At 36.8% G+C, this 72,089-nt stretch overlaps 2 protein-coding genes, 4 long non-coding RNA genes and 1 pseudogene across 8 annotated transcripts; 3 read left to right on the top strand and 4 right to left on the bottom strand.

Annotated features, from left to right (window-relative positions):
• The first annotated feature begins 9,190 nt into the window (after nucleotides 1–9,190).
• LOC124456569 lies at nucleotides 9,191–11,129 on the top strand (annotated as a pseudogene).
• A 7,932-nt stretch (nucleotides 11,130–19,061) lies between these two features.
• LOC124456582 lies at nucleotides 19,062–19,493 on the top strand. Its single transcript, XR_006952341.1, has 3 exons — nucleotides 19,062–19,107; nucleotides 19,190–19,264; nucleotides 19,399–19,493. It is a non-coding gene; the product is annotated as an uncharacterized LOC124456582 (long non-coding RNA).
• Nucleotides 19,494–26,448: 6,955 nt separating this feature from the next.
• On the bottom strand, nucleotides 26,449–27,082 carry LOC124456584. Its single transcript, XR_006952343.1, has 3 exons — nucleotides 27,012–27,082; nucleotides 26,835–26,919; nucleotides 26,449–26,727 (listed from the first exon to the last, which is right to left on the bottom strand). It is a non-coding gene; the product is annotated as an uncharacterized LOC124456584 (long non-coding RNA).
• An 8,231-nt stretch (nucleotides 27,083–35,313) lies between these two features.
• On the top strand, nucleotides 35,314–36,285 carry LOC124456574. The gene is made up of 3 exons (XR_006952335.1): nucleotides 35,314–35,509; nucleotides 35,577–35,924; nucleotides 36,008–36,285. It is a non-coding gene; the product is annotated as an uncharacterized LOC124456574 (long non-coding RNA).
• Nucleotides 36,286–40,168: 3,883 nt separating this feature from the next.
• LOC124456575 lies at nucleotides 40,169–42,204 on the bottom strand. Of its 2 annotated transcripts, XR_006952337.1 has the most exons (4): nucleotides 42,143–42,204; nucleotides 41,409–41,495; nucleotides 40,643–40,644; nucleotides 40,169–40,599 (listed from the first exon to the last, which is right to left on the bottom strand). It is a non-coding gene; the product is annotated as an uncharacterized LOC124456575 (long non-coding RNA). The 2 variants fall into 2 exon arrangements; XR_006952336.1 differs by lacking the exon at nucleotides 40,643–40,644 and having other exon boundaries at nucleotides 41,413–41,495.
• A 5,272-nt stretch (nucleotides 42,205–47,476) lies between these two features.
• On the bottom strand, nucleotides 47,477–53,058 carry LOC124456571. 2 transcript variants are annotated; one of them, XM_047006990.1, is made up of 5 exons: nucleotides 53,005–53,058; nucleotides 52,560–52,654; nucleotides 49,357–49,496; nucleotides 48,083–48,289; nucleotides 47,477–47,916 (listed from the first exon to the last, which is right to left on the bottom strand). In XM_047006990.1, exons 1-4 carry the CDS (start codon nucleotides 53,029–53,031, stop codon nucleotides 48,231–48,233), a joined length of 321 nt encoding a protein of 106 aa, XP_046862946.1. In that variant the 5' UTR covers nucleotides 53,032–53,058; the 3' UTR covers nucleotides 47,477–47,916; nucleotides 48,083–48,230. The 2 variants fall into 2 exon arrangements, with proteins under 2 accessions (XP_046862946.1, XP_046862945.1); XM_047006989.1 differs by lacking the exons at nucleotides 49,357–49,496; nucleotides 52,560–52,654; nucleotides 53,005–53,058 and having other exon boundaries at nucleotides 48,083–48,227.
• A 5-nt stretch (nucleotides 53,059–53,063) lies between these two features.
• On the bottom strand, nucleotides 53,064–67,093 carry LOC124456572 (protein SEC13 homolog). The gene is given in 12 exon segments (XM_047006991.1): nucleotides 53,064–53,129; nucleotides 53,325–53,388; nucleotides 54,971–55,091; nucleotides 55,725–55,810; nucleotides 56,013–56,069; nucleotides 56,180–56,223; nucleotides 56,441–56,530; nucleotides 56,920–56,938; nucleotides 56,941–56,991; nucleotides 62,730–62,811; nucleotides 65,598–65,713; nucleotides 66,961–67,093. Coding segments are annotated over 11 exon segments (729 nt in total). The 5' UTR covers nucleotides 67,012–67,093; the 3' UTR covers nucleotides 53,064–53,129; nucleotides 53,325–53,376.
• Between the last annotated feature and the right edge of the window lie 4,996 nt (nucleotides 67,094–72,089).

The raw sequence follows: 72,089 nt of genomic DNA, 5'->3' as shown, positions 1-72,089 counted from the left end.
TTTGTAGTTGTTCAGTGCAAACGGCCTATTTTGCAACAATCTATGATCTACAAATTGCCCTTTTCTTGATATTTAGATTTCTGATTCCTCTGTGATAGATTTATTGATTTAACAGTCGCTTATTCTCACTCACGTAACCAAAAAAGCCATGAATGGCCACTAGCTGGTATGCTGGCTCAATTCCAGTACATACCTCTCAAGAAAGTGGTTACTATGTACATATCTATATCTCAGACACCCAGGATGTAATGAAGCCATTCACTTTTTGCAGCTGTTATAAGTTGTTTGTTAACAAAAGTGATTGAAAACATGTTTCATCAAGATTGTAGACATTTCTGTTTTAAATTTGGCTAATAAATTGTGCAATTGGTACTTAACTCCATGAAAGCAGTGTATATGGCCTATATAGCGTATATAGTGTATATAGCCTATATAGTGTATATAGTGTATATAGTGTGTATAGCCTATAAAGTGTATATAGTGTAAATAGTGTGTATAGCCTATATAGCGTAAATAGTATGTATAGCCTATACAGTGTATATAGTGTATACACCGTCTATAGCCTATACAGTGTATATAGTGTGTATAGTGTGCTTAGCCTATATAACGTGTATTGCTTATATATCGTGTGTATAGTAAGAATGTATGAAAAAAAAACTATGATAGAAAGTTTTTCCTAACAAGACGCGCGCAGTACAGGGTTACAGCTGGAAAAGAAAATTTCAAAAATTGCAAAATGTTATAGCAGTGAAATATCTGCTGGTAAAAGTCCTTCAAAACAGGCCTGGCGCACGAAAAATTTTCATTGAAAAGAAAATTTAATTATCCTAAGTCAAAATATGAAGGAGGTTGTGCAAGCTATCTTAATTGCAAGCAATTTGAGGGCAAGCGCTGGCCAACGTAAGATCTTTAAAACACTTTAATTTTTTTGCTTTTTCGTATTTCACTTACCTTTGGATTGGCTTCTTAATTTCATATTGTACTTTATTCAATTTGCAAATAAATCATTAGCAGCTGTAGCAGAGAACGTTAAAATACACATGCGTGTCTTATTTTAGAGAAACTTTTCCAAGAGTCTACTTTTTTGATACACCTGAAATATAGTTCGTTGGTTGTTAGCGTCTTAGTGGTTTTTTTTTACGCAACAGTTCACGCTTTTTTTCTGAATTTATTATACATCTCCATAGAAAAACTTTTAAATCATCTTATTTTTGGGATTAATAGGTGAACAACACTTGAATAAAATCGTGTACGTGTATTACATAAATATTTTAGATAATAAATGAGCTCTAATTGTTCTAAGACATATCGCAAATTTTATTTTCTAATCTATTTATTTTGGAATATTTTTAATGCAATTATGAAAGAATGAGTGTATGATCTATGAAGTAGAACATATATTTGGCATTTAATCTATTGTTGTATTTTCTCATGCTCTGTCATTAGGCTGCGACTACAGATATTTTTCATACGTCAATTTTTACGTGAGAAAGTGCATCTCATTTCATTTGGTTATAAACTATATATCTATGTTGCAACTAGCATTCAAGTTATTGTTTTTGGAAATTTAACGTAAATTGTAACAGTGAAATCTGCACAACAATATCATCAGGCATTAAATATTTCACTATTGGCTGATTTCTAAAGGACATGACATAAGCATCCGCATAGACGTAAACTTAAAAAGTATTTAACTCAAAGAAGAACAAATGAAGAATGGAATAAATATTCCACGATGTCTTTGTTTTTGTAAACATTTTAGTAAGAGAAACTAAAGTCTTTTCGCTCATGTTCATTCCACTGTTGTAAAACATGCATAAACGTTTTAGCACGCTGCCTTACCCTACACTTTTATTCCATCAAAATCGCCATTTTCCATTCATTGATATACCTTGTGAAAACTTTAAGAAATAACTTACAAGAAATTCCTCTGCAGTACAAAAAGTGTGAAGTTCAAAGTAGTTATAAATGTCTTATTTCACGACTCAGAAATTTTTAGTTGGACTTCTTACGTGATATGACGCGCATAATATAAAATCTGTTCTTTTATAATACAATGATATCAAACAAAAATATTTCCACTTGAAGATCAGGCACAAAATAGAAAATTTACTATAATATACATATACAAGGAAGTTTCTTTACGAAAACAATAGAATCCATAAAGAAAAAAAATGCGGAAGATTTACGTAGTTATATATTGTGAGTAAAATCATCTGGTCCAGCAACAAACATTCTGTCAACTGGCCAAATGTAAGACTCGCCAGGTCTTACGACATCTTCGTCGAAAGGACCAGGAAATGGTGGAGCAACTGTTTTCCCCGGTACCACACTAGTAAAAGACAGATAGGTCGACGGGAGTCACGGCCGATTATGCACCTTCAACATTCCTGAGACACATCCAAAACCACACACTACACCATTCTCGTTGGCCAATGCTACAACAGTTCCTAAGTGTACATGAAACAATTTAAATTCAAGACATAGCCATTTGCATCGTTGATCACTATTTATAACAGAAGAAATATTGCTACGCATCATCGGCATGTACGTAGCTGCCAAAGAACCAAATCAAGTTTTAACATTTTAAAGCTGAAAGTAGTCATGTTTGGACATGCTTATTGTTGTGAAATGTGTTCCATGTTGATGACAAAATTAATCAACAAAAGATCGAACTTGTTTTGCGACAACCTAAAACTTCTAAGAACCTAAAAATCAACCATTCTAATGCTAACACCTATGTACACTATTCCTGACCTGTGCTAAAAGTTGCTGTAGGGACAGATGGAGCAGTCGTTTTAGATATGGTAGACACAGATGTTGTTGCGACGAAGGAGCTTGAAGAAGAGGAAGAAGAGGTTGAAACAGATGAAGAATTGCCGATCGAGGTACATCCTCTGGAAGAGGCCAGAGTGGGATTAGTGCTAAAAGAATCAGTGACGACATTTGTATTGGTATTTGTAGCAGCAGAGAGGAAGGAAGATTCGAAAGTCGCGGAAATCGTATTAAAATGAAGATCTTTGCGTATAGGAATGAATGTTGAAACAGCGCTACTAACTGGAAGAGAGGTTGTAACAGAGCTACAAAGAGTTACAGATGAAGATGCTGAAATAGAAGGGAAACAGAAAACGACACGGAAGGGAGGTAGAGGCAGGGATAGTATTTGTAGATGAAAGATCTGTAGATTGACTATCTTCATTTCTATCTTGCCATAACTTCTTCATCCCGGTTTGAAAAATGTTTCTGGCTGATTTTCCAATACACCACTGCTGCTAATAAAATCTGTCGCCAAGCCAGGAGTTGCAGCATAATCCCAGACGGTTGGACCTCCAGTGGTTGATGGGTGATAATACATTAACTGCACATGATAACCGTGGTTCTGATGAAGAGTCTGAGCCTACAAAAAAAGTCCAATTCCGAAACCAATCAAATTATACATTGATATTTTAACATCTGCTCCAATACCCTAAGATACATTAAAGAACACAAATCTAACCCTTTTCATCAGCAGCATTTTCTGTCTTGTCGTGGTCGAATATTGTGGTATTGAGACGGAAAAGGGCCTTTGGAATGAGCTGTCCACAGTTGGAACATCGTTTACATGCATTGCCCACCGCAGTAGAGCAATTACTACATATTTTCTTTCGAGAATTTGTCAAAAAATTCTAGTCCTCTATAACATAGAAGTGCACCACCAATTAGTAAAACTATTTTTCCAGAAAATTACTGTACAAACCTTTCAGGCAATTGGATGTATTTCATAGAAAGCAACAATTGCATTTATACACGAATAATACAAAAGTAATACTACAAACGTGAAGATACAAGACAAGCAGTAACAAGTTGTGTGATTCCTTTACCACGGAAACTAATCATCGTAATAAATAAATGGTTTGAGGACTGTTTTTGTTGTTGTTGACTTACGTTTCGACAAACTTAGCAGTCATCATCTTCAGAGTCAACCTTAGAAGGACTGAAGATGACTATCTCTAAGGTTGTCGAAACGTCAGTCAACAACAACAAAACAGTCCTTCTCATAACCCTACTGACCTGGACGATCTACATCTACAAACATGAAACTAATCACATTATTTACGTAACCTTTAAGTGCAAGAAAACTGTGTATTTTTAATCCCCAGTTTCAGCAACACGCATACAATTGCAAATACAATTTAAACACCATAAAAGCAAGAATTCAAAACACAGTTTTAAAACACAGTGTACGCTTCATAGACGTTTGATATATGATAAACGTTTGCTTGATGATAACGATGAGGGGCAGAATAGCACAAGAACATTAATTATATGTGTGTCGTTGAGTCTTACCAAATAAAAAGTATTCCCTGCATTGTACTAATTTATATATGTTTTCTTGTTGAGTTGTTGAACAAAGTAATTGCTTTCAATTTCTTAAAGGGGAACTCCACCCAAAAATAATGTTGGTCTTAAAAGTTCCATTTTATGCAAAGGTTACTATATTTTGAAATTTTACATCAGCTATTTTATTTTGACAAAATCGCGTCTTCGAGTGCGCTATTTGAGCTGTTTTGAGGCTTAGCAGCGTGGGCACAGAAAGCGTCAGCGGAAATTATTTTGACGTCATATCGTCAAACCGATTTGGAGTTGAGTTTACAACAAAGTAAAATAATAACGCACAGCCAGCACAAAAACAAACAATCGCTTATAATGGCTTTTGGAAGAACCTCGGCCTAATTCACCAATCGATAGTGAAATGGAAGACAATCCAACAAACAATATTCGGCCATATCAGTTTGAGCCCGAATGGCCGGCTGGTGAACACGAAAAAGCTCACCAGTTTGAGGATAACGAAGAACAGGAATTTTCGTATATTGACGATGAATCTCGGCGCGACAATCTTGAATGGTGAGTAGTAAAATGTTATATTATTTTAGACCATTGTTTCTATCTCAAAAGTACGATTTCAGTTTTTGAAGTTGACCACGTCCACACACACATAATACTTTAGATTTTAAAGTTTTTATTGTAAGATACAATTTTTACTGAAATTTTGACATTTACTTTTCAAGATCCTTTCTTTTAAAATATTCAGGTGTCAATGAGGTAACTGCCAAATAATGGATAATAACGAGGAATGTTTATGCTGCAAAGATATTTCCAATATTTGTGACAAAAATTTAGAGGCAGTAGAAACGAATGAGACCACCGAAGTCCCTTTGTGCATTACACAACATCCTGGTTTTGAGCCTGTTTGTCTTAACAGGTGGGTTTTACAAAGAGCTTGGTACCAGTACAAGCAGCAATATTAGGTAGCATATGATGGCCCGAAGACAAACTGTACCGCCATATTGCATATAGACAGTTGGCAAGATGGTGCTGGGGTGTCTTGGGTAGAGAAGTGAAAGTCATCTTGCCATCATGTGCAGTTACTCGCATTAGAGAAACATTTCCTCCATCTGGCCTTGCAGAGGAATTTTAATATTGTTGTGGTGATCTAATGCTGCTAACTGAGTGCGGGCTACCATCCCAGGAAATGAAAAATGCTTTGGGCAATATTTCAGTAAAAGGGAATGGTAAACCTCCAACTCTCCTGTGTGACAAAACTCAGATAGCTTCCGCAGGTCTTTTAGAAGCCTCTTGTTACATATCACCTTCTCTACAGTGATATATGCTTGTGAAATGGAGATAACCACTTCTTCTGCTTTGTTTCTTTTTCTGTTAATTGTTGGTGGCAACATTGATGAAAATATGTGTTCCCCTTCCAGAAATGCTTGTTGGAAATGTGGTCAAGGACAGACTTCCATTTTTCCACCAATTCTTCTGCATTCTTGTTACAACTTGCAGAGCACCACCAAAGATGATTAGAAATGGACTTAATCCAATGGGTCAAGTCATCATTTTCCTTAATGTTAGCCTTCTTTGTTAGTTTTTTTGTGACAGATTTAGAAAAATGCCACACATCATATGGTGATCAATGAGGGTGTTTGTTTTTCATAGCACTGGCAATCGAAACATGTCTATCTGTTGTTATTCGCTTAACAGGAACTAGCTTTTCAACTTCAGACAGACATCTTTCAAATGCTTCTTTCTCCATAGCATTAGAAGAACTGACTTCAGTACTTCGCACAACATTAAAAGTTACTATCTTACCAGAGTCAGCCATCATTATGCCCTGGCATAACTTACCATACTTGGCATTATGCCCTGGGCTATCACATCAACCATCACCATTCACATTAAGACTACCAGACTTCTTAGCTTCGGCAATAACAGCTGATTTCTCCTCTTTCCAAGTTTTGTCAACAACAGGAAAAAGATATTGGTTTTGAAAGCTGTAAAAAGTGGTTTTTCCAATAAATTCGAGATTCATGAAAGATGCAAATTGGCTGATTCTTTCATAAGTGTCCACTAAATAAAGTTGATGCAGCCAAAAGCAAATTTCCAGCTGGGACATTCCTTATGAGTGGTTGAGATGTCCATGTTGTGTGATGACCATTTATACAAAAAGATTAAATGATAGCAAACTACCTACAGTGTTTTCTTCACATTCAATTAATGTCTCCACAAGAAAGACACTTTGAAAGAAGACTATTAAGACAGGACTTGAAAACAATATATTTCTTTTCCTCTTGGGTTTCAATTATGATTGCTTCATCATCAGTTGTAGAGTCTTCTGACACCTGAGTGATCCAGTCGTCATGAACATTATCACAAGACTCTTCTGTTATCTGTGATGATGCTTCTTCAAAATCAGAAGAATAGCACTGTTCATACATTGAGGTGTTGCTTTCAAAGCAAGATTCCTTAACTTGAACCTCTGCGTCCACAGTATTCAGCATCGACAGTGTAGTTTGGACTTCCATGGCATGTAAACTCCTCACAACAAATGAACACTGTGTTGATGCATCTTTGGTTTCTGGCTTGCAATAATTAGTTGGCAATGCTTCAGTACTGTCAGACGCACCCAAATCACAACTGTTATTTGCTTCAGGCTCAACCACTGAGAAAACATATGTACTTATGGAGGAGCATTGTTCTAAAATATTTGAAAGCTGAAAATAGAAAAAATAGAAATATTTACAATATACTTTAGGCTATAACGTTTTCTTGATTAAAATTTAACAAGAAATGCTTTTACTAACTTCCTCCCTGTCTTGATCAGCCTGACGTTTCTCTGTACGATGCTCGCTAGACAGACGCTTTTACTGGGTTGAGGGCCAAATAAAAAGATCGATGGTACTGCATCCCGCTTCAGTCGCCTTTTAAAGGTGCCATGGTGCCATGGTTTGTGCAATTTAATGGTTTTAAAGGTTTTAAAGGTCCGACTCAAAACAATCGGGAGGAAAGTGCTCGCTGCAAACGTAACAGTATTGAGAGGAGGTAGATTTTCTCTCCGTATTCTAGCAATCCATGCCTTTGACGGAGGGTCTTTCGGAATAAGGTGGAAACTAACACCTGAAGATTTTGACTTCGACTAGTAATTTGTACAACCCGGAACACAACAGTTGACCATTGTCGCAGAATTCGTTTAGTTCGTCCAAATTGATCTGCACTCTGATTCTTAGTTATAGAATTTTTTAAGAAAGAAGTACGACTTTTCTTATCAAATAACAACTCTACTGCGTAGTCTCTAATTTTACTTCTATTTATACCAATGGTTTCGTGCTTAGGAAACAAATTTTGTCCCAAATGTGAAAGGAAATTATGTACAATAATTAGGAAACTATAAGTTCATTATACGTCAAGGAAACTGCCTTAATTCTATGCATGGTTGGCTAACCGTAATGGTTTATGTATTATTATTCAATGTTTATTAAGGGCAATAGATGGTTTCACATCAGTGGTTAATTGAGGTTGGTTGGAGGACAAGCAAACGGCATTACGCACAGATTCCACACAAAGAAACCTTCGTATTTTTTAAAAAATAATATTAATCGACATTCAAGTTCTATATGTAGTGCGGAAAGTGTGCAATAATGGCCTTTATGGATGTGAAACCGTTCTATTAAAACAGAATACAAATAACCAGCTCAATACTTGCATGTAAGCTATAAAAGTTGCTTGTGTACCTACGAATAAAAAATTCTGACGTTTCGGAAAGAAACATTTTGTGATTAGGAGAACCATTTTGACGCAAGTTTATTATGACTGTGCAATGACTTTACATAAAGCTTTGAGGAGCAATTGACGATATGACGTCAAAACAAGCCGCTGACATATTTCTGCTTCCACGCACCGGATGCCCTAGCTGCAGCATTTCAACTCATTTTTTGTGAAAATATTGAATCAAACAAACAAAAAAATTGCCGCATATTTATTTTCACGGGACAGACAAAGTTTTAAGACCAACATTATTTTGGGTGGAGTTCCCTTTAACTACAACAACAGGTCATCATTTCAATTTCCTTTAGTTTTAACATAATTCTTAAATATCAGTTCTTTACTTAAAAATTAGATTCATGCATATTTGAATGAAAGCAATGGGTATATATAGGGTGTATAAAAACTGCTTATTTATAATCAGCTGACACTTAGAATTTGTATGATTCAGCAGTAGCTGATTCTCAAAACCTGAAAGTCAATACAATAATACATACATAGATATTGATGCTACTGCAAATTGCAACTCCCTTTTATACACACCTTAGATGAAAAGTCAATTGTGCATGAAATTGTTCAAACATCAAGGAAACTACCATATACTGTTTTACTTTGTTCTTTAGTGAAATTAATATGCTGATTAATTTTCAAATAGAATGACTCACAGATGCATATTTTCCAAAATTGCAATCATCAGAGTTGTCTCAACAATGCAAATTGGTTGGATGTGTACTATTCATAAGTTCAGTTGTGCCTGAACGTTTTTTACAGTAAAATGCTTAATTCTATAAATCAGGGTCTCCAAACTACGGCCCGCGGGCAGATGTGGCTCGTTGGGCCTCTCAATCCGGCCCGCAGAGACACTTAGGAAAAATAATATATTATTAAACAAAATAAACTTTATGCAGAAAGTACTTCGTTTTACTGAAATATTCGCTCTTTGACCAGCGATATACGGTTCGTCGGCCCTCAACATGCTGGATGAAAGTTCATTTGGCCCTATGGCTGTAACGTTTGGAGACCCCTGCTATAAATGAATTGCTTTCAAAGAAACCACTTGGACACAAGTGAATGTATGAATAAATCAGCACCCCCCTCATTAATGTCCAGGATGGCACTGATAACCATCAAATCAAATGTTAGCAGAGGTAGCATAGCATAACAAGCTTGCAAGTTTTACTCTTGCAATGTAAATTTCCAAACCTTATCAGTATCCATTTCTTTTGAAATCTATTCTTTACACAGTGGATATGCTGCATTCATATATACAGAAAATTTCCATAAAAATCACTGGTGTATTCACCCCACGTCTTAAGTCCAGTTATGTTGACTCCTATGTTCTCATTTACTGTTAAAAAATAGATCTCAATAGAAATGAAATGATGCTCTAAAATTTATGGAGCAGGATCACAACTTACAAGCTTGATATTCCACTTTTAGTCTCACTGCAAAATTAGGCATGTTGAAAGCATCAATGAAAGTTGGTGCACAAGCTATTTATATTGCTGAGCTGTTTTGTGTTTCTATATATTTAAGATCTAAGAAACCTTGGCCAACAATGAAGTAAAAATTAATGCATGTTTTAATCCAGAAGAAACAATTAGAACTTAGCATGGCAAAACAAGTACTTAAATGAATACCAGCTCCTCAAACTATTGAGATTACTATATGACAGTTGGGCACAATCATTATGACTCTAGGATGCCATAACACTTCTCGTATTTCATTTGCGTTAGATCAGTGAAATGAGGATACATCTTGATCCAGAGTGGGAAATTGATCGAGAAAATTAGAATCTTCTGCACGCGATAGGCGAAGGTGCTTTTGGTAAAGTGCTAAAAGCGGAGGCGTTTGATGTGGTGAAACAGAACTCAGGAAAGACTATCGTAGCCGTAAAGACTTTGAAAGGTTTGACTTTAAAGACATTATCAGCTATACAAACGACTTGGTGTAGCTTGTAGCTGGACCAAGAAAACAACAAGCTATTCTGGTGAGAGGGCAGCTCTTTCTAACCGTTGCTCTGTTGCATTTCGGACTTTTTATAGATAGTCCTTTCCAACATATCTAACAACAACAAATAACACCTTTCTTGCTAATAAACTACTTTTTCACACTACACCTAAATTTCGTACAACCATTGGTAAAGTCCAATTTCGTGGTAATCTTTTGTTTTCAACATTTCAACATTCCTCTCCATTGCTTAAATATCATGGCAAATGTTAGGACATGATGGGAAGAGTCAGAGAATATACAGTTATTGCGACGTAGTTATACTTTCATAATTGATGGATGTAATTATAATTTCTATCCATTAGATGACGCTACTGAGAGAGAGAGTTGATGGATCTCATCTCTGAAGCGGAAGTGATAAAGTCTATTGGTCGTCATAAAAATATCATAAACTTGATTGGATGTTGTTCTCAAAACGGTGAGTTGGTACAATTTTGCAACATAATTTGTTGAATTGGTCTGAATTTAACTTTCTAAAGAAAGTGAGATCATACGATGTAAGAAGAAGCCATCATTTGCTCTGACGACACGAATCTATCATAAGTAAAGTTCTAGCAGCCGAGCAAACTTTTAAAAATCTTATAAAAATTATGGTAACTTCAAAGCAGTACATCGTCATCTAGCAATAAGCCATCTAACTCGTTGATTTACAGGACCGCCATTGATAGTCCTTGAATTCGCAGCATTCAGTAGCTTACGACAATATCTTCGTGAAAGAAGACCTGACCGAAACGGAGACACCATGCAGATAGAAGGAGTAGAAAAGTTGTGTTTGAGGATTTCACCTCCTTTAGTTATCAAATTGCTCGTGGAATGGAATACTTGTCAGGAAGAAAGGTAGCTTTAGATTGAACTATATCACTGCATAGGCACAAGCATTAGTGTGATGATTTATCCTTACACCAGCAATAATTTTATAGTGTATTCATCGAGATCTTGCTGCCAGGAACATTTTAGTTGATGAAGAAAAAAAAGTAGTGGTATTTTTGCGTTCAACTTTGGAAAATTGTTTCGTTTATTGTGATACTCACTTGCGATAAATTCGAGTCTAGTCTTACATGGCGCGAACTCTTCAACAGCGGATTCGTCGAGCGATTCTAAATAGATGATGCAGCACCCAATATCTCTGCCATTCGGAAGGATTCCTGTGCATCTTTCCGTGGATTCATCCTTCACAATTGTTTGCAGCTTTCTCGTTTCTTCCATTATCTATTCCTTTCACCATATTTTTTCATCATTTTCTTTATGTAATCATCATTGAGATGGCCTAACCTTTGATGCCATATTTCAGGAGATGTATCAATTGAAGATTGAGGATATTCAAGATCCTTCACGGTATGTAACATACCATCTGTTATCACGCCAATAACATAATCTTTATTATTCTTTGATACAATACAATCATTTCCATCAAATTGGACTTTGGTTTCCATGGCAATCATTGCTGGTACGGAGAGAAGTTTTTTGCCGGCTTTGGCACAAACAACACTTTGTGCAACTCAACATTGTATAATAACTTTACCAGACTTTCACCAAGATAATGTGTCACTATGTTGTCTCCTAAATATATTTTGGTTGGTGTTTGATATTCAACATAGTCCACTAAAAAATCCTTGTTGTGTGTCATATGTTTTGTTGCAACGGAATCGATGAACCATTCATCAGAGGGCTTATTATTATAAGAGTAACATCAACGCTTCTTCTTTCTTATTGGTTGAAAGGAATAACTGTTACATTCAGAAAATACTTTCAGATGTTGTCAAACTTTTACACACAAAAATACAAATATAGCAATGACTAAGAGTAAGGTTTTTGAAAATACTGAAATTCTGGGAGTATTATAATATGAAAACATTTCATTAAAATCAATAATCAATCTACGTAACGTAATAACACGACAAATGTACAAATCCGCCAAGGTTAAACTGGGAAGTTAAAAAATTGAAACTATTCATGTTGTGATAAATATTTCAACAATTTCCCAGTGCAGAAGCCATTTTTTGGGCGATTTCGCTATCGACGGACGTGGTACAAATTTTGTGCCCCCCCCCCTACTCGCAAAATCCTGGCGACGCCACTGCCAAAATGTAGCCAAATGCCTAAATGCAGGAAGACTAAAATGTCCAATTGCGTTGTTTTCAGCTGCCATCCTCGATATTCATTTACTTTAACATTACGTAGCTATGTTTGATCTTCAACAATTTTAGTTGTGTATAAACTCTAATTAAAGCACCAATTTATGATAATATTAATAATTTTAAGATCTTTACATGCAGTCAAGGGAAGAAATTAATAACTCCTCTCTGCAGAAAGTACTTACAGATGTTGAAAAGAAACTTGTTAATCTTTTTATCCAAGAATGGAACACACATTACAAACAATCTCTTGGAGAATGGGAAAATACAAACGTCAGTGGTCAGAAGTTGTTCAATATTGAAAGATCAAAAAATATTTCGTGATGAAAAATATTGTCAAAACTTAAAGATGGTGACACAAGTAAGTGGGATTATACAACAATATGTAAAGCAACATTGTTTACCCACTCAATTGGAACAAAAATTGGTCTAACAAGTTAAAGCTGCCGTGGAAAAACTTCGTGATGTAAGAAAGGATTTCACCCATGTTAATCCAGGAAGAAAATCTGATACTGAATTTGACAAAATGCTTTGTGATATTGAAAAGTCATTTAAAGATCTAGCATTTTCATTTACTGAAATTAATGAAATTAAATGTCAACGAAACACATTTAATTCTTTGCAAAAACTTCCTTGTAAACCAAATCACGATGTCGTTGAACGTACAGAGTTACTTAATCAAATCACAGCAGATCTCAATAACTTGCGCAGTACTAACAATAATGAACTAACATATTACTATATTTCTGGTAATCCTGGAAGTGGTAAATCTGAATTAGCTATACAAGTTTGTGAAGAAATGTATAACTCGTTTGACTGGGAAAATAAAACAACATTTGTGATGACACTAGAAGGAAACGATATCGACTCTCTTTTGAAAACTTATGAAGACATTTGTAAACAATTAAACAATGATAAAACTGTCAAAAAAACATCAGTATTATCAACTTCAGCACAGTTAGATGAGGGATTGACGGGACAGTCAACACAATCGTTAAGAAACGTGCTCAGATACTGACCGTCTGGGCAACATGATGCCCAAGGAAGGACCAAGAACAGAATAAATATTACGCCTCTCGTTTTCATCGTCTCGTTTTGCTGATCAAGCGATGACTAACGCAAATGAAGAATAAACAAGAAATTATTCAAGCGATGTATTAAAATAACCTCCTATTAAAATCTCATGAGGTAATCAAACAAAAATAGAATCTGTTGTGCGTAGAATATACTCAGCAAATAGTTTCAAAAGAATGAATCAGCAATAATTTCAAAAGTCTGATAAATTGTCATTCTATGTGATAGATCTTCAAAATTTTTAGGAATAAACTCATATATATAAGCGAATGCGCTTTAGATACTTGTGTATTTTCACGTGTTAAATGCTATTTTCTGTTGGAAATCTCGTAAAGGAAATCTCGAAAAGGAAAACTCGTCTCATTTGCTGAATGACATCTTCTATCATCAAACATGCTTCTCTTAATTCACGAATGTCACGCCGATTAAACATACTAAAGCTAGGTATAAGAGGGAGAATCTGAAAAATGTAACTACAACAAAATCGGCCAAGATGACTGTGGTCCTTCGAAGAAACTTCTCAGATCGGCAACGTCAAGCAAAGTGAATGATAGAAGTCCAAAAGGTACTACATACGATACACGGCAACATCAAGCAAAGTGAATGATTGAAGTCCAAATGGTACTACATACGGTACACGGCAACATCAAGCAAAGTGAATGATTGAAATCCAAAAGGTACTATATACGGTACACGGCAACGTCAAGCAAAGTGAATAAGTCGACAGCCACATTGTTTTAACTTTCTATTTCACTTTTGAATTTTTACGTTTCATTCAAGATTTCGATAAAGCACAAAGGTTATCAATATTGGAAAAGTATTACGAAATAAAAATTATGCGCAAACAACGATATTTAAAGGTCATAACATAATATTGCTCCTGATCTTAAAGTGGTTATATCACGAATTTTATCCCTCCTTTTTTATTAGCTAAATTGAAAGACCTTGTTTCAGTGATTTTAAATCTGCCATTGAAATTGAAATTGGATTGGTGAAAGTGATTTTACGGACGTTCAAAGTCACGATTTTCAGCATTTTTTGCGAACTTTTTGATCGGTATGCTAACGAGTTGTGACGTAGAAAGTTGAACACATATATCAACATGGCGTATTCTACTAGTAATCTTAATAAGAAACACGGAGGAAAACGTTGTGTTGCTGGCGGACCTAATCAAATTAGTTGCGCCAATGATTCGAAAACAGAAGGAATGTCGATGCATCTGTTTCCTAAAAAAGAAACAGAGCCGCAAAGACATAGAAAATGGGTAAATTTTGTGCGTAAACATAGACCGGGTTTTGAGGCTTCCTCGATCTCGTGTCTGTGTTCTGCGCATTTTGAAGATTCTTGTTTTGATCTTAATTTGAGCGTGCAAGTCAAGCTCAAAAGAAGGTTGAAGAAAGATGCTATCCCAAGCATTGACGTGGCTGGGATTCCTGAACCATTACAGGACGAAATAACCGATCGAAAGCGCATATGTTAATTTGTTTATGTTAATTCTTCTTTTGTCATATAAATTCGATATAAGTTTTGTAGATTATTCGACATACTCTCCATAAACCATCGCTGAAGGAAACATGTTCTCTCGATGAGGAAGTACCATCTACTAATGATGGAGCTGAGCATGTTGAAGTATGCACTGGGAAGCAAACGATTCGCCATTTGAAGAACTACATGCAGTTGGTGAAGATATTTGTGAATCCCAGTCTCCATATAAATCGTGCCATCGTCTTAAAAAAACTTACATCTTTACAAAAGACTTTAAGCTGGTATAAAAGACAAAAGCATCTTTGAAGAAAAAGGCCCAGAAGTTGCAAAATGAACAAGTAAAGAATGTTTCATGTCTAATATACAAGAACTTTCAACTATAATGGAAAGATATAGAGGAAAAGCACCCGAACCTTTGTGCAGCCAGCTTCCCAACAAACGATCCAAGGCTGAAGCAATAAAAAATATGTTGCCAGGAACAAGCATGTCAGTCATGCACTTTATCCGTGCTGTAAGTATGGGATAATGGTATTGTTTACAATTATTTTAAAATGTAATGATCTGCATTTTTTCCTTAGTGGAACAGCAAAGACAGCAGTTACAAGACCTAACAGATGATGCGGATCAAATATTAAATAGCGCTGGGAATAAAAGTACTCGCAAATGTACTAAATGCAAAGCTCCAATGAAAGGACATCCTCGAGGTCAAAGCTCCACTGAAAAAGAATAAATTGAAGTTGGTAGATGGTAGGGCAGTGGTCAGACATTGCTTGGAGCCTGTCTGGAATGGAGAAGTAAGGCACCTCCTTCCCACCACCAGCCGGAGGGTTCACCTTAGGCAAATGATAGTACCCTCTAGCCTCCCTATCTGGGCACTGATATACACACATTTCTTGATGATTACAGTATTAATATAACATTGAATGGTATGTATACTTCTCAGATTGAAGATGACTATCTCACTCGATTGTGCGACTAATTAATTTTCATGAATAATTTTTTTTATTGTAGTTTAATGCTCAACATGCCTTTGCGGATGCAGTGCACTCAAGTGTGAAGACCTTATAAGATAAGTTCATGTGGCTTGCTATTTTCCATTTTTACATTTATGCTATGATTTATTTCCATATAATTTTTCTTTTGTCTTTTTTCCCAGACTGACATTGAAGAAAAGATTTTCTTTACCATATAGTGCATCCATGTATCTCCTACTTGGTTTTCATCTAGACATATTTCCTGACCATTCTAAACTCAGCAAAGAAGGCCAACAGTCTCTACAGTGCACAAGTTAAAAGACCTTTCCATCATTGCCCCTCTGATGGTATGTAGCCTGTTGTGTTACCACTTGGATATGCTTTCCGAATAAAGTGGTAAACACAAGCAGGTAAAGGCCGAGTATTTTCCCATCCCATAGACCCACAAAACCATCGCATCAACCATCTGTATGCCACAAACATAAACTCAAGTACCTGAAGTAAATAAAAAGGTTGGACTAATTATTGTTGATGAAACAATGTTGATGATAACATTGTTTCTCATACAATTTACAATGTTACATATTTAATGATTGTGATGCTTGGCGGCGATAAGCGTCCATTCCTATCTCTCAATAGTGGCCCGACGTTTTCAAGGACAGCCTCATGAACTAAAGGCCCAAATTTGGCATGCTGTGTTATGCATGATATTTTCTCAATGCAGCCATCGAATGTCATTTTCTGCAAAGCTGGTCCTATTTCCTTACAGCATCTGTACTCTAATGCGCCTTCTAACAAATCGGTATGACAGCATTGACAATTACACCTGAAACGTGGGAGCATTCTAGTTTATAAAGTAATTTTATGTATATTACAAACAGGAGAAAAGAACAACTTACCATTCACCGAGTGGAATTACGCCATCAGTTCGTTGTTCTAATGTCGCAGGGAGAATTCCATCTGGATCATCTGGAGTATGCACTTCATCACCATCTCCTGCGAGCGGTTCATCGTCATATGCAAAGTCGTTTAAATGCTCGACATAACCCACGGATTCCGAGCTCGAATCAGATACGCATTCAGACATCGAATTCGAATTATGTGAGCACTGATTTGAGGTCATACTTTCCGGACAACTTGTTTTTTAATATTTTATTGAAAATACTGTCATTATTTATTTTTAAGACAAGAAAAACGACAACAAAATCACCTTCTATACTATAATATTATATTGACGGAAACAGACGTGTTCAACTATCTACGTCACAAGTATCAATATGGCGTCGTAAAAAATTCGCAAATAGTAGCCGACTTTGGTGGCAAAACTAAGCAACTTATATTTATCTGTTTAAGTCCAGCGACATGTCATAGTTCTTCAAATAATCCAAATTTTCAATTAAGCTCATAAAAAAGGGGGTCTAAAATTCGTGATATAACCACTTTAAAGTGATGCAAAAACTTTAAACTTTCTTGTCACAAGACTATACGAGTTGTTATTTCCAAAGGAAACCTGCTGTTTTCTCTACAGTATTTTTATCAACAAGTGAAACCTTCAAAACTTCACACATTTCAGTATTGAAATTCCTCGGAATTTCAAGAGCCTGTGGGACAAAACCCGCATTCTATGGAGCAAGCCAGACTGGAAAGTATATCTTGCGCAACCTAGATCTAGCTTGCGCAATTTCGGAGAAATGCGCGTCCTGACGCGCAGATTTTAAAATTTCTTGTTCGCCGCGCATTTGTGAAATTTGCCGCGCAGCGCGAGAAATTATTGCGCAATATCAGCACATGTGCGCTGCAGCGCTGTTGTTTCCGTTGAAAAAAATTGTTGCCTGTTGAATGTCAATCTTACAAGCTGTTTTGACAGGCAAGTTCCGTTAATTGGTTGGTAAGCCAATAAGCGTTTGATGACTAGAAATATGATATCTGAGCAGATTAACTACACATTCTTTGCTTTCGTTTTCGAGCTTTCTCTTTTTAAGTGACTTCAAGGCAAACCATATCGATTCTTCGGTGTATTCTACGGTGATACGTGATATTTAATTAAACCAACTTGGGGTGTTCAAATTTGTAAGGTGAGTACACGTAATGGTTTAGTAAAATCAAAAGTACTGATACAAAATTACAAATGATAAAAATTCTGAAAGCATTAACGCTTCTAACACTAAACGCCCGGGGAAACAAGTTATTATTTAACAGTTATGTTTTTTGTGTAACCTAAAAGTAGTGGTACGAAAGGATTTCTTGTATTACAAACTACAAAGCATGTTTTAATACATTTAAGGCAAATAAAATTCACAATCCTTACATAAAACATATTGATAAATGAAGCAATTTATAATTAAAACCGGTTTGCTAACGAACTAACAGGGCTTAGCTCGCTATTGTTTGGTGATAAAGCGAGATTTTTTGACAAACTTTTTATCTAATTGTTTATTTATTTTTACTAGATGGCTGAGATTCAAGCAGTTAAATCAGGTAAATTCACGCGTTACAATAGCCGAAAATTTTCCTAACAACAATATACACAATATATATCAGCCATTGATTGATTGCAGGAGCTGATTCGGTGATTCCTCGACAATATTCACTTCTCACTAAGAGTACCAAACCAACATTTGTGTGTGTTGCTTGCCTTTGATACCAAAAAAGTTCATTACATTATCTTAACTTATGTTTTCATTGTTGTTGCCTAATTACTAGTTTGCGTTTCATGCAAGAAAGAAATGGAAGCCATTTTTGCAAAGTTTGCAAAAAAACGTGCCACGCAATTCCGCTTTGCTCAACATCAGCAGGTGATGATGAAGGTTTTGGTGCCCAGGTCTTGTGTAGTGGCTGTGCAAAAACTGAGACAGCAGCAGTGGCTAAAAATAAGCAGCAAACACTGTCTAAGGAAGGTAACAGAACAATTATCTAGTGTTAGAATGTTAGTCGTGTAAGAGTGATCGTGTTTGCGTCACAAAGAAAAGTGGCATGACATTGTCAGTGGGTTTTATAAAATCAATAGTAAACAACCAAGATTGGCTATCGACACATTTTAACCATAAAAATTGTGTGTTATAGAGTTTCAGTTTGCCAAAATGTTTAAAAGACATAGCAAGCAGCAGAAAACAGGACCAGAAGCAAAGCGAGCAAAGAGTGGACACGAGAAAACCCCAATGGGCTTTTGCTTACTTTGTTTTAGGCAAGGCAACAAGTTTTGGCTTGCTAGAGGGAACAAGTCCTCTCTAGCAAACCATTTAAAACTCACAGCGACAAGGGCGAAAAGACCTTAGCAAATGACGCTATTAGAGAAGATTCCCTCTTGCTAAATCTGCGCTACAGGCGTACAAAATGCTTAAATCGGCTAGGTAATGAAAATCAAGTTCCCAATTCCCAAATTGAGAACTGCACTTACATTGTGTATGTTTTCTATGTTAATTGTATTTTCAGTACAAGCCAAGTGCAACAAAAGTGTGGTGGCGACGGAATGGGAGAACGGATAGAAATTATGGAAGTCGATGAAAGGTAGCTAAATTGCTCATTCCCTGCGTGAACCATAAAATAACCGAATATCACAAACTGCATACATGTTATATAATACATTTCTTTTACATATACAGTGATAGCTTTTTAAAATTATGAATATTAAATTGTTTCAGAGAGCTTGGTAAGGATACGGCTGGACATGCAACTGACGAACTTTCGTGCAAAATCGTTTCTGGTGTCAGTGAATCTGAAAGTTGGGAGGAAACCGATGAAAAGATGAGAGGTTTGTTAGTGAAATACGGCATTTTTCTTGCATTATAGTATCAGATTTTACGACATTTTGTCACGATATTTTGTGAAATTTATGCCATAGTGGTTGAAAGTGTTGACTTTTAGTTCAAGGCTTCCAATAATTCACTTGTTCGGATAAGTAATTTCTACATTACAAATTTCTTAAGTCGTTTAATATTAACGATGAAATCATTAAGTATTTCAACGTCTTCTGTTGAATTTCTTAGTACATATACTTTTCACACAGTTTGCAAGAAAATTTTAATGTTGGCTTTTTAACACTTTCATTGTTACAGCGAAGAGATTGTGAGAGTTAATGCAGTAAGTAAGACGAGTAAGGCTGCCTCTATTTCAAACACCAGCCCTCTAAGCTATCAAAGCTCGCTTGGAAGTTTTCTTCCTTCAATTTTATCAAGTGAGCAAGGCGACCTGCCATTTGATGTGGACGAACTTGCGAAAAAATTGCTACTAAGGTGGCACAAAAGTTGAGTGGTAACCCTAAATCAGCCCAATCAACAAGTTCAACAACTACATACAATCCCACATCGAGTACCGCACTTCGATCTTCCAATTTGATTGAGCTTGTGGATAAAGTGGAAGATTTTGAAATACTAAAAGAAGGCAACAGCTGGGTGCTGCAGTGTCGAACGTGTGTCGAATTTTTAAACTCTTCCCATGTTTCCTTTTCGTCATCTTTTAATCGACCTACTGGCAAAGCAGACGGATCTTTGGCATCTGGTTTACATATGTAAGATGCCTTATATGAACAGCTAATTGCAGGCAAGTGTAAAAAATGGTACAGCCAAAAGCAAGCGTGTCATCGACATCTTCTTTCTTTGACCCACAAAAACGCTGATGACCACATGAAGATGGTAAAGCAAGGGAGGTCAAGGGAAGTACTTGTTGCAAAGAATCAACTCCGTGCAGCTCTTGGTGTTGTGAAAACAAAGTCAGATGCAGTTCATTATGAAGCACGAATTGCTGAGCTTCAAGCTGCTGGTGCGGATGTTGGTGATTTTTGTCATTCTCGAAAATTGTTTCCAGACATGATCAAAGCAGCATGTGCTTACATCGACATGAGAGCAGCCAATTTTCTTTCTACCCTCTTCCAAACACAGGAATGCCCCACATTTTTATGTTACAGCTGATAAATCTACCAATCATCGCATCACTAATCAGGTTACTATCGTTTGTCCAGTTGTAAATGGTAGTCGCCGAGGCATTGTCCTTGACGCAAGGGAGGTTTACAGTAACTCTGATGCAACTGGTGGTACAGGTGATGCTCTAGCTGCATCCATTTTTAAAGATCTTGACGTGCATGTTGGTATTAAGGATAATCGGCTACTGCAAGTGCAAGGGCGAGTGATGGATGGACAATACGTCAACGAGCCGTTCATTGCAGGCATGAACGAGCCTGTATTTGAACTTTTGCATGATGATCTGTCCTGCAAAGAAAGATTCTGGTGGCCTGTCCAATGGGACCCTGCCCATTGGTTAGATAAAGTATTTAGTCAGCTCAAGGACTCGCCTTTCGTTGATCGTTTGCTGAGAAGGATTGCACTTTATCATCAACTTTTAGTCGTGGTAAAATGCACAGCGTAGCGCGTCATACTGCTAAGGACTTGAATCTTCCGTTTCGAGTAACCAACGCATTTGCACATCAGCGGTTTTTGAGCTCCAGCTATCTATCTTTAAAGAATCTTGCAGATAGTTTGGAAGTGTACATCGAGACTTTCAAGGACCACGACAATAGAGAAGAGATGGGTTACAAGTTATGTGGTCAAGACTTTGTCCATGATTTGCTTGGTGTACTCGATTTGTTGTGGCCCTTGGTCGTCCTGATGCTGCAAGCGCAGGCTGAGTGGTATCCTGGTTGGAAGTTGTGCTCTCATGTTCCTTTGGTAAAACGACAGATGCAACGTTACATCGAGGAAGTATCTAAAATTGATCCTGATGACTTTGTTTGCCCAAGATTAAGCCAGCGAGTTCATGAAATTCGAGATTACCGCTTTGGGCAAAGTGAGTTGGAAACTGGTTGGTTTGTCGTTAGAGAAGGCGACGGTAAAGTGCCAGTGGATTGGGTAGCAAGAGAAATGCAGGACAGTGTTCATGATCTAGAGAAGCTGGCTGCGGATGTCATTAGTCAGATTGATGTTCGCTACACCAATAGCTTTTCCGACCTCAACAGAATGCTATCAAAGTGTTTTGACTTTGGACGACTTTTCGTGGTTTATGCGGTTTTCGTTCGGAAGAAAAAAGTCCAGTAAACAACAGGGAGTTTTCTGAACTTGGAGCTAATGAGTTTAGACGATGTGTAAACTTTTCCTCACAGATGCCACATGTTTCTGAAAAGAATTTTGAGCTTTGTAGCGAGCTATCATCCACAGTGTTTTGGCGTCTAAAGAAAACACTCATTGCCGTTGTTTGGGGTGATATGCTACACACTCACTTCCTAATTTTTCAAGAAGATCTCTCTCGATGACGAAGGAATTTTTTCCTTGCAGGATGTGGTTTTCGAGGAAGGAGTCTTTGTGACTAGGTTCCAAGAAGGTACACCAAGGCAGTTCACCCTTTCTGAGGTCTTCAAAGTGACGCTCAACAATGGTAAAATGATTGACGTTCTTTTTAAAGAAGAGGCCGTTATTGAATCTTTATATAACGATTCCTCATTTTATTCAGCTGTCGGCCAAGAGTTTTGTCTCGTCTTTGACATATTTTATGCGAAATGCGGAACTGAGGCTGTTGCCGAATCTTTTTACCGGGTGGTGGATAAGCAAGAAATGGATGGTGGGCAAAGCATAAAAGTGCTAATGAATCGTGCTAAAGTTGATTGGAGTTTACCATCTGTACTTCAATGCGACGCAGCACTGAACGAAATGGCAAAACTTTACATCAATGGGGACAAGGAACGTGGTTTGTCCAGACATATGATTCCTGTTTTTAGAGACCGACGAGCATGGCAAAAACACGAAGGAGAGATGTCCAAGGTTTTGCAACGCATCACAACATCACGCCCTAAGCTACCTTTCCTCTTGTAACCTTAGTCAAGCGTCAACCAGTATGCTTCGTGCAGTTATATCCAAAACGTTTTCAATCCAAATCTGGCAGCAGATCGTAATTGTTTATCAATTGAAAAAGCTCCCTTGCTTACCATCTGCCTGCTGATTATAAACAATTATTAACTGAAAACCTTTTCTGTCCACAATCTGGCTCCTGATTATAAACAAAGATTAACTGAAGAATCTTTTTTGTCCACCACCTGGCTGCTGATTATAAACAAAAATTAACTGAAAAACCTTTTTTGTCCACAATCTGCCTGCTGATTATGAACAGTTATTAACTGAAAAACCTTCTACTCCACCACCTGGCTACTGATTATAAACAATAATTAACTGAGAAACCTTTTTCGTCTAACACCTGGCAGCGGATGATAAACAATTATTAACTGAAAAACCTTTTTTGTCCACCATCTGCCTGCTGATTATAAACAATTAATTGAAAAACCTTTCTTGTCCACCATTTGTCTGCAGATTATAAATATTTATCAACTGAAAACCTCCCTTGCTTACCATCTACCTGCTGATTATAAACAATTATTAACTGAAAAACCTTTTTTGTCCACCATCTGCCTGCTGATTATAAATAATTAATTGAAAAACCTTTTTTGTCCACCATCTGGCTGCTGATTATAAATATTTATCAACTGAAAACCTCCCCTGCTGATTATAAACAATTAGTAACTGAAAAACCTTTTTTGTCCACCATCTGCCTGCTGATTATAAACAATTATTAACTGAAAAACCTTCTACTCCACAATCTGGCTGCTGATTATAAACAATTATTAACTGAAAACCTTTTTTGTCCACCATCTGCCTGCTGATTATAAACAATTATTAACTGAAAACCTTCTACTCTACCATCTGGCTGCTGATTATAAGCAATTAGTAACTGAAAACCTTTTTGTCCACCATCTGCCTGCTGATTATAAACAGTTATTAACTGAAAAACCTTCTACTCCACAATCTGCCTGCTGATAATAAACAATTATTAACTGAAAAACCTTCTACTCCACAATCTGGCTGCTGATTATAAGCAATTAGTAACTGAAAAACCTTTTTTGTCCACCATCTGCCTGCTGATTATAAACAATTATTAACTGAAAAACCTTCTACTCCACAATCTGGCTGCTAATTGTAAACAATTATTAACTGAAAACCTTTTTTGTCCACCATCTGCCTGCGGATGATAAACAATTATTAACTGAAAACCTTCTACTCTACCATCTGGCTGCTGATTATAAGCAATTAGTAACTGAAAACCTTTTTGTCCACAATCTGCCTGCTGATTATGAACAGTTATTAACTGAAAACCTTCTACTCCACAATCTGGCTGCTGATTATAAACAATTATTAACTGAAAACCTTTTGTCCACCATCTGGCTGCAGATTATAAATATTTATCAACTGAAAACCTCCCTGCTTACCATCTGGCTGCTGATTATAAGCAATTAGTTACTGAAAACCTTTTTGTCCACCATCTGCCTGCTGATTATAAACAGTTATTAACTGAAAACCTTCTACTCCACAATCTGGCTGCTGATTATAAACAATTATTAACTGAAAACCTTTTTGTCCACCATCTGCCTGCTGATAATAAACAATTATTAACTGAAAACCTTCTACTCCACAATCTGGCTGCTGATTATAAACAATTATTAGCTGAAAACCTTTTTGTCCACCATCTGCCTGCTGATTATAAACAATTATTAACTGAAAACCTTCTACTCCACAATCTGGCTGCTGATTATACAAAGATGGTTCCTGATTGATTTGTTTTTTGACGACGTATTTGACGACGTCAGTAAATCAAATTTATTTGGTGCCTACCTTTATCGTATCATACGCTGTGATGAAACGATGAAACAGATGAATGATAAACATACGTGGTACGTTGGTCGTTCGACTCGTTACATAATACCTAAGATAAAGTGGCATTTTTGTGATTACACATGACACATCCTCACGTTGTAAAAGGAGAGTTGCTAGCTCCAACTTAAGGTAAGCTACAGCTATACACATGTATCATCTTTTATGCTTTGTTTCATAATTATTTGCAATTGCGAACTATCAAAAATGGAGTGTGATACGGAAAAAATAAAACTGGCATCTCGCGAATATTTTATGGCTTCGCAGCGCAAAGTCGAAAATCTGCCGCGCAAAATTTCTAAAAAATTGATCTAGCTTGCGCAGTTTGCATACTTTCCAGTCTGGGGGGCAAGCAGGAAACTAAGCCAGACTCCTAATATAGTGCTTTCAAGTACAATGAAAAAAATATTGCAACATGTAAGCCGACAAGGTTGTCGACTTGGTGGCTTTTTCTTCCTTTTAAGATAAATCATTGAATGCATGGGTGACTGAATCTGGACCTGTGGTGATTCACAATAAACTAAAATAGAAATGACATCAAGGCAAGAATGCTATTTTCAAATTTCAACTTTTCCAGAACAAAGAGGACGTATAATTTATGCTAAAATGATTCAGCATTTATTGACCGCCGGTTATAGGAAGACGGAATGACATTGAACGCGTTCACTGTCACGAAAAATCGAGATGTTTCAGACTCGCCATGTATTTTAACACAAGGCCAACACAGTACGTGAGTTTGAGAGGAAACTTCCTCGAGTCATGGTGTACAAAATTAAACACCTTTAACAACTACCATATGTCACCCTATTGTAATCCAATGTTTTGAATAATTAATTGCACAGTTCAAGTCAAACAAATGCAAAACAATCGATAAAGCTATTGCAAAAAGCACTAAAACCCTAAATTGTGAAGAGCGATTACTTCAATAGTTTCGTCTGACGTACATCAAACAAATTCTAACCTTCTATTTCTTGACGTTAACGGCTCTCCACGGAGGCAATATTTCCCATCTCCTCCAATTGTTTGTGCAAACTTATGAGTCTACAATAGAAACACCAGCATATACTTGCTAGTTGCCATAAACCAATATAATCCGGCAGCTATTTCCACCGTAAAATATTTCATACCTTTCAGTGTAGTATAAGTTCTACATCGCCAACATCGCTTTGCATATATGCCAAACATAAAACCATTTCCGTGTACAAAAGAAATCTGGATTTCCCCTGTCGTCAACACTCATTCTGGAACCGTTGAACACGTGCACTTGTGTTATTGCGATATTGAACACTAGATTTCATTTATCAAACCGACAAGGTCTCAATTTTCTTTGTATCGTCACGTGAGAATTTCATTTTAGAAGAAGACAAGAACGTTTTAAAAATATAAACATCTACTAATCTATCCTTTCAATGAAGGTACAACTCTATAATTCATTATGCAACAGTATGACATGAGGAGAATAAATCTTTAATAACTAATTTCGGTTAAGTTAAACATTTTAACGATTTTAACCACAAATTCATGATTAAATTCCTGAGGATAGCGTTATCCATTGGATAGCTAAAATTTTCAAACTCTTAAAAAAGGTGTTTATTTTTTCTCACGACCAAGAAATTTTGTAATCTTCGAAACAATATTTTATTTCAGCGATTGCACTGTTCAAATCGTATATTTTTCTCTTATAAAAGATTTTCTGATCGTTCAGAAAAATTTGCTATCCAGTGGATAACGATATCCAGGCTTTGTGCAACCGGCCCCTGCAAGTCACGCAGCTAATACAACATAATCCACTAAGCGTTTCAAGACAATTGAAGAGAGCACCCAAAGTGTTAAACTTTCACTGTTATCTGTGTCAATCTTATTTCTCTGAAGTAGACTATCCTTGATAAGAAATTCGTCATATAGGGTATCATATGCCCTAAGCCACACATTTCTGTCAAGTTACGTCATATTTGTCGATGTAATATTTAGTCGTGGCCAGGTTGTCGTACATTTCTTCACCGGAAATGAGTCACACGCGTACAGCGAAAGGCGAAGGACAGCTATTACATCAACACCTTTCTTCGAACTAATGGTGTAACGTTCTTCACATGACACGCAAATGTTCTCGAAGAAGAATATACAATTGATGATTAAATTTCCTTGGTGTCGATCATAGGGCCGAATAATTTTGCATCGCATGCAAAAACGCTTGAAAGACGTTGATTTGATTGTTTCTATTCAAACAGACTCTCAAGTAATTCCTCCAAACTTACACCATCTCTTGCTTCGATGAATTCCCAAAGACTGAAAACAAGGAACAAAAATATGCATTACGTGAAACTCGTCAACAAATACATGATACCATCTTATCCCATGATGCAACTGTGTATTATTTGAAATAATAACTTTACCTCGACGAGTTCACAATCAAACTTTCTCCTTTACTGTTGTTGTAACGGCGTAAGTTCACTTTAGCTATAGAACCATCAGGATTGGCTAAAGGAAGATATGAAACACATTAAGATTAAACCGTATTGACATAAACCGGCCATCAGTCGGCTCAAAAATAATGACGTACAGTTACAAACCGTGCTTATAGAAACAGCTTGATCCAAAAGGGCAACTTCCTTTACCAGTGTCAAAGTACTTACATGGCTTCTTGCTGGAAACAAAAAATGAAACATTGAAAATTGCTTTCAAATTTCATGGCAATTTTTTTTCTAAATTAAGACGAAAGCACAGCTCGGATGATGGAAAACGATGTGAAAAGTAAAATAAAAAATCTCAACTTTTATATTTAACTTCGACTTTTACTGTCGATTTCAGTTAACTTTTCAAAAGGCGGTTGCCAAGTTACTTTATAATGTTGCCAATTACCTTTCCAAATATGGAATATTCACAAGTTCACAAGTTGTGTACTTGAGTACTGACGTTGTGAACTAAAGTTGCGAAGTACTATGGACTCTCCTGTCGGGGCGACCGATGAGTAGGCATGCAGGTCTATCTGCGAGAGTGGGACCTCATGTGTGAATGGAGGCCAATTTGTGATGCACACGAACGTCCGCAAACGCGGCAGGGGTACGAGACAAGAGGGGCAGAGCGTTGCTTCCTTCGGGCCCTCTTCTCCTTGATGGCGGCTGCTCAACCGGCTTCAAAGTTCCGAACGCCCTAGGAGCATAGATGCCTCCACTGCAGTCTGTCTCCTGCGAACTCCTCCAAGGTGTTTGGGTCTATGTTGCAGCTCTTGATGTTGGCTTTAAGGGTGTCTTTGTATCTCTTCAGCGGTCTTCCTTGTACACGAATCCAGTCTTGTAGTTGACCATACAGCAGCATCTTTGGGATTCTGCTGTCATCCATCCTTACGACATGGCCTGTCCATCGGAGATGAGCTTTGATGATCAAGCTCTCAATGCTGGAGAGTCCACACCTTTCAAGGACTTCAAGGTTGGACACTTTGTCCTGCCACTTGATGCGGAGAATTTTTCTCAGGCAACGCTGGTGGAACTGCTCCAGCTGTTGTATGTGCCTGCGATAAGTGGTCCAGGTTTCACAGCAGTACAGCAGAACACTCAGGACCACAGCCCTGTACACAGCAATTTTGGTGACGATCTTCATGCCGTGCTCCTGCCAGAGTCTTCTCTTTAGTACGGTGGCCCGTATGTGCCACAGCTTCTGCGTAGAAATATGTAACTGTTGCAAGCAAATCAAGTTTCTACGTACAAACCCGAGTGTTTTCCGTACAAATATAATGTTGCTCCATGGAAAACGAACTGCTCCACACAAATGTTGAAATGCTACTTCTCCACACTTAAAGAAAGGTTGCTACGAGCAAATAATCCTTCTCAAGCTGAAATTATCTTTCTCTATACAAATAAACATACCGAACACTCTCTTACCCCTTGTACAAAAGAACTCAAAACAAACTCCTACAGCATAAGATAAGAGGACTAGAAGGAAAGTTAGTTGAAGCTATGTTTTTAGTGGATACGGATACGTGGATACGCAGTGACGAGTTTAAAGAACGAGGCATAAGATAAAGGACTAGTACCTGAAGCTATGTTTTTAGTGGATAATAATACGCAGTGACGAGTTTAAAGAACGAGGCACTAGTAAAGTTATGAAGCAATACGCTAGATACCAGTGCACACCTGAAGCTATGTTTTTAGTGGATACGGATACGTGGATACGCAGTGACGAGTTTAAAGAACGAGGCATAAGATAAGAGGACTAGTACCTATATAAAGAAAAAAGCACGCTACCAGTGACAGGCATAAGATAAGAGGACTAGTATCTATATAAAGAAGTTAGTTGAAGCTATGTTTTTAGTGGATACGCGGATACGTGGATACGCAGTGACGAGTTTAAAGAACGAGGCAGGACTAGTACCTATAAAGAAAGTTAGTTGAAGCTATGTTTTTTAGTGGATACGCGGATACGTGGATACGCAGTGACGAGTTTAAAGAACGAGGCATAAGATAAGAGGACTAGTACCTATATAAAGAAAGTTAGTTGAAGCTATATTTTTTAAAGATTGATTCTAAAAAGCAATTACAAACATATTTGCAAAGAAAATGATTAAGAATATATAGTGGCACTTGTTAGGAATACGAATTTATAAAATTGTCATAAATTTAAAACGCAAATGCGAATGAAAACGCGAACATTATGATAAGTTCAAATATTCTTGACTGACCAGTTGTTGATTACTTATCAACTGCCGAATGCTTTGGGAAATGGACCTATGACATGGCTTACGGTAGTTTTCCTCAAAACCATACTTGGAACATAATACATCACTAGGCCATTCTATGAACTGATTGGGTGCTTTCTTTACAAACACAAGGGTTGGTTTTGACGATCTAGCAACTCTTAGCGTGATGATTTGGCCATAGTTTGCCTTTAACTGCTCTACTGCATTGGTAAATTCGTGTTGCGATATTCCTCTAGCCAAACGAGGACCACTTTGCGTAAATGAGCGGAAGGTAACTAAAGGACCAGGAAAGGTCAAAATGCCTGATTTCACGTTCATCATGCTTGGTTGTGCTCTTTCATCATCACAAATATCATTGGTGATGGACTTTATGAACTGGAAAATAAAATAAAAACGAAAGCCAGTCAGGTTATTTGTTTGTTTGACGCGACAATTAAGTACAGACAAATGATTAGTTATTAAAATTTTAATTTTTACCTCGCACAAGACGAATTTTTAGCTCTCAAGATGTTCCACAAACAGCTTTGCTTTTTCGAACGTCTCTTTTGAAATTACCGAAGGGATGATGATGTCATGACCAGCCAACACACACTCTAAACTTTTCTCGAGGACATGTAACGCAGTAGCGATTCTTGGGAGAAGATCTAACTTCTTAGATTTAGGGGGTGAGAATCCTCCAGCGATGATAGCCTCGTTGATTTCCGCCGTAAGGGTATCCCTTTCTTTATTCAATAAGCATTCGGCTTGTTCATGCAAAGTGTATTGAACTTGATTAAATTTATGGAAATGAAGAATTGCACAGTAAAGTTCATCAAAACTGTCAATGGCCTCGGTTTCTAGATATGAGATAGACTGCTTAATATCCGTTGAATGTGGGCACAGAGCTAATGGGACCGAAATTAAAAACCGATCGATCAATCCTTGACCCTTGTCCATTCTTGCCAAAAGTTTGGCAGCATTTGGTAATTGGGTGCTTCCGAGAACAGTAAAAGGCGTATTTCGATCAATTTCTCTTGTCTCCTCTGTTGCATAATGAAATGATACTCTTTCGCCAGAAAAAAGTTTACACATCAACATAGCATCACCGGAGCACGTTTCGTCATCTGATTTTAGCAGTTTGTTGAGCACATCGTAAACTTCAGGGGAAACGATAAATCCACTGCCAAATTTTGATAAGTGTTTTACCAAGCCTGAAGAAGTTGTGCGATCAAGAAGACAATTTTTGATTTCATCTTCCATTATTTTCTGCATTGGTTTGATACACGCATGTTCAACAGCAGCTGATTTGCCTGTACCAGGGTAGCCAACAAAAATGAAATAAAGATTAGTGGGTTGCACATGATTCATCGCTAAGATTGTTGCTTTGGCTTTGGCGAGTAAGAACGACACAGTGGCGAGAATTGCTGGAATAAAATAACCAACGCAGCTACTGACACTTGTAGCTTTGTGCTTGATAAGGCTTAGAAGATTTTCTTGCATAAGTGATCCGTAATCAAACGACATAGCTGAAAGGCGTTGTTGCATACGTGACCATGTTTTTTCATGTTGACGTCCAATTTTGGTGACTGGATTGAGCGTTGCCATAATTTTGAAGAGGATCGAGTTGTTAACGTAAGAACAAAATCACTGAACATGTGTGTACAGGAGTTGAGTGTTATATATCGAAGCGTGCACGAGAAGTAAAATTGATACTGTTGAAAGGGCAATCACAGTTTGACAGGCAATGATTAATTACTTTTCCTGTGACGTGAGAAAGCAGTTGAGATGTAATTTGAAGCCAACAATAAATTGCTGGTCTATCAAATGTTTCACTGACTAGTTATGTTAGTCATATATATGACATGCGATTTATTTGGTGCGATTTCCTGGTTAAAAACTAGCGAAGAGTAATGGGTGTTTCGAAAATGAGTTTGACAGAAAAGACCATAATAAAAGCCTGAAATACAAAAATGTACCTGATATAAATGCATGTCATAATCCATAAAACTCTTTGATAATTCATAAAAACTCACATACACTAGAGAAAATTAGCGTTTTCAAGTTTATTGAAATTCTCGCAAACATAGCCCGTCTGTTAATTTAGCAGATTTCTTTAACCTAAATTTATTGTTTATTCATGGCGCATGAAATATTTTAGTGGACAATAGATGTGAAGTCAATGCTTATAGTACTTATAATTTTCTTTCCTTGCCATTTAAATACAAATATTTTTCAAAATGAAGATCATAGTAAAACCACTTTGTGCTATTTTCTTCCATTGTTTGGAGAATCCACTTCACTTGCATGCTCCGCTTTTTTGTTTTCGTTTTGTTCCAGAAAGTCGATGTAACTATCCATTCGTAAGTTAAATGTGGAGAACACCCGTTTCCCAATAAGAATAAAGTTAACTTGAATGTATCCAAATCTTGAAGTGGCTTTTTCCAGAATATTGTGGTCATTTCTTTCGGCCATGAAGGAATATTGTAGAAAGCATTCCGTCAATTAATCTTGAAAGCTGGAGTCTTTTTCAACAATTTGGTGGTATGAACTGTGGATAGTATAATTTTCGAAACGTGTGAAGGGAATATCACCCCACTCCATTCTTCTGTACAACAAGAATAGCGATAGGCAATGTAATAATAAATGCGCTTTCAAAACTCTCCAAATTTAAAATTTCATCAAAGAATTTTGTTGTTTTTCGATACCATTGGATAGTTAGTGTATCATAGGAATTTTGCAATGTGTGAGGCGATGTCTTTGAATAACTTTAACAGGTAGTTGAATAATGACTCATTTAAGGAAGTTATGTAATAGGAGCGTCATATAATTTGTAATATGATTGTTGCCTACAAATGCTAGCAAAGGAAATAGCCAGCAATAAGCAGATTAATACCATGAAATACGCAAAATGTATGGCGCTGAGGAAAAGAAAAATGTTGGGATTCAAGTAGCGGCAAGGAAGGGAAAAGCAAAAGAAATTCAAACAGATTTATCATTGCTACAATGCGAAAGTGTTGCAACGCAATGCGGCGAATGGATAGGAAGTTACAACGAAAAGCAAACCAAGGAAATGTTTATTGGACATACGACAAGCTTATAGACGGCGTACTTACCAGTAGAAATTGTGTGATAAGTTGGCTAATGGAAAGGAAGTTGATCGCTAGTAATCGGCTATGCCCTCGTTGTGATAGCGTTATGAAATTGGTCGAGTGTGATGATAGGTCGGACGGTTGTAAATGGGAATGTAGAAAGCAAATAGGAGGTAAACGACATAAGATTGAGTTATCTATTCGGAAAGGTAGTTGGTTTGAGGGCAGTAATTTAACGTTGGAAGAAGTTCTCAAGTTGACATATTGGTGGTGTAGAGATGTTAAACAGGAAACAATGAGATTTGAGGTAGATGTTAGTGGAAATACAGTAGTTGATTGGGACCGTTTTTGTAGGGAAATTTGCGAGTTGAACTATTTTGAATGCAGAGAGAAAATCGGTGGTCCAGGTGTAAGGGTGCAAATTGATGAGAGCAAATTTGGGAAACGAAAATATCATAGAGGACATAGGGTAGAAGGACAATGGGTATTTGGGGGTATAGAAGAGGGCAGGAGAAAGAGTTTTATGTTTGCAGTAGAAGACAGGAGTGAGAGAACGTTGTTGCCGCATATCGGACTGTTGGAAGGCCTATTTAAATCTAGAGAAACACGGTTACAAGCACTTGCAAGTGAACCATTCAGTGGAATTCGTGAACAAAAATGGAGATCACACAAATAAAATTGAAGGACATTGGCGCCAGGCCAAGGTAAAGTTTCCACCATTTGGCATACGAAAATATATGTTCTCGTCGTATCTGGCAGAATTTCTGTGGAGATACGAAAATAAAGGCAAAGACTTATTCGAAGTTTTTTTGGAAGATGCTAATGAAAATATATGGGAACTTTGAATGAAAGAATAAAAGAATAAGATTGTAAGATGTAAATATACGTTAAAGTTGAAGCGATTAGAAATTCAGCAACATCAAGTCAATTTAAAGAAAATATATATATAAGTTTCCAGATGGCGTGTTGTATGTAAAGCCTGTTGAAGGGCCATTTATATTCTTGGCCTGTACATATGGCTCTGCCTATGTTAAAAATTAAATATAAGATTTTGATGACTGCATATCGGCATATCCAGTATAAATTGACTTCGCAGTGACGTTGAATTTTCTTGTATTCATTATCACTGACCGCATAACCGTGTATGGACTACAAACCGTAGCCCGCACTGTTAACTGCTGACCGCGCATCCGCGTATCCATTAAAAATTGGATTTGTAGTAAGTGGACGGGTATTCTATAATCTAGCCTTACCTTGATTTTCATCAAAAAATTGCTTGCCGAATCCCAAATACACACATACATTTTCCTCACTCTTGCCTCAGGAGGGAGTGGGAAATTGTGAAATTTTCGGAAAAGCGGTCAATTTCGGTAAATCTCAGCGGCAACGGACGAAATCCGCCATTTTTTTTACAACATGCGATATCTAAGGCCGCGCTTGAGATAGCCGCTCCAGTTATTATAGAACTCAATGATCGTGACTAAAACGGTTAGCACTATTTTCCACCCAGCAAACCACCCTTTACTTTACACAATCGGAAATAAATTTAAGATGGCGGCTAATGGGAAAGAACCAAAAGCTAAAAGGAAACCATGCATGCACTGGTGCTAGGTCGTTTTGAGATGGCGAGTAATTTTATATTTTTATAATACAGTTTTTAATATCAACATATGAAAATATTTACAGATAAATGTTACAGTTTAAATTTTCATGCAACCACCTTAAGTTATAAACTTATAATCCAGGCTGGAAAACATGTCGTTTTTCGACGATTGTGTAAAATATTATATAAAATATTATATTGTGTAAAATATTAGATTGTGTAAAATATTATATTGTGTAAAATATTATATTTCAAAGTAAAGGGCGGTTTGCTGGGTGGAAAATAGTGCTAACCGACTAAAACACCACACGAGTACATACGAGTAACATACGAGTACATACGAGTGACATACGATTACATACGAGTGACATACGACTATTTTCTGGTCAACAAATGAGAAACAACACAATTTCTTCAATACATTGATATTTGCGTTTATTTTTCCTTGTATTTAGTGGACTTTCGGGCAACTATTCCATGGATTTAAATGCTGAAAAGGTATTTTACTTTTATACTACATTCATTTGTATGTTTTAGTTGAATTTGTTATAGATATTTTGTCGATGCGATTTGCCAGTATTTGAGCGCTTTTTGAAATACTTTCACCTAGGAAATACATATTTATGAAAGCGATTAAATAAACAATATGTACTCGTGTGGTGTTTTAGTCACGATCATGATTAAACATGGCGAGTAAACCATGCATCATATTGTATTGGTTGTATTGCAAAAAATTGATTTGCGCTAGACTAAATTATCTCTCAGGTTACAATTAATAAGGCAAATGAGCTTCACAAAAAGCAGTCTATAAGAAAGTGACACAAATCAAACAAGAAATCATGCCGTGTTTTTATTTCAACCTAAAGAACAAAATCAGAATTGTGAATTGTCTTAAAATATTTAAGCAAACAAAACTTTAAAGGGGTTATATCACGTATTTTAGCCCCCCTTTTTTATTAGCTAAATTGAAAGACCTTATTTCAGTGATTTTAAATCTGCAATTATAATTGAAATTGGATTGGTGAAAGTGATTTTATGGACGTTCAAAGTCACGATTTTCAGCATTTTTTTTGCGAACTTTTTGATCGGTATGCTAATGAGTTGTGACGTAGATAGTTGAACACATATATCAACATGGCGTATTCTACTAGTAATCTTAATAAGAAACGCGGAGGAAAACGTTGTGTTGCTGGCGGACCTAATCAAATTAGTTGCGCCAATGATTCAAAACAGAAGGAATGTCGATGCATCTGTTTCCTAAAAAGAAACAGCCGCAAAGACATAGAAAATGGGTAAATTTTGTGCGTAAACATAGACCGGGTTTGAGGCTTCCTCTACCTCGTGTCTGTGTTCTGCGCATTTTGAAGATTCTTGTTTTGATCTTAATTTGAGCGTGCAAGTCAAGCTCAAAAGAAGGTTGAAGAAAGATGCTATCCCAACCATTGACGTGGCTGGGATTCCTGAACCATTACAGGACGAAATAACCGATCGAAAGCGCAGACAAGTATGGAGCTGAGCATGTTGAAGTATGCACTGGGGAAGCAAACGATTCGCCATTTGAAGAAGAACTACATGCAGTTGGTGAAGATATTTGTGAATCCCAGTCTCCATGTAAATCGTGCCATCGTCTTAAGAAAAAACTTACATCTTTACAAAAGACTTTAAGCTGGTATAAAAGACTTTAAGCTGCACTTTATCCGTGCTGTAAGTATGGGATAATGGTATTGTTTACAATTATTTTAGGATGTAATGATCTGCATTTTTTCCTTAGTGGAACAGCAAAGACAGCAGTTACAAGACCTAACAGATGATGCAGATCAAATATTAAATAGCTCTGGGAATAAAAGTACTCGCAAATGTACTAAATGCAAAGCTCCAATGAAAGGACATCCTCGAGGTCAATGCTTCACTGAAAAAGAATAAATTGAAGTTGGTAGATGATAGGGCAGTGGTCAGACATTGCTTGGAGCCTGTCTGGAATGGAGAAGTAAGGCACCTCTTTCCCACCACCAGCCTGAGCGTTCACCTTAGGCAAGTGATAGTACCCTCTAGCCTCCTTATCTGGGCACTGATATACACACCTTTCCTGATGATTACAGTATTAATATAACATTGAATGGTATGTATACTTGTCAGATTGAAGATGACTAACTCACTCGATTGTGCAATTAATTAATTTTCATGAATAATTTTTTATTGTAGTTTAATGCTCAACATGCCCTTTGTGGATGCAGTGCACTCAAGTGTGAAGACCTTATAAGATAAGTTCATGTGGCTTGCTATTTTCCATTTTTACATTTATGCTATGATTTAATTCCATATAATTTTTCTTTTTTTTCCCAGACTGACATTGAAGAAAAGATTTTCTTTACCGTATAGTGCATCCATGTATCTCCTATTTGGTTTTCATCTAGGCATATTTCCTGACCATTCTAAACTCAGCAAAGAAGGCCAACAGTCTCTACAGTGCACAAGTTAAAGACCTTTCCATCATCGCCCCTCTGATGGTATGTAACCTTTGTGTTACCACTTGGATATGCTTTCTGAATAAAGTGGTAAACACAAGCAGGTAAAGGCCGAGTATTCTCCCATCCCATAGACCCACAAAACCATCGCATCAACCATCTGTATGCCACAGCTCTCAAGTACCTGAAGTAAATAAAAAGGTTGGACTAATTATTGTTGATGAAACAATGTTGATGATAACATTGTTTCTCATACAATTTACAATGTTACATATTTAATGATTGTGATGCTTGGCGGCGATAAGCACGTCCATTCCTATCTCTCAATAGTGGCCCGACGTTTTCAAGGACAGCCTCATGAACTAAAGGCCCAAATTTGGCATGCTGCAATCGAATGTCATTTTCTGCAAAGCTGGTCCTATTTCCTTACAGCATCTGTACTCTAATGCGCCTTCTAACAAATCGGTATGACAGCATTGACAATTACACCTGAAACGTGGGAGCATTGTGGTTTATAAAGTAACTTTATGTATATTACAAACAGGAGAAAACAACAACTTACCATTCACCGAGTGGAATTACGCCATCACTTCGTTGTTCTAAGGTCGCAGGAGAATTCCATCGGGATCATCTGGAGTATGCACTTCATCACCATCTCCTGCGAGCGGTTCATCGTCATATGCGAAGTCGTTTAAATGCTCGACATAACCCACGGATTCCGAGCTCGAATCAGATACGCATTCAGACATCGAATTCGAATTATCTGAGCACTGATTTGAAGCCATACTTTCCGGACAACTTGTTTTTTAATATTTTATTGAAAATACTGTCATTATTTGTTTTAAGACAAGAAAACGACAACAAAATCACCTTCTATAATATAATATTATATTGACGGAAACAGACGTGTTCAACTATCTACGTCACAAGTATCAATATGGCGTCGTAAAAAATTCGCAAAAAGTACCCGACTTTGGAGGCAAAATTAAGGAACTTATGTTTATCTGTTTAAGTCCAGCGACATGTCATAGTTCTTCAAATAATCCAAATTATCAATTAAGCTAATAAAAAAGGGGTCTAAAATTCGTGATATAACCCCTTTAAGCTTTTGACAAATTTGAAACTTTTTCAACAGGAACCATATGGCTTTTCAAAGTCAAAAAACTTTTCAAGGTTAAAATCTGTTCAAATGTCCACAATGTTTACATCAACCATGTGGCTTTTTACAGAATCATATTTTACAAAATCAAATTTAAGCTCCGGTTAACATGATTTAATTGTTATTGGCCGAGTTCTAAATGACAATATGCAAATTTTTGTAAAATGTGCTTTGAAAACTGTTCATCCAATTATTCCATTTTGAAATTAGCATAATTATACATACATACAGTGTTACTTCTTGCATCTACTTCTATAAATTGATTTATATGACAATTTGAAAATAAAAGATGACACAATTAGCTTGTCTTTATGCAATGACAAAGTATACAAGTTGTTGCGGTTTCTTGCTGTATTTTTATTTTTACCATTCATTATTGTATTGTTTATGGCAGATGATAAATGATGGAAAACACGCAATAGCAGTTTCCAAACTGTTTTACCTTACTTGGTGGAGGGGCAGCACTTCCCTTGCGATAGTAACTCCTAGTTTAATACACTTGACTCATCTTACAAGTGTAGCAAAGTGAAACCGAAAACCACGACAGTAAATCGCGTATAAGTAGCAAGCATTTCAACTGTAAAGACAATTTAGACAAAAGATTACATTGACATTGTTTAGAACAGAAAAATTTAAACTGATTTTGCTCAGAGAATGATCCAAAAAAATTTTGTTCGGTAAAATGCTTAGGCAAGCGGCGCTTGCATGACCGCAGGCCACTGCTGGTTTTACAAACATATGATAGTGCTTCTGTCATGTCTGGCCATATCAATGGTGTTCAAGCATTGGTTCGACAAGAGTATCCTTTTGCTCATTTTGTTCATTGTGCAGCTCATAGATTGAACCTGGTCCTATGCCAGTCAGCCTCATCAATTTCTCCTGTTAAAATCTTTTTTATTAATATAGCTACATTCAGCACATTTACAAGCAATGCCCCATAAAGAAAAGCTTTTCTCACATCTAACAACCTTGAGTTTCCTGCCCCTGGTGAAACAAGATGGTATTATCGCTCTAGATTAATCAATGTATTGCACAAAACTATGAAAACTTTTAGATATTTTTGAGGGGTACTTGAACAACCAGCTGGGTGGGATGATGAGTCATTAAGTAAAATAAGTGGCATACTGCATTATCTTGATAGCTTTTCTTTGTTTTCTAGTGTGTGTTTTTACAGGATTTTAGAACAGTCCACAATTTTGTATTCCATTCTTCAAAATAGGGAAACCCATTTTAACTATGGCATAAGCAAGATTGACAATTTCAAGCAGTTTATTGTGTCACTTCGCACAGATCAAGCTTTCACCGAGTTTTACCAAACTGCACTAGAAAAGTAGGCCCACCAGCAACCAGAGCAGATAGTAGATACAATTACAAACAGCTTTATTTTGAGATTATTGATTCCATTAAAGGCATGTTATGAACGATTTCAAGATATTAATCAGTTCGAGTTTTAGACCTTGTAAATCCTAAACTATTTACTACATGGAAGGGCATAGTTCCACAGGAGAAGATCAATCTTCTCAAAGATAAGTATAGTCCTCTTTTGACATCCAAACTTTGGAGAGTCAACTTTCCTTCATTTACAACGACAAGGGCTTTCACAAAGAGTGCAGTAATGAGGTTCTTAAATACATCTTCAAATTTAATCTCCAGTCGAGTTTAGGTCAAGTGGTAAATTTGTTAAAATTGAATGGTGTGTTGGCAGTGGCAAGTGCTTCAGTAGAGAGGTCGTTTTCTTGCTTAAAAAGGGTAAAAAGCTATTTAAGAAATAGAATGGGTCAAGGTCGGCTTAGCTCTTTGTGTAGAATATCTATTCACAAAGATATCATTGAAAAGAAAGAGGAATCAGAGGTGTTGCATGACGAGGTGGTTGAAAAATTTGTAGAAAAACCCAGCAGGCTGGCCTTTCTTTATAAATGATGAGTATAGTATGTGTTTTGATATTTGTTCGTATAACACATGGTACTTCATTGAGAAAATTAAGCATAACTTTAAAGAATAAAGCCATCCCTGTACTTGCCCCAATCTAAACAAGTTTAAACTAACAATTAGAATGCTAAGAAAATCTCTCTCTATGCACTGTAGAAGTGTCGTATACTATATTATTTTTGTGCTAATACAAATTTCTTCTGTTTATGCAGGGCAGTGATGAGTAAATTATGTTTTAGAGGACAATTGTCTCCTGCGTAACGTTTCTCTGAGCCACCTTTAGTACCTTTTTAACTAGTTGCAGTTTCAACGATTGCCACATTAAGAATGCAGCTAACAAAAATGGGTTTTTATAAATTATTTTACAACAAATAATTCGCCCTCGAAATCGCAGGAAATGCTGTTTCCAAAGCTCTGGATTTCAAAATTTTCCGGGGGAGCATGCCCCCGGACCCCCCTAGTGGGGTCGCGCCGGAGGCGCGAGATGGATTGGCGGGAATGACTATTTTTCCTAGCTACGCCACTGGTTATAATACAAAAAATGATTGATATTTCAATTTATTAATACATGATATTGTGTATAATCCACTTCGACTGTTATCCGCGTAACATTTATAGCTGAGCGCAGATGCAACAGATGGCTGACATGAATCCCAAATATCACAATATTCTTGTCGAATTTCCTGTTCATCTTTGTACGAATAAATAGCAAAACGACTTATCAAATAGCTTAGTATTGAAGTATTTGTGACACAACGGTGTCTTTTTATGTTAAATAGTTAAATAACTAAAACAATTTCGACATGAATGTTTTTTTTTCATGTTTAGCAAATAGTATTTATTTATTGCGAATTTTATTGGTATCTTTATTGATTTATGCCTGAATATCAATACTTGAAGTAACCAATTGTTATTGTTATTGTTATTATTAACTATTGCTATTATTACTACTCAAGTTTTGAATAAGTTTCTTGTGCACTTCCAACATTTCCGTTTTGTGCTTCAAGACTTCAGCAGTATGAGCTATCTCATTTTCAAGTCCCTGGAGATTTTTCTGTGCTTCCTCGAGTTCTTCGCGAACGCCCTCAAACGCTTTTCGACATGATCGCGGCCAAGCCTTAGATAGCCATTACACGCCTCTAACTGGCCGGTGTGATCTTCTTGCTGCTTCAAAACTTGCTTCAATTCAGTCATGGTTACAGTATCCATGTCGCAGCGACCTTTAAGGGTTGTGATCTCGCCTAGTCGAAAATTAAACGACATGGTCATGTTTTCAACAACAACAGCTTCCAGAGGAAGCAAATCTTGAATTCTTTGACAAAGAGCTCTCGATGAGCTAACATTGAAATAAAAAATTTATTAACACGATCAGGAGTGTTTTTAACGATTTTTACGGGCGAGAACACAAAAGAAAACCATCAAAACCTCGTGAATAAATAGACAACCACGTCTAACTCATTACTTCTTTGCGGATGTAGATCGTCCAGAGTCCTGAGAAGGACTATTGGTGTTGATGTTGACTGACGTTTTGAAAACCTTAGCGGTAGTCATCTTCAGAATCAAGTCACTTACACGATACAAATACAGAAACGCTTTATATGGATAACATTTATCAAATTCGTGATTTCGTGTTACATCGTGGCGAATTTTCTTACCTGCTTTCGCGATTGACAGAGGCTTAACTAGAACGTTAAATGAGGGGTAAATATTCTTATAGTCAGTTTCGCTCGAATGATTTCTTTTGAAATTCAATTTAATTTCATCAGTAGGGCACAACGGAATATATGAATGTCAACACCCCCACACACAATTAACGTTCTAGTTACGCCTCTGGCGATCGCTGCAGATCTGCGACAATGCAACTAAAAGTGTTTAAGCCTGGCCCTCACTGGTGACATAAGGATAAGCATAAATGTGTCCTCACTTTCAAACTGCAATAAACACAATTATCAATAAAAATAACAAGAAAAAAGAGTTTCGACAATCTTGTGCGTATGTAGCATGAATAAAACATCGCACAGAATAGAGAAAATCTTAACGTACAATTTACTAACCTCTTCTTTCGCCTCAAGCTTTCTACTCAAGTTTTGAATAAGTTTCTTGTGCACTTCCAACATTTCCTTTTTCTCCTTCAAGACTTCCTCAAAATAGAAAGCCATTCATATAAAAGCCATTCAATGAAATAGAAATGAGAATGAAATAGCCATTTTTTCGCCCAGAGTCCTGAGAGGACTATTGGTGTTGATGTTGACTGACGTTTTGAAAACCTTAGCGGTAGTCATCTTCAGAATCAAGTCACTTACACGATACAAATACAGAAACGCTTTATATGGATAACATTTATCAAATTCGTGATATCGTGTTACATCGTGGCGAATTTTCTTACCTGCTTTCGCGATTGACAGAGGCTTAACTAGAACGTTAAATGAGGGGTAAATATTCTTATAGTCAGTTTCGCCCGACAGATTTCTTTTGAAATTCAATTTAATTTCATCAGTAGGGCACAACGGAATATATGAATGTGAACACACCTACACACAATTAACGTTCTAGCTACGCCTCTGGCGATCGCTGCAGATCTGCGACAATGCAACTAAAAGTGTTTAAGCCTGGCCCTCACTGGTGACATAAGGATAAGCATAAATGTGTCCTCACTTTCAAACTGCAATAAGCACAATTATCAATAAAAATAACAAGAACAAAGAGTTTTGACAATCTTGTGCGTATGCAGCATGAATAAAACATCGCACAGAATAGAAAAATCTAAACGTACAATTTACTAACCTCTTCTTTCGCCTCAAGCTTTCTACTCAAGTTTTGAATAAGTTTCTTGTGCACTTCCAACATTTCCTTTTCTCCTTCAAGACTTCAGCATAGAAAAGCTATCTCATTTTCAAGTCCCTGAGATTTTCTGTGCCCGAGGGTTTTTCGCGAACGCCCTTCAAACGCTTTTCGATGTTGATTTGAAAACCTTAGCGGATCACCAGAACACGCCTCTAACGATACGATGTGATCTTCTTGCTATCAAAACTTGCTTCAATTCAGTCATGGTTGTTACATCATGTCGCAGCGACCTTTAAGGGTTGTGATCTCGACCTTTAAAGGTTAAATATTTTATTGCAGTTTCGGTGAGAACACTTTATTTATCAATTTCACCAGTGAGGGCCACGGCAAACACTTTTAGTTCTAGTTACGATCTGGCGATCGCTGCAGATCTGCGACAATGCGACTAAAAGTGTTTAAGCCTGTTCACATTGACATAATATTCCATTGTGTCCTCACTTTCAAACTGCAATAAGACAATTATCAATAAAAATAACAAGAAAAGAGTTTTGACAATCTTGTTATGCAGCATGAATAAAACATCGCACAGAATAGAAAAATCTAACGTGATAAATGTTATCCATCAAGCTTTCTGTATTTTATCGTGTGAATGAGTTTCTTGTGCACTTCCAACATTTCCTTTTCTCCTTCTCAGGACTTGGACTCTCATTTTCAAGTCCCTGAGATTTTTCTGTGCTTCCTCGAGTTCTTCGCGAACGCCCTTCAAACGCTTTCTTTGTGTCCTTAGATCGCCATTACACGCCTCTAACTGGTCGATGTGCTTCTTGTTTCAAAACTTGCTTCAATTCGTTCTGTATCCATGTCGCAGCGACCTTTAAGGGTTGTGATCTCGCCTAGTCGAAAATTAAACGACTAGGTCAAATCACAAAAAGGTCGCTGCGACATGGAGAACTCGATGAGCTGAATTGAAGCAAGTTTTCGAAGATCATCGGAGTTAAGTGTAATGGCGATTTAACTTCATCGAAAACCATTAAACGTTCGCGAAGAACTCGACAACCAGAAAAATCTCATTACTTGAATGAGATATCCATAGTCCTGAGTCAGGTGTTGAGTGACAGACTTTTGAAAACTTGGTAGAAATCTTCAATTAGTAAATTGTACGTTAGATTTTCTCATTCTGTGGATGTTTATTCATGCTACACGTACACGAATTGTCAAAACCTTTTTTCTTATTTATTGATAGGTTTATTGAGTTTAAGTGAGGACAATTTATGCTTATCTTATGTCACCAGTGAGGCCAGGCTTAAACACTTTTAGTCGCATTGTCGCAGATTCAGCATCGCCAGGGCAACTAGAACGTTAATTGTGTGTGGTGTTCACATTCATATTCCGTTGTGCCCTACAATGCAATTAAATTGAATTTCAAAAGAAATCATTCTGCGACTGACTATAAGATATTTACCCTCATTTAACGTTCTAGCTGTCAATAAGCACAAAATTCGCCACGATGTAACACGAAATCACGAATTTGATAAATGTTATCCATATAAAGCGTTTCTGTATTTGGATCGTGTAAGTGACATGACTGAAGATGACTAGCTAAGGTTTTGAAAACGTGATCACATCGACCAATAGTCCTTCTCAGGACTCTGGGCGAAAAATGGCTATTTGAAGGGCGTTTCTTTCATTGAAGCACAGAAAATCTCCAGGACTTGAAAATGAGATAATAATGCTGAAGTCTTGAAGCAGAAACGGAAATGTTGGAAGTGCACAAGAAACTTATTTAAAACTTGAGTAGAAAGCTTGAGGCGAAAGAAGAGGTTAGTAAATTGTACGTTTAGATTTTCTCTATTCTGTGCGATGTTTTATTCATGCTGCATACGCACAAGATTGTCAAAACTCTTTGTTCTTTTATTTTTATTGATAATTGTGCTTATTGCAGTTTGAAAGTGAGGGCACATTTATTCTTATCCTTATGTCACCAGTGAGAGCCAGGCTTAAACACTTTTAGTTGCATTGTCGCAGATCTGCAGCGATCGCCAAAGGCGTAACTAGAACGTTAATTGTGTGTGGGGGTGTTCACATTCATATATTCCGTTGTGCCCTACTGATGAAAATAAATTGAATTTCAAAAGAAATCTGTCGGGCGAAACTGACTATAAGAATATTTACCCCTCATTTAACGTTCTAGTTTAGCCTCTGTCAATCGCGAAAGCAGGTAAGAAAATTCGCCACGATGTAACACGATATCACGAATTTGATAAATGTTATCCATATAAAGCGTTTCTGTATTTGTATCGTGTAAGTGACTTGATTCTGAAGATGACTACCGCTAAGGTTTTCAAAACGTCAGTCAACATCAACACCAATAGTCCTTCTCAGGACTCTGGACGATCTACATCCGCAAAGAAGTAATGAGTTAGACGTGGTTGTCTATTTATTCACGAGGTTTTAATGGTTTTCTTTTGTGTTCTCGCCCGTAAAAATCGTTAAAAACACTCCTGATCGTGTTGCTGTTTTCGGGTTTTTGCGTCCTTAACCTTAAAAATTTCAGCGAAATCTGTCGGTAAACCTTGGCAAATGTCTAGGAAGATTCCGCCATTTAAGTTTTTGTGTTTGCAGTTGTCACATAAAAAATTACGTCACTTACATACATCTTTTGCTGACGGCAAGACATTGAGAATTATGTGTATTCTCATAGTCAATCACAATCGAGTTTTAGTTACCTTCGTTGTAGAATGAATATAAATGATATACAAAGCAGTTTATATTCTATACAACATATAAAATATATATTTTCCGGAACTTTTTGAAAAAGCTCACAGATAGTTTGGAAGAAAACACAAGCAACAGTTGAAAGGCTAAACATTGCATTAAAACGATAATGGAAACTACTGGACCTTGGACTGGGAATGGATTTCTTGGAGATAGTAGTTTTCGTTGTTATCGCTTTTATGAGAACGAGGTACTTCTAGTGACTCGAGTAACTGCTTTTAAAATTCACGATAAGTCATGGGCTTGCGGGCTGATATTTTTTGGGTGGCGATCCGGGTATTTTATCCCCAATTTCTCGACTTTTTGTTCTTTCTAGTACAGTTTCTAGTTAATCGCTATAGTTAAAAATTACTTGCAACGCTGTTACTTGTTTAATTAAAGTGAATAGTTATGCGTAACCGAATATTTTAGGTAGCTGATGAACGGATGAAAAACAGTTCTTTGGACACAGAACATCGTGATGATATGGTGGATGTCATTGGCATTGGAAACCTGAAGGAAAAGCATGGTAGAGAAGGCTATGTAAGAGTATGTTATATGCAACGTAATTATCATTTTCTTTGGTGTAACAACATAATAAGGCATGCGCACAGCGAAGTCCATGTGAATTTTTCATTTTGCATAGTTTTTCATCTAATAAGTCGACTGCATTGACTTTCTTCAAAAACGCTATTTAGTACAAACATCCTTTATAAGCTCAAACGTTTAATAAACGCTTATAGTCGATGACATCAGATAACGAAAGACGACGTTTTTCATCACTGACTAAAGTTCAAAGAAACATAAAAGGTTTATTGAGCTTATAAACGTTTATTAGTTTTATAAGCTCGTGTATATAAGAGAGCCTTTCTTAAATAAAAGTGCTTTATTATTCACATTACACCTTGGAAGCCCACGTTGGAACAGCGTCCATGCAAGGCTTTCCACAAGGCTATTTAAGTATCACAGGCTTGCATTTTCGCTACAAGTATTTCCATTTTACACCCATTTTCATCAGTGTAATCTAACTTTAAACAGTTTAAATATTCACGTAGTAATCGATCTGAGTAATTGCTTTCCTCCGGTAACAAACAACGGACTTTCATAGGCTCACCATCATATTTCATTAATGGTACTCCTTCATTATTTTCTGCCATCACAAGTTCTGTAAAGTGTCCATGGTGATAGCCAATCGGAAGAGGAATTTTGATACAATCTACGGAGTCAGCCAACAGTGGTAAGTATATGCCACCAAGGTCTACACCAGCAATTTGGACATCACAGTCACCATGATGAGAATGGTGACATAATACAAGAATAGGTCTTCGAAGAACATTAGCTAAAGCAAATATATGAATCCCCTCAATACAGTTTTTACTGTCTTGAGGGGATTCATATATTGCTTAAGCCTCATTTCCACCTATCGCACGAATCAACTCGCAGCTCGCTGCGAGAACTCGCAAACTCGCAACTAGTATTTTTTCTGACCTAGCAGATAGTTCAGATTTTTCAACTATTTTTTTCTCGCAGCTATGTCAAATAAAAATTCACCAATGAAAGAAAGGCTACTGATCACGTGGCATCGTTTTTAGGATATTGTTATTTTCCCCATTTTTTTTCAAAAAACAAACTACAAATGTCGGATACACAACGAAACGAAAGATGGAGCGATAAAAAGATCGAACTTTTAATCGAAACAGTAAGAAAATTTCACGTTTTGTACATGGTTAAAAGCCGTGGATACAGAGGCAAAACACAAAAAGAAAATGCATGGCAATGTGTGGCAAACGAAGTTGAACTACCAGGTCAGTCCGAAAACACTAAAAAATGCTATAGAATTGCTAAAGAACAGTATAATTTTTAATTATTTTTCTATTTTGTCTTCAAAGTTCCATGATGTCAAGCGAAATGGAAAGGATTAAGAGATACTTTTTCAGAAAATGTAAGAAATCAGAATTTACCTTCACGTTCTGGAACAGGAAAAGAAATAAGATGGAAATGGTTTAGAAGCATAGATTTCATCAGGAAACCATATTGCACAGAGCCACTTCAAGCAACCTCAGTTGCAACCAAAGCAGTGAAAAACTTCATGAAATTGATGAGGAAGATATTGTTACGAGTGATTCAAATGAAATTGAGAAACACAGCATTGGAGCACTAACATCAACTCAATTACAGAGAAAACAAGAGAGGGTTGGAGTTAAGTCCAGTTGGAAGAAAAAATTGAAGCACTCCCCATAAAAGAAAAACTTCTGTGGATCGAAAAATTGACCTAGAAATATTAAAATTTTGAAAGCAGATGAAAAGAATGGCAATGCCTGTGGAAACCAAAGCAATTCAGTAGAGGATGATTGTATGGCATATAGTAAATATGTTGGAGTCACATTAAGCAAGTTTGATAATTATCACAAATCATTAGCCAAAATGAAGATAGCACAAGTGGAATCCAGTTTGACAAATTTTTCACAAGTCCTTGACCAAAAAGACAAAGAATAAATCAACTATATCATAAACTGTCTTAAAACATTGTTATAAAGTTGAATTTCTTTGTAAATGATTATGTAATTGTAAAGAGAGCTGTTTTACTGTTTGTACATGTTATATTCTATATATTTGCTTTCAGCTTTGGTTTTAAGAAACAAGACAAGGTTTTTTTCCAAACTATATTAACATAAACTACATCTAATTTAATAAAATTTACTTAAAATGTCACTTGCCTTAAAAAAAAAAACTGAGTTTACATTAGCAATAGTTAAACTTGTAAGAATGAAAAATACCCATGCAATAAGGAAAAGAATGTTGAAAGAATAAATCATAGTCATTCAAGGTTCCCATTAAAAGATATATGATTTTGCTGCCATGGAACTTCACCCTCTGGTTTTATGAAATACTCTTTAAATTGATCTCGTACTTCCGAGGCATCTTTCTTATAAAAATTTGAGCCTTGTCTCCCAATTGACTTTAAGCCTTGTGCATTCTCCACAGAGGCTCTCCATGAGCCCAATAAAATTTTTCCATTTCTAAAATAAGGGGATAAAGATAATAATTCTCTTGCAAATGAAATCTCTTCTCAAATTTGTCTAAGAAGTCAAGAAAATTTCACATCAGTTTGAGTTCATCAAAATTGATTCATTAAAATTTTTGAATTATGGTATTCTTGAAAAAAATTAAGGAATCTAATCATACCTGTCCTCACTGTCCACAAAACCATGGGGTAAATAATGTCTAGAACATGCTGGTTGTTTTGCCTCCGACTTTATCAGGAAATTATGAAGTGCAACTACAGCCATGGTAATCCTCTCAACTTTCATAGGTTTGGCAATAATTTCCCTTCTCAATATTCGAAATCTTGAGGCAGCAATGCCAAATGCATTTTCAACAACTCTTCTGGCCCTGGAAGGCGATAGTTGAAAATTTGATCATGTTGTGGTAGAAATTTGCCAGGGCAGGGACGCATCAGATTTTTCATCAATGGAAATGCTTCATCACACACCTCCATCACTATGACGACCATTATCGCCAATGTCAACTAATATGAATGAATAGTCTGCTGCAGCAATAGCCATGAGAACAATGCTATGCCAGTGTTTATAATTATAGTACAAACTCCTGATCCTGCTGGTGCTTGTATTTTTATGTGCTTGCCATCAATGGCCCCACAACAATTAGGGAAGTTCCAGATTCTTTTGAATTCATCAGCTATTTTTAACCACTCATACGGTGAACTGGGAGCTTTCAAATATCCTTTTTGACAAAAGAGCATTCCAAATTGCCAAACAGGTATTCGAAATAATTCTGTGTACAGTTGTCACTCCTATTCTATAACTGAAAGACAAACTTCGTGGGCTGTCTCCTGATGCTAAATAGCGAAGTGTCAACGCTAATCGTTGTTCTGAACAAATGACATCACGACTTTTATCGCTCTTTCCTTCTGACTGTACTCAAGATGAGGGAAAGAGTCGTACCAGGATGCATTAAATTTGTTAGGTCTATTTTTGGCTTTTGTTTCATTTACAGGTAAAGACTTCAATCTAGGTTGACAGGGTCCTTGTTGCATGAGAAACGTTCTTTGATCGTCATTCATATCTCGTGGCTTTTCGCTTGGATCACGAGAAGTAATTTTAGTGCTTTCTTCTAAAACTAGGCACTAATTTCAATTTCATCTCGCTGTGCTTTGTTGATGACAATTGAACAATTTTTTACAAGTTTCACAGACAAATCTTGTATTTTTTTTTTGCTATGTGCTTCACTTTTTATGAAAAGCGCTTCGCGTTTACGTGTCTATCATTATCTATTATCGCTTCATTAAGAATATTCTCACACTGATGAAAAAGTTGTGATAGAACTCTTAACTGTCCTGCACAAGTGATCCATTTATTTCCCCTCTTATATCTGAAGCTGAGCATTGACTTAAAGGAGCTATAGACATACTGACTGGTTGATAATAGCAATTGACTTACCGTGTAAATCTTTAATACTACTTCTGTAAATAATTTCTGGGTAACCTACTGGTCCCATCATTTTTTGGATATTAAATTTGATAAGAACTCTCTTCTTGGTTATCTGAATCACAGTTTGATGACTTTTCACTTTGTGCAGCCTAAACGTATAAAGACATTGTAAAAAAGACACATCCAGTAAATTAAATACAAAAATCAGCTTTTAACAGATGGATAAATGACAATTGAAAGATTCGTATTAAAAAAGATTCGTATTTTTATTCTGAACAATCAAAAGACCAATGAAATAAGTATTACATGATTTAATCTTAACGTCTACCTCTTCATTTGAACTATCATCACTCAGCAAATGATATAACATTAAAATTATATATTATTACAAATAAATATACTCTTTTAAAACAAATAAAGTCAATTCATATTAAAAGTCGTTTCATGCTCAAGTTTTAAAAAGTTAGATGAGTCTTACTTTCTGAGCACGTATTTTTATGATTCGGACAACGGACAACAAATAAGGCAATAAATTAATATTATTTAACAATAATATAATAAACTAATGCCTAAAACGATGCCACGTGATCAGTAGCCTTTCTTTCATTGGTGAATTTTTATTTGACATAGCTGTGAGAAAAAAATAGTTGAAAAATCTGAACTATCTGCTAGGTCATAAAAAATACTAGTTGCGAGTCTGCGAGTTCTCGCAGCGAGCTGCGAGTTGATTCGTGCGATAGGTGGAAATGAGGCTGTTAGCCTCATTTCGCAAGAAGACGCAAGAAGACGCAAGAAGACCTAACGCAAGAAGACCAAACGCTTTTGAACGTTTGGTCTTCACTCTATTGCTCTACACCAAAATCCACTGGTACACCAATGGATTTTGGTGTCGAGCAATGGAGTAAAGACTGGAAGAAAACAGTCGCTGTTCCAAAATAAAGCTATCGCTGTCGCTATAAGTCGCTATCGCTGTTTTGATTCATATATTAGCTAAAGCCTCATTTCCACCTATCGCACGAATCAACTCGCAGCTCGCTGCGAGAACTGGCAATTGTTCGTGTCTGTTTCGAGTACTCGTTGTTTGATAACTGTTTTTCAGCGAGCTAAGAAAAAAAATGGCGGACGCTTAAGGAGTGAAGAATGAGTCCTTTGACTAGAAAGCAAACAATTCTTTTACTCTATTTGCGAAGTCGAAGAAGACAGCGTGAAAAATGCCGCAAACGTTTTGGATCAGGCCGATATTCCAAAGAGATCTCAACATAGCGAATTTTCACTTTAGTGAAGGAATTACGAGATGGAGACAACGAAGGTTATTTCCACTATTTTAGGATGTCACCTGATCAATTCGATTACTTACATGGCCTTGTAGGCTCCCTTGTATGCTCCTTTGTATGCTCGTTATTTCCAAGTGGACCAGGACGAGAAAAAGTGATCCAGCATGGATAAATGGTGTACGATCATGGAAGAAAATGAGGAGTGTTGGTGCAAACAAGAAAGGAAAACTTCATAAACACTTCAGTAGCAAGTCCCATCAAGCTGCTCTGGCTGACTTTGCTCCTTTCTCAATAACATCTGCCCATTTTGATGTGATGATGAAAAGAACAAGGAAATTATGTTGATTCTACTTGATGTGGCTCGCACTCTGGCAAGGCAGTCATTGGCGTTCAGAGGAGGAGGCGATGACAAGGACGGAAATTTCATTCAGATTGTAAATCTTCTCTCAAGACATTGTCCTGTTCTCAAGCTGTGGCTGGACGATCAGCACCTCAAGCCATACAGTACAACATATACAAGCTCAGAGGCACAAAATGAGATGCTTCATTTGCTGGCTCAACCTGTGAGGATGAAATTCGTGCTGAAATTAAGTCAGCCGGTGTATTTTCTGTGTCTGCAGACACTACACCTGATATATCGAATCAAGACAAGCTTATCGTTGCTGTAAGATATGTCAACCAAATGGGCATCCCATGCGAGAGACTGGTTGAAATGAAAGAGACCCTTGATAAAACTGGTGCTGGAACGGCTAAAGATGTCATAAAATCTTTAATGGAAAATGAAATCGATATAGATATGCTTGCATTTCAAACATACGATTTCAAAACATCAATGTCTGGACGACTAAATGGTGCTCAAAAAGTGTCGCAAGAAATTTTAAAACGACAAGTGCCTTACATCCCGTGCCAGGGACATCGGTCTAATACATTCAACGAGCATTGTTGCAAACATAGCTCAATAATTACATCAATGTACGACGCTCTAGAAGACGTATATGTGTTTTTTATCAAAAGCACAAAAAGAAATAAAATTATAGAAGAAAGTTGCAAAGATGTTGAAAACAATTTAAAGTTTCGAAACTTCTCAAAGACGAGATGGGTTTATAATTCTGAGTCCATTGATGCTGTCTGGAGAAGTTATGAGGTAATACCAAATGCTATTGTGAAAGTTATCAATGCTCGAGATGTAGAATCAAAAGTAAAAGCTAAAGGCGATGGAATAAAAAAGAAATTTTTAGTTTCGACTTTCTTTTGCTCTTATGTTCATGCGAATCATAATGACAAAACCAAAATCCTAACCAAACAACTGCAGGAGGAGCTAAATATAGTAGATGCACTTAACCTGATTGATGCTACAGTAAAAAACCTTAGACAAATTCGAAGTGACGAGAACGGATTAGACTCGAAGATAGAGGCAATGGTTGCATTTGGAACCAAAGTAGGAATAGACGTAATGGCAGAATACACTCGTCATCATCGATCAAGAAAGCCACCCAAACGAATTGGCGAGTATTCCGAAATAACAACAGAAATATCATTTAAAGATTTCTACCGAAAGGAAATGTACTTGGTTCTAGACTCACTTATCACCGAGTATACCGATAACATTAAAGATTGCATCGACAAAATAAAACCTCTTGGAGAGCTTACAGCTGCCGCTAGAAAGGCCGATGGCTGAAACAGTCAATGAAATTTGTAGTCTTTTTCCACAGGCGGTAAAAGATGTTGATGCAGAAATACTGCTGTTGGAGTTGGAAACTTTCAATAATATTGTGTCATCACAACTTAAATCAGAACCTAAATCCCTTCAAGACGTTGCGTTATTTGCTTTCAAACACAAAAACGTCTTTCCAACAGTGTGCAAGGCGTATCGACTATTGCTGACCGCTCCAGTGTCCGTGGCAAATAATGTGGATAAGATTAAGTTGAAATTATTACCTTGTGAAATAAACTCCATCAATAAGATTTGATACAACCCTTGGGTCTGTGTTGTATTCTTGAAGAACCTTGATATCACATGGTTTGGCTGTGATCTTGAAAAGATACCATGGGACAAACGTTGATACAAAAGATATCACAGGATACACGAGGATAAAAGATATCATGGGGATAAATGATGATACAAAAGATATCACGGGGATAAATAATGATACAAAAGATATCACGGGGATAAATAATGATACAAAAGATATCACGGGGATAAATAATGATACAAAAGATATCACGGGGATAAATAATGATACAAAAGATATCACAGGGATAAATAATGATAAAACATACGTATCATGGGATAAACGATGATACTATAGATACTATAGGATAAACAACGACATCAAGGGATAAACGACTTTAATACTAACTGATGATATCTGAACAGGTATACCAGAGCTATTGAATATCTCGACGCCATTTAATCCAACGTAATACTGGTCACCCCAGGTTGTAAGAAAGTTTATGACAAGGTTTTGACCACTTGGTAACTCAAGAATTGTAAAATCATCAACTACACTACGTAAAAAGAAAGACATCTCTTTGAAGATATCAATTCAACAATTATAAAACTTTTAAGAAATACAAAACAATTTTCGTGTTTCTAAGGAATAATAGAAACACAAGACAAAGTTTGGGAGAAACGAGAAATGCCTGCAACAAAAGCTATTCTTTGAATTGTTAGAGCTTCATTCCTATTACAACTGAAATTACCTTAAGATTACACCATCGTCTTGAATATGACTATCTTCGACAAGAAATTCGTCTAAAGCATCTCCTATAGAATGTTTATGATCACAACAGTTGATATGAACGTTCATTGGTCAATTTTATCTAGAAGTCAACTGACCAATGAGGTCAATTTTCTCTAGAGGTCAACTGACCAATGAGGTCAATTTTCTCTAGAGGTCAACTGACCAATGAGGTCAATTTTCTCTAGAGGTAAACTGACCAATGAGGTCAGTTTTCTCTAGAGGTCAACTGACCAATGAGGTCAATTTTCTCTAGAGGTCAACTGACCAATGAGGTCAATTTTCTCAGAAGGTGAGCGTCCATTGTTTAATTTTTACTGAAGGTTAACAATCATTGGTCAGTTGGATTCCATTTAACGCGTCCACTTCAATACTAACGAGTCTTCTTCAATACTAACGCGTCCATTTTACTAATCCACTTCCATACTAACACGTCTACTTCAATACTAAAGTGTCTACTTCAATACTAACACGTCTATTTCAATACTAACAAGTCCACTTCAATACTAACGTCCACTTCCATAACACGTCTACTTCAATACTAAAGTGTCTACTTCAATACTAACACGTCTATTTCAATACTAACAAGTCCACTTCAATACTAACGCGTCCACTTCCATACTAACACGTCTACTTCAATACTAAAGTGTCTACTTCAATACTAACACGTCCACTTCAATACTAACAAGTCCACTTCAATACTAACGAACGTTAAATTGTGTATCAAAAAACTACCTTGGTGATCCATATTAATCTTCATCGAAGGAGTCAACCGTCCTTCTTCTAGAGATTCTTCTAGCCATTTTGAAACAACAATTCTCATTCTCATGATTTCATTCTCATTCGTAGCATTTTTCGTTTTTTAAGAAAACGAAAGCTACGAAAAAAAGAACATGAAGAAACGAAAGCTACGAAAAAGAACAACGACATGAAGAAAACGAAAGCTACTAGAAAAAGAAGCAACGACATGAAGAAAACAAAGAAAAAAAAGAAAAAACGACATGAAGAAAACAAAGCTGAAAAAAAGCAACGACATGAAGAAAAGAAAAAGAAAAAACGACATGAAGAAAAAGAAAGCTAAAAAGAAGACGACATAAGAAAAGAAACGACATGAGAAAAGAAGCAACGATGAAGAAAACGAGCTACGAGAAAAGAAACAACGACATATCTCATTTCTATTTCAAAATGGCTATTTCATTCTCATTTCTATTTCTATTATCTATTCTCATTTTCTTTTTAAAGTTTTAACATCATACTACGTAATGAAGACAACTTAGACTGTGGCTGTGACAATAGTATATAGAGGGACTTAAGATTAGACTCAAGTTATCTAGTTATTTCTGAATATGACACATGACACGACTAAACATGACCTCTTCATGACTCTAGACTAGTAGAAATTAAATATCAAATCACTCTTGATGTAGTATGTGCGTAAGAATCAAAGTTTCAACATTATGTCACTGCCGAAGAAGCCATTATATTGGGGTGTATAATAACCCAAGAATGAACTCTTAAAAATCAAGTTGTAATAATTGCTTAAATTTGAACCTAGGGAGAAGTCAGTAGACATGGAATAACACCTTGAATTATCACAAATTACCTTACCTGGGAACAACTGGCAATTTTACTTGTAGGCAATCCAATATTTGGCGCCCAGGCCACATCACACACCCAATCGCTATGTGCTTCCAGCTTCTCTTCCTCTTCCCACTGGCCATCAGTTGCACTTAATTAATAATGGAGAGATTACATAGAAAACCACGCTGACTTTTGTAAATTGCTGTTTTCTGAATAACATAAAATAATGGAAAACAGTATGGGGTTTACAACGCAAGTCTAGGAGGTGAAATTAAAGGCAATAAAGACCGTTAAAATAGAGTTATAATTGTTATCAAAGGAAAAACAAAACATGAACACAATATAAAATCCGTCGATCATTCACGATGTTAGTAAGCCCTTAATAACCGAGCACGAGAATAATAAAAGGTTTAATAAAGGTGTAAAAAACGTTCTTTCTTTTCTCGTTCTCGCTGCTTTACAAAGACTTGTTTTCACTCCTCCACTCTTCGTCCGCAAAAAGAAATGATTTGAAAATGTGTCCTCCAAAAAACTAATTTTCTGAGTGCTCTTCCTTTCCCTTACATTCCTACATGATTTTTTCTTGTTTTTTTTTTCGTTTCACAAAAATTTTAATGTTTGCTTCACGAAGCTAACATTTATTTGAAAAATTACATGCAATGGAGCGCTGATCCATTACAGGAAAGTAATTCTGCGCCAGCAAAAATATTTCTGAGCAAATCAAAACACGCCATTTCACCGGAAGTGTCGCTTGCCATATAAATATACATAGTTAAAGTACCTCATCTTCCATATTTTTACCAAATTATCGCAGCCTCCAGTCACTAATCGTTTCTCTATTTCGCCACGCTTCGGTTCATCAGCAATCTAAAGAACACGAAATTATATTCAAATCCCACAAGTCATGCACCATGTTCCGTCAAAAATTGTTACTCTAAATCAAACATGCTTTTAGCTACAGTCTGATTTGAAAGTTTAAAGTCGTTCCTATGAAAAGTAACTTTTCAATGTTACAATGAAAAAATGTTCAATTCTTTAGTTAGTTTCCATATTATGTAATACTATTTACATTAAAAAGGGACCCAGGATGCGTCGAAGGCGCCCAACTGACAGCATTACATCCAATCTAGAAGAACATTAAAAATTGCAACACAGAAAAGTTGCAATACGTTATGGTGTGTTTTATGTGACATCAAAGCAGTGGCAACGGAGTGGAGAAATACTATTACTTCTTACTGTGTGTGCATTGTTGATCTTTTTTACCTGCCAGTGTCCGTCACCTACGGTACAAACAGAGTTTCATTAGAGCAAGATATTTTCACATGAAAATAACAAAGTCTTTTCATTAATTAATATCGTAATATTTTTACCAGTCTTTTGTCTTAGTAAGTTAAATGATTCTTTAAGACAAGCATACATTCATAAATTTACGAGGTACGTATCTTGTCATCATACGTACAATACTGCTATATTTCTATGTTTAAAAATATCGTATACCTTCACTTGATATGATTGAAACACTTCCATCTGAGGAGCCACAAGCCAGCATCAATCCATAGGCTTCGGGAGCCCAGCAAAGAGAATTCACTACAAATGGTATAGTAGTTATATAGGTGCTGTGTATGCTAAATGTGATTCCTAAAGCATGGTATATGGACCATATGCGTGTGTTCTGACCCTACAGATGAATTGCAAGACATGTATGTCAACTTTTGTAAAGTAAACTGTAAGATTCGGGCATGTTTTGGCCGTTATTTCGGAGATGGCCAATGGATAGATGTAATTCTACAACTAGTTGACCGGTCACAAAAAAATTTGGTGTGTCAAAGCAATGAATATGGCTGGTTAATGACCACTGACCAACACTTCTTGGTAACCCGAGAGGTAGGGTTACCAGTAGCGTAGCCAGCCTGGGGATTTACTCCTAATAGTAAAAAGTCGGGCTAACTAAGCTACTGATGGTGATGTGTTGATACCTGATGAATCGTGGTTGATATAAATTCTTGCAACTTCATCCATCCATTACTGTTTTCTTTCCAGATAATTACCTACGTACCACAGTAAAAATATTGTAACGTTGAGCCGTATAACGGTCAGATTTGGATCCTCATGTCCCTCGGTATATGCACTTGCGCCAGGAAATCATAAACTTGCCACGTATCGTTATTATTGCATTATATTTAATCATACGAGTTTATATACAATTTTACTATGCTCTATTCATCTCTTGTCTTGTCTTGTCTTGTTTTGTCGTGCATTTATGTAATAACTAAAGGGAGTGTTCTCCGTCATGTCCTGCACGTAATAGTGGGATGACTTAGTTCTTTCTAAGCGCGTTATAGCTGCTTTCATGCTTTGTGGTCGGGCTTGTGTGGTTAGCTTGTAGCGCGTTGTTGTGCTTACTCACATCCTATATCCGTTGACGCACAACAACTATGACTAAGCTTGATTCGTCGCTACACTACCCCCTTCTTAGAGAAAGCATGTCCCATGCGCTGATAAACCTAGTATGTGATATATGTCTACTAAATCATGCAAAATTTAAACAATTAAAATCATGTTGTCCAGAATATTCAGTTTATGTCTACGTCAAAATCCGCCATCCATCCGGGAGGTCGAATTTGACGCCGTGGTCGGGACAATGAAGGTTGCCGTTCCTCATGTATGGGTAGTTCGTCCTCACGTATTGGGTTTGTGTACTCGAAGACAGGTGAGTCGTGGGTGTACATAAGATCAGTTTCGTCCGGAACGTAACGTTGCTCGTTGACACGAGGTCGGTCATCTTCATGAACACTCTGTCCACGCGTTGCTTGAGGGTGACTATTCTCCACAGAATTGATTGTGCAATGTTTCAACCGATTGTAGTGAACAATTTGCTTTCTTCCTTCTCCATTCTCTGCCCCAATCTTGTAATTCACGTCAGAAAGTTTGTCAAGGATGACAAACGGTCCTACCCATGGTGATCGTAACTTGCGTGACTCACCTTGTTTCGTTGCGGAATTGAGAAGCCAAACACGATCGCCGATACCAAAACCATCACCAGTACCGCGAGCGTCATAATACCGCTTTTGCCGCTTCTGTGCTGTTTTCAGGTGTTCACGAGCTAGACCGTGCGCTGCCACGAGGCTGTCTCTCAACTCCTCGACGTACGCGTGCACATCCTTTGATTGGTCAGGAGTGTTTCCGAACATCACATCTGCAGGTAAACGGAGTTCTCGTCCAAACATTAGCTGGTATGGAGTAAAGCCAGTTGATTCCTGCACACTCGATCGGTAAGCCATCATTACTCGGGGAAGATGTACGTCCCAATCCTTTTGATGTTTTGCTACATATTTGGAAAGCATCGCTTCAAGAGTTCTATTAAAGCGTTCAATCATTCCATCTCCCTCAGGGTGATACGCCGATGTGCGAGTCTTATGGATTCCCAAAAGCCTACACACTTCTTGGAATAGTGAAGACTCAAAATACCTACCTTGATCTGTGTGGATGGTATCTGGTGCACCAAAACGGCAGATGAATTCGTTCACCAACTTTTCCGCAACTGTATATGCTACTTGGTTTGGAATGGCATAACTCTCTGTCCATTTTGACAAGTAGTCGCCAACCACCATGATGTATTTGTTGCCGTTTGTAGACACTGGTAAAGGTCCCAGTATATCGATTGCAATTCGTTCTAAAGGATAACCAGGGGGACAACTTACCAGTGGTGCCCGATTCCCTTTAGTTGCACCCTTACCTACAGCGCACTTTTCACATTTCATCAACCATTCTTCGACATCTTGACGTTGACCAGGCCAGTAAAATCTCTGTCGTACTTTCGAGAGAGTTTTTGTTATGCCCAGGTGACCGGAAGTTGGACTGTCGTGCAGACTTCGTAACACATCGTTCACTAAACAACGAGGTACTACCAACAGGGGCTCCGTCGTTGTGCCATCGTCATTTTCATAACGACGATACAAAACACCGTCACGAATTTCCAAAACGTCCCAATGTGAACACAAATTGTGCACAGCTCGGCTTAATCCTTTTAATTCTTCTTTTCGTGGAGGATCTACCTGGATCTCCTTCTTAGACAACACATAGCAAATCGTAGGGTCAGCTAACTGTAGTGATCGTAACTCAGCGGACGTCCACGTGGGACACCAAGCTTCCTCAGAATTCGTCCGTTTTCAAGTTCTATATTTCCTACGTTATGAACTTCGATAGACGGGTTGGGCCGTCGTGACAAACTGTCCGCATGTCCATGTCGCTTCCCAGGTCGAGACTGCACCTTAAAATCAAATTCTGCAAGTTTTTCTAGCCAACGTGCTACTTGCCCGTTTGGTTCTTTAAAGTTCGTTAACCAACGTAAGGCGTCATGATCCGTTCTCGCAATGAAACGTAGTCCGTACGGATAGTGCCGAAATTGTTGGGTATAGAAAACTAAAGCCAACATTTCTCGTTTCGTCACTGAATAGTTACGCTCACTCTTGCTCAATGTTCTACTAGCGTAAGCAATTACCTTTTCCTCGCCATCTTGTATTTGAGACAAAACAGCACCGATGCCGAAGTCACTCGCGTCGGTGTCAAGAATAAATTCCCCGTCCGATCTTGGATACCCCAATACCGGTGCGTTCACTAAACACGTTTTAAGCTCTGCGAAGGCACGATCACAGGCAGTAGTCCACACAAAGGTTTTCTCGTTACCAACAGTTAATGCATGATGTAATGGAGCTGCAATTGCTGCAAAGTTCTTGATAAACCGGCGATAGTACGAAGCTAAACCGAGAAAACTCCGCAGCTCTGTTTTCGCGAGAGGTACCGGCCATTTTGTCACCGCATCTACTTTGCGAGGGTCTGTGGCGACCCCCTCCCTAGAGATGACATGACCCAAAAAAGGCACAACTCTCCGAAAGAGGTGACATTTCTGCGGTTTAATTTTTAGTCCTGCATCACAAAGCCTCTCGAGAACCATCTGCAATCGTTCGAGGTGCTCTTCAAACGTCGTACTAAAGATAATAATATCATCCAAGTACACCAGGCATGTTGACCATTGAAGACCTGCTAAGACAGATTCCATCAATCTTTGAAAGGTGCCTGGTGCACCTGTTAATCCAAATGGCATGACACAGAACTCGAACAGCCCTTGAGGTGTTGCAAACGCCGTTTTTTCTTGATCGGACGGTTCCACCTCGACTTGCCAATATCCACTAGCAAGGTCTATAGTTGAAAAGTACTTGGCTCCGCCCAGAGCATCAAGGGTCGAATCAATCCTTGGCAACGGATATGCGTCCTTTCGCGTTACTTCATTAAGGCGACGATAGTCAACACAAAACCTTGTGCTCCCGTCCTTCTCTTTCACCAGCACAACTGGAGAAGCCCAGGGGCTGGAAGAGGGTTGAACTATACCGTCGTTCAGCATCGACGCCAAATTCTTATCCAACTCGTCCTTCTGGTGAATGGGAACTCGCCTTGGGGACTGTTTGATAGGAGATGCATTGCCCGTAGGAATGCGATATGTTACCCGATTTGTTCTGCCAATGTCCGATAAATCTTTTGACACAACGTCCTCGAAGTCATTTAAAAGTTCGTTTACCCGAGATTTCTGTAAACTGCTAATGTCCGTATCGTCCCAGCTGAATAAATGTGACACTGCTGCACGAGATGCTTTTATCGATGTTGCTTTCGATCGCTTATGACGCTTACAGACGGATGTAACTTGACAATCGTTGGTAGTAGACTTTAGAGAGTGGCTCACCTCACATTGAGCAAATGTTCCAAGTGTGCATCCCTTATGTAACACTACTGGCTCCGGAGAAGGGTTGCATAACCTGACAGGTACCTGGTTATTTTTTGGTTGAGTTACTACTCGGGCCACCAAGACTGAGTGCTTACCCAAAAATCTTGGACAGGGCTCTATTAAACCAGTGACAGTATCACTTACCGCCCTAACATTTGCAGACATGATCATTTCATGTCTTCCCGGTATCGTAACCGTTTCCACCAAACTAACCCGACTACATGCCCAATCTTCCCGCTTACAACCCATGACAACCTCTCTATTCCCAGCTTTAACTACACCAGCCTTAAAATCAATTAAGCAATTGTTTTTACCCAAAAAGTCAACACCGATCAAGCAATCCTGAGTAATGTCATTTGCAACTAAAACATTGTGGTTAGTGCTAATGTCTCCCAAACATAGTTTAACTACACACGCCCCCACAATTCCTAGTGGTTGACCATTTGCTGAAATGACCTGTTCCTTTACGTCAGACATCTTCTTACCCTTATCAACCTTATCCAATACCCGCTTATGAATGAGACTTACCGCAGAACCCGTGTCCAAGAGCATGTCTATTTCAACATTACCTACCCACCCAGGGACGTAAAGACTCGCGCCGTCATTGACGCTGTACGAACCTACAACTTTGGGTATTGACACTTCTGCACCCCCTTCCCAGCTTTTGGAACCTACCTGCTTTATGGGTCTTAGATGAATCATCGGCTGGCACGCGACCCGCGGTGCCAGCCTGGCCTAGTTTCCTGTTTTTCGCTTGAATCATTGGTAGGGCAATTAGCTTTAATGTGACCTACCCCACCGCATTTCCAGCAAGTTTTCTTACCACCCTTAAACTTATTGCCTGGCCTATGGTTATTTTGGCGAATCTCAGGTTTAGAACGGTCAGTAAGTAGGTTTACGGCCTTTTCAAGTGCTGCAGTCTGCTTGCTGAGCATCTCCAGTATGCGTGAATCGCTAGACCTCTCGACCGCCTGCACCCGAGACGTCTTACTACGAGCACCAATGTTTTCTGCCTCGTAAATTGCCTCAAGCTGGATCGCGCGACTTAAGCTTTCATCCAGCGTCTTTGGATTGCCTTCCCGCAGACGAATACGAAGGTCAACATTGTCCAAAGACGCTATAAATCGATCCATAGCCAAACGATCGAGAATGTCTGTCGGTGCGCCTGGGAATGCTCTCCTAGCCATCTTACTTAAGCCTGCTGCGAGCTCACCTAACTTTTCCCCCTGTGCGCGTCGCCTAGCTTGAAACTCAGCTTATATAATTCTAACCGCTCTGTGGGTGCGAATTTCTTACTGAGGGCTTCAGAAAGTACTTCAAAAGTTCCCGCCTGCGCTTCCTCTGACAAGGAAAAATATATTTCTTGTGCAGCGCCCCGGAGACGAACGGCCAAGAAATCACGTTTCTCGTCGTTATCCCATTTATTTAATTTTGCGCAATTATTAAAATATTTAAGCCACGAAATCCAGTCTTCCTTTTCAGATGCTGCAAAAGCTTCTGGCATTACAAGTACCCTATGGGGAATGGAATTAGCGACATTACTGCTACTAGCACCTTCTTCAGTCATGTTTCCGCTTATTTTATTAGCGAGTAACTCTCATTAATTATGCTTAAAAGACACATACGCTCAGACAAAGAACTAACCTAGCAACAGAACCTACAGTGCATATCCAATCCGTTCCTAAAGAATGAACACGAGCCCAGGGTAGCAACTGTCGGTTTATTTAAGCACAAACAGTTCGTCATCCACTGACTCTCTGACTTTAGACTGATTTCAAGGATCCCACCGCTGCCACCAATGTAACGTTGAGCCGTATAACGGTCAGATTTGGATCCTCATGTCCCTCGGTATATGCACTTGCGCCAGGAAATCATACACTTGCCACGTATCCGTTGACGCACAACAACTATGACTAAGCTTGATTCGTCGCTACAATATGACTAAACAAGTAGAACATGCCATCTCTCATGTATAGGTAAATTGAGAAAGACAAATTACTGTGTTACCTTTCTGTCATAGGAACAGGAAGCCAGTAGACCACCAAACATTGGATGAGCCCAGGAAACCTGCCAAACTGGACCGTCATGGCTAAAATAACAAGCAAACATAAGAATACATATTACAAATACTTTATCATATTGTAATTTGTGTTATTTATCATTAAATGAGTGAATTCAATGCCATTTGACGGGGCCCGCCATTCAAATAAAACAATGTAGGGTAAAAACTGGGGTATGTACATAGTCTGTGATCTATAAAATTTGATCTGTATGATTCAGTATGTAATACACCATCTCTTCTTCAGATTTTCTAGACTATTAACATTCATGACATGATGAAGCCAAGCCTGAATATAAATTTGTGTGCCCGGCCTGCCAAAATAACCCAACTCAATCAAATTGTGTCAAAGTGACGGACACAATGGCATTAATGCCCGTCTAACTGATTACAACAATCAATTTGTACCAAACAATGTCCGTGATGGCTGCAAATACTCAGGCTTGGACATGATAGGGATCTCACCACCTAAAATGTAATAAACTGACTCTATATAATACTTATTGTGAAAAAGAAATTAGTGACCAAATTTCTATTTCACTACTTTTGTGTCAAGTAAATTTTCTCTTTTTTTACTCAGATAGAAAAATACGCTCAATAGAGAGAGGGGATGATGTAATTTTTTGATGAGAAGTTAATCTTAAAACAAGGAAGCATCTGGTCATGATCATTGACCAAGCAAAAACTACCTTCTGATGACAAGAATAAGTTTTGTACCTTTTTTATTAAATCACAAGACCTTTTTAGGGTCTAAGTATTTGAAAACCTATTGTCTTTCTATAGGCAATGAAAACTATTATCAAGTTATACAAAAAAATCAAAGGAAAATGAGACGCATCTGATTTTGACAACTTCAGTTGTATTCTTACTAACAGTGAGCATAGGTTGAATAAGATTGAATTGCTAACATCGTCTAGAAAGGGATGTGTTTTTTTTAACAAACAAACTTTATGAATTGCTATTGGCCTTTTAGACATTGCAAAACCTAATTTTTTCTACACTTTGCTTCAGAGAACAACCCAATATTGCATTAAGACTGTGTCCTTTTGGAAATACCCACACTAATAGCTTTCTTTGATTTTTCGATTTAATGAATGAATACATATTAAAAATACTTTGCATTACCTGGGACTTCACTGACTGTGTGCGACGCATAATCTTTGCCTCATGAAAAGATAATTCTCTTCTTGACTTTGTCTTCCTTTGACGATTAATTGTTGAGAGCTTATTCTGCAGCAAAGAAGGTTTTGAGGAAGAAAGTTCCTTCTGATCTGAACCATTCCAGTGCTGAATATCTGGTGTTTTTTCTATCAAAGAAAATAAGGTAGTAATTTCATTTAACACAAAGACATGGAACAAAGAAATACTTTGTGAATTATGGAAGAATTTTATCAAAACAACAATTGCATGTAAAGCTACACACCTTTAAACATTTCAACACACTCTTCCTTTTCTGGTGTTTGAAATTCACGAGACAAATTCCCAGGCTTGACACCTTTCAAAAAATGTTGAATTTTCAAATTACCACTAGCTTCTTTTGACACAGCTGAAAAATAAAAAAATAAGTAGCTCATTAAAGACAATGACAATAAAGAAATAAAATACAATATCAATGAAATTGCCAGCAGGTACAAGTTTTTTCTCTCAAATGTCCATTTCACAACCCTCCTTAAACATTCAGGATAAAATACACATGAAAGTCAACATCCTTTAACACAGGGGTCTCCAAACTACGGCCCGCAGAGACACTTGAGAAAAAATAATAATATCATTAAACAAAATAAACTTTGTGCATAAAAGAAAAAGAAAAGTAGATGATGAATATCGGCAATTTTAAGAAGAGTGAAGAGTAAAATACTTCTTCATTGCTTTTTGACCAGTGGTATACGGTTCGTCGGCCCTCAACATGCTGGATGAAAGTTCATGTAGCCCTCTGGCTGTAAAGTTTGGAGACCCCTGCTTTAACACAAAACAAACAATATAAAATAATGTTTTATTGTACTATGCTGCTCACAAATGTGTATTCTATAGTGTCATAAGCAATGAAATATGAATAATATAAACACAAAAGTTAAACAAAATAGCTGCTCATATTAAATAGTTTACCAAAAGTCTTGTTCAAGAACAAGAGATTCAATGTCTCCCAAAATGCCATTTCCAGCATTTCAAAGAGAAATAAAATCTACAAAATTTATTGTCAACTCACTTTCACACTTGATGCGATGCAAAACAGCTGTGAAATCTTTAATATCCTTATTGTTTCCATTTTCCAAACAAAAGCAAATTTTTCCATACATATTGAACTCCAAATTCATTTTACCATTTTCTGAGAGGTCAACATTTACTGTGTGCAGGTTGTAAACATCCAACTGTAAAAGAGATTATAAAAATAATAATCAAAATGCTACGAATGTAGACATTACATACATAGATATAAAGCTGATTTATATGAAGTTTTGATAGCATTCAAAGTGCTTATCCTATGATATATTATATCAGTGTGCGAATTAGTTCAGAAAAAACGATGTGCAATTTTTTGACAAAAGTGTTTTTTTAGAGCCATAATTAAATCAATATTACGTTAATTATTATATAACGCTAATTGCTAAATTAATATTTTTAAACATGAACAAATTCATATGATTTACGACAGTGTTTTTTGTTAAAACCGCCGATTTTTGCATATCGTTTGAAAAAGTGATGTGCAATTGTTTTCAATTTAGCTAAAACGATGTGCAAATTGCACATTGCACACCGTTAATTCGCACACTGCATTAAGTCATCAAACAAGGTCTCACATGTACATATCTCCTTACCCTCGTAAAGTAGCAACATGAGTCTGTGTGTTACCATTCACTTCAAAAACCCTGACACTGCGATCTGACGAGCAAGTTGCAAGTTTACGACCATAATAGTCCATCTGGGCATCATGCTAGAAACATGGAGAAATTACATCTCAACACATTGCATTGAAACTGTCATAGAAAAAACTTTTTGAAATGCATAGAGACCTGATTCAGTCGAAATGACCTGGGCCAACCCTGACGAAAATCCTGAGTAGGATTCTGCTGAGGATTTTCACCTGGGAGTGCAAATAATGGCAGGGGATGAAAATGAGCAAAATATAAAACAGTACTTGTTTCTTTCTTCTACATTTGAGAACATGTCATGAGCACACAATAAAATAAACAATCACTACTAGTCACATTTATTATAACAGACATCTTGGATAACATGACATGAAAATCTTATTGCAAGAGTTTGTTCAAAGAATAAGTTGTTTAACAAAAACACAATGAAGACGGAAGTTACTTTCAAATTTCACATGACTTGCAAAAAATAGGCATATATTTTTGGGTGGACAGGACTGTTGAGGTATTTGACAAAATTGCAGCTTTTATTACTTCACATTAATGTGAAATTGCTTGCTTTAAGAGAATTGCGCCATTCATTACCACAATAAAAAGAATATGGTTTGAACCCGAAAGTATTGTTAGATGTTTGTAGATGTAAATTGTCTAGTTTAGTAAAGTCTGGACAAGGACTGTTGGTGTTGATGTTGACTGAGGTTTCCACAGCCTAGGCGTTAGAAAAAAACAGTTGCTCTCTTCTGCATCTACAAACATCATCATCACAAATTTCATTGTGCTTTGCTAACTTAAAATTTTGTGCAACTGGAAACAGAGAAAAGATCTTACCTACAGACTGCAATTTTTCTATGGTGGAAACATGAGACTATTATAAATCTACAGCATGACCACATTGTTTTGAAATGCAATTTATTTCTAGGTACGAACTAATTGCAGATTTCTAGTTTCCATTGCCATTTCAAAATATCGACTTGTGAGAACTTGCTTCCTAACTAAACCTTTCATATAATGCTACATTCACGTGACAATTCAAAGTCCAAACCAACTGAATATCATACGATATATATAATATATAATATGATTATCTTTTAAAATGCAAGTTATGCTACTTATGCATTTCAACAGAAATCTTTTTTAGAGTTTCTTTCTCTAATACCACGTTAAAAAATACATACAGCGTTCAACACTTTAGTACAAACAAAAAACATTAATACTTAAAACATGCTATCAGTATTATCCATGTTACAATTTGCAAACAAGATTTTCAATAACAACTAATTTCTTCAAAGTTCAAACATCTTGTACTTACAATCATGTCTTCATGGGTGGTATCGATCGAGCTCATCACAGAAACCTGCATAATGTAATATAATAATGGTTTTAAGACCCTGTTTCTTGAAGAAAAACCACTCGAAACACGAGTCTTCCTCAAAACAATCGATAATTTCCATTACCATTTTGCTGTTTTGGTTGAGTTGTATGGAGGGTGATCTCCGCCAAAATTAAGAGCTACATTTTCCAATTACTAATGCGCATTTTGTCCTTTGCAATGTGCATTTTGTCTTGATCATATTGCATTCTGGAATTTCATAATCGGATTTTGTCCTGTTCAATTTCCGTTAAAACGCATTTTGTTATTGAACATTCCATTATGATGACGTAACATTATTCGTGACTCGCAGAACATGTCTCGATCACATTATAATTTATTTACTAGGAGTTACTATCGCAAGGAAAGTGCTGCCCCTCCACCAAGTAAGGTAAAACAGTTTGGAAACTGCTATTGTGTGTTTTCCATCATTTATCATCTGCCATAAACAATACAATAATGAATGGTAAAAATAAAAATACAGCAAGAAACCGCAACAACTTGTATACTTTGTCATTGCATAAAGACAAGCTAATTGTGTCATCTTTTATTTTCAAATTGTCATATAAATCAATTTATAGAAGTAGATGCAAGAAGTAACACTGTATGTATGTATAATTATTCTAATTTCAAAATGGAATAATTGGATGAACAGTTTTCAAAGCTCATTTTACAAAAATTTGCATATTGTCATTTAGAACTCGGCCAATAACAATTAAATCATGTTAACCGGAGCTTAAATTTGATTTTGTAAAATATGATTCTGTAAAAAGCCACATGGTTGATGTAAACATTGTGGACATTTGAACAGATTTTAACCTTGAAAAGTTTTTTGACTTTGAAAAGACATATGGTTCCTGTTGAAAATGTTTCATATTTGTCAAAAGCTTATAGTTTTGTTTGCTTAAATATTTTAAGACAATTCACAATTCTGATTTTGTTCTTTAGGTTGAAATAAAAACACGGCATGATTTCTTGTTTGATTTGTGTCACTTTCTTTTAGACTGCTTTTTGTGAAGCTCATTTGCCTTATTAATTGTAACCTGAGAGATAATTTAGTCTAGCGCAAATCAATTTTTTGCAATACAACCAATACAATATGATGCATGGTTTACTCGCCATGTTTAATCATGATCGTGACTAAAACACCACACGAGTACACACGAGTACATACGAGTACATACGAGTACATACGAGTACATACGAGTAACACACGAGTACATACGAGTAACATACAAGTACATACGAGTAACATACAAGTACATACGAGTAACATACGAGTGACATACGACTATTTTCTGGTCAACAAATGAGAAACAACACAATTTCTTCAATACATTGATATTTGCGTTTATTTTTCCTTGTATTTGTGTGGACTTTGGGGCAACCATTTGATGGATTTAAATGCTGAAAAGGTATTTTACTTTCATACTACATTCATTTGTATGTTTTAGTTGAATTTGTTATAGATATTTTGTCGATGCGATTTGCCAGTATTTGAGCGCTTTTCGAAGCACTTTCACCTAGGAAATACATATTTATGAAAGCGATTATACATTCATTTTGACTCTGAAGATGACTACCGCTAAGGTTGTCGAAACGTCAGTCAACAACAACAAAAACAGTCCGTCTCAGGACTATACGTAACAGTGCAACTCTCATTTAATTCAAATATATATAATGTACATTTATTTCATGTAGCACGTTTTGAAAGCATTATTTATACGTTGTTTATTTAATCGCTTTCATAAATATGTATTTCCTAGGTGAAAGTGTTTCAAAAGCGCTCAAATACTGGCAAATCGCATCGACAAAATATCTATAACAAATTCAACTAAAACATACAAATGAATGTAGTATAAAGTAAAATACCTTTTCAGCATTTAAATCCATCAAATGGTTGCCCCAAAGTCCACACAAATACAAGGAAAAATAAACGCAAATATCAATGTATTGAAGAAATTGTGTTGTTTCTCATTGTTGACCAGAAAATACTCGTCGTATGTCACTCGTATGTTCACTAAATATGCTTGTATGTTACTCGTCATTGTCGTAATATTACTCAATGAATTATAAAATGTACTCGTATACTGTGTGGTGTTTTAGTCACGATCGTTGGTATAGCATTCCAATTTCTATCAATCAGCATGCACAAACGACGCAAAGTTCACCTTATATGGAGGTGAGTGCTTCAATGCTCAATCGATTCTCGTAGTCATACGTTTTCATCATTAAATATTAGTAGGACTAGATCATTAGTTCTATAATAACTGGAGGGCTAACTTTACTGGCGAGATGCCAAAAAATGGCGGCCAACGGACGTATTTCCGCTGAAATGATCGCTTTGCAGAAAAGTAATATTCTCGACCTCCCCTGGTGTCTATAGTAAATTATAAAGAATTTTCAAAAACAAACACGATATCACAGAATATGGATATCGTTAGTTCCATAATCTTGACGATTCTTTTTGGCATTTCTTATAATGCCAACACTTCAATCGTTCAATTGTTGGATGTCGTAGTTTCCACAAAAGGAACATATCGCTTCTCACAGGTGAGGTGTTGTTTTTTGTTAGTCCGTCAACGATTGAAAAGCAATTATACATGCACTTGGCCATAAAGTACATATTAAAGATCGTATTTTTAAGACTGACTTGAACGCCAAATATACTGATGTTTTCCTGTTTATAAAACTCTGTATACTTGTAAAATTCTTATAAAATTCTGTATACTTTTCTGATATTTGTTAATGCATGAAATCGTAAATTTACCCATCTTTTGGAATAGTTTCCCAAAGACAAAAGACATTTTAGATTTGCTATAACTATATCGATTTTAAGGGCGGATCTAGAGTATGTCAAATCCGTCGCGCGACTGAAGTTTGAAATTCAAAATTACCTATTCATATTAATTAAAAATCATTAATTATTCTTACTTTCTTATCGCATTTACTTCGTGATAAAAATCCAGCATTATTTATTATTGAAAACTAATGACTAATCCAATGAATATCTCGTTGGTAACCAGATCAGTTGAATTTTAATTGACCTGGAATAACCGACTGATAAGCGGGTGGCTTGACTGGTTCGACGGATAAAGGAGTCTGAACGTCAAAACGCTTATTTTATTGGTCAATAGCCAGATCAGTGGACAGTCTGGAATGGTCTCGACTGATAATAAGGGTGGTCGGACGTATAAGGAGTCCAATTGCTATCTTACAATTGGTTCATTTGAATTTTTGCTTTATTGTGATTGGTTTGACGGATTTCGACTGATAGCCAACTGAACTAACATAGTCAAGCTCACTGTCTGAATTGAATGTTTGATCGTTTTATAGTAATTTTTATAAGCATGATAGAAACTAAACTACAATCAGATGGAATTTATGGAAATCTTTACAAATTCATATATTGACATGAATGCTGCTGTCCAAAATGTGAATTTTTCAAGAGGGTGGAAATTTTGAATAAATTTTAAATGCTTGGCAAGACGATCTCCCGAGCGACATTTCAGTCATTGATGTTCAAAAGAAAGCCAACATTGTTTTGAGTTTTATCAGCAGAAATTTACATCCAAAATCGTAAGTAAAGGACAAGTGAAGTGTATGCATGAATGTAATATATCAAAGTCAATTATGCGAGTGTGTGATGCGATTTATGTCAATATGGCGTATGGTAAGCAGATTGATGCTTCTAAAATTGTTGTTGCCGAAGGACTTTTAGCTATGATTTCTTTAGTGCTTGGGGAATCGTGGCCGTTATACGGCAGCGAAATCCTACATTCCTGCAAATATATTTCAATGGACAAAAAATCTGTAGCCATAAGGCGCCATACTATTATTTACTTTATCATAAACAAATGTTTGGGGTTTTCAGTTTATGATCATTGATCATTCAATCATTGGACAGTTATACTACATATTGTTTAAGATTTGAGAAAACTAACATTGATTACATGAGAAGCTGTTTACTATAACCTGTGATTTTGAGTCTTCTGATCCATGAAGCTTTTATTTTGACAATTTGACTGGAATGGTATTAAACCTGAGTATTTCACATACATGGAATGTTGTCCCATGTCACATATTGTCCCCTTTTCTAACTGAACACCTCATGTAGAGATGTAAAGTGTGTTAATCTACGGCTCATACCAGATTGTTTGCCATAAATTCCAAAGGGCTATTGATGTATGAAAAGCATTTTCTATAAAGTAAAAATGTCTTTCTATGTATGCAGATAAACCTTGAAATTTGGCAAAACAGCAAAGTATTTTCATGATCACTAGGTAATTTTTCTGATGATCATTATAATTTCTAAACTAAATTATTTCTGATTTAGATTTAAAGAAGCTTTGATCATATGAAAAGATATTTATCATAACCAGTAAGCATGACACATGAACCAATTTTAACATTCATGTAATTATATAATTAAAGACATGTTGGTTACATTCTGTTTGTATTTGCAAATACAATGCTACTAGTGATTGCTATATAGCACACCTTGCATATACTTACAGGAGATAATAGTCTAGTGAAATGCCTAATAAACATTTATGGCATTAAGCTGTCCTTAACTGCAAATTTTCACTCTGATATATTTTGCTTAACCTTTGGCAGAAAAAATTTTGAGTTTTTTCTCAAAAAGGGAATTTGCTGGCACTGATGTGGAGATGGGTAAAAGGTTACAATAAACTTGCATGGTTTGAAGTCTGAGCTTTTCTATATCTATGAACTGTCACTTGTAGTACCAAATTTCTAACTTAACTAAACTCATTACATAGAGGTTTGAATGGGGGTCTCTAGGAAGGTCTATGCCTGACAACTTGGTAGAAATTTTTAAAGACTATATCTGTTTTGAATAGCATTATTGTAAAATAAATTTACGTTCCTAGACATGCTAATGAGCCATATATTTGGCATGACAATGAGCCTAAATATTTGGCAAAACATTCAAGTATTGTTCACTTCATTTTTTTTTTGAAAAAAACGTAAGCAAAATGTGTTGTTTTTACGCAAAAACGATGCCCACAAATACATTTTGTATTGCTCTAAAACGCTGAAAATGGCAT

Source organism: Xenia sp. Carnegie-2017, unplaced genomic scaffold (genome assembly GCF_021976095.1).
Source record: "Xenia sp. Carnegie-2017 unplaced genomic scaffold, XeniaSp_v1 HiC_scaffold_56, whole genome shotgun sequence".
Taxonomy (NCBI): Eukaryota; Metazoa; Cnidaria; class Anthozoa; order Malacalcyonacea; family Xeniidae; genus Xenia; species Xenia sp. Carnegie-2017.
The sequence above is the reverse complement of the archived record's forward strand: the minus strand, read 5'-3'. Positions and strand labels throughout refer to the sequence as shown.

Bases quoted from the DNA above. Each gene is read 5' to 3' on its own strand.
- LOC124456571 (XM_047006989.1), bottom strand. From the start codon at position 48,207: ATGAAAGTTGAGAGGATTACCATGGCTGTAGTTGCACTTCATAATTTC. The intron at 47,917-48,082 runs GTATGATTAGAT...CCCTTATTTTAG, and splicing joins TTTGTGGACAGTGAGGACAG to AAATGGAAAAATTTTATTGG.